This window comes from Haliotis asinina, chromosome 7 (genome assembly GCF_037392515.1).
Source record: "Haliotis asinina isolate JCU_RB_2024 chromosome 7, JCU_Hal_asi_v2, whole genome shotgun sequence".
Lineage (NCBI taxonomy): Eukaryota > Metazoa > Mollusca > Gastropoda > Lepetellida > Haliotidae > Haliotis > Haliotis asinina.
This window is the reverse complement of record NC_090286.1, coordinates 54,887,621-54,944,626: the sequence shown is the minus strand read 5'-3', so window position 1 is coordinate 54,944,626 and position 57,006 is coordinate 54,887,621. Positions and strand designations below refer to the sequence as shown.

General features: G+C 40.4%; 2 protein-coding genes across 2 annotated transcripts; both read left to right on the top strand.

Moving 5' to 3' along the window:
• Window positions 1-299: 299 nt before the first annotated feature.
• Window positions 300-1,565, top strand: LOC137290322 (synaptonemal complex central element protein 2-like). Its single transcript, XM_067821155.1, has 3 exons — window positions 300-319; window positions 882-1,080; window positions 1,383-1,565. Exons 1-3 carry the CDS (start codon window positions 300-302, stop codon window positions 1,563-1,565), a joined length of 402 nt encoding a protein of 133 aa, XP_067677256.1.
• A 5,756-nt stretch (window positions 1,566-7,321) lies between these two features.
• On the top strand, window positions 7,322-37,010 carry LOC137291889 (uncharacterized). The gene is made up of 30 exons (XM_067823437.1): window positions 7,322-7,534; window positions 8,625-8,645; window positions 10,532-10,677; window positions 10,850-10,989; window positions 11,352-11,514; window positions 12,226-12,408; window positions 12,876-13,021; window positions 13,533-13,728; window positions 14,074-14,258; window positions 14,682-14,847; window positions 15,242-15,511; window positions 16,189-16,380; window positions 16,888-17,105; window positions 18,642-18,739; window positions 19,229-19,353; window positions 19,888-20,043; window positions 20,891-21,008; window positions 22,063-22,318; window positions 22,891-23,053; window positions 24,146-24,253; window positions 24,642-25,238; window positions 25,741-27,858; window positions 28,056-28,247; window positions 29,266-29,418; window positions 30,651-30,804; window positions 31,205-31,365; window positions 32,029-32,168; window positions 32,778-32,880; window positions 34,633-34,816; window positions 35,481-37,010. Exons 1-30 carry the CDS (start codon window positions 7,492-7,494, stop codon window positions 35,759-35,761), a joined length of 7,176 nt encoding a protein of 2,391 aa, XP_067679538.1. The 5' UTR covers window positions 7,322-7,491; the 3' UTR covers window positions 35,762-37,010.
• The last annotated feature ends 19,996 nt before the right edge of the window (window positions 37,011-57,006 follow it).

The following is a 57,006-nucleotide window of genomic DNA, read 5'->3' as shown; positions in this document are numbered from 1 at the left end:
TCTAGCGGGACATTTTGAAAGGCTACCCTTGCCAAATCTACTCCTTAAAATTATGCATAAAAACAAAACAAAAATGTGCCTAAAAACAAAACAAAACAACAACAACAACAACAACAACAACAAAAAAAAACAAAAACAAAGAAATTCGTGACCCACGCGTGTTATTCCAGGACGTGAGTAGTGACGAATGGTATTAGATACAGACATCGTCGAGATGGAATGCTAAGGGGGAATAACTCTGATCGATAAATGTGAGCTCCTGGCATCGCTTACGACGGAAATTGGCCAGAACACGGAGTATGGAGGATCAGCAGACGAAGTGAGTGTTTGAAAATCCGTTTTACTTCTTTGCTCTTTTCACCAGGAATTTATCGATATGTTATGGTTGTCTATTGATTTTGTAAAATAGGGCTTGAACACTCAAGCGGCAGCTTTCTTATAAAGCTTCGGTCGAGAGATACAGTCGTAAAGCACTGCCAAAAACAATAAATCCAATGAAAACCAATAAAAGAATACGTGCAGGCGCCCCAATTTGCGAAGAAAAAGGAAATAAAGAAAAGAAAATCATGTAGATTTTATGTTGGTTTGATATGAAAGGATGTTTCGGATAACGACCAGCAGTAGATCTAGAGTTTCTATTTTATAGCATTTGAAAAAGTTAAAAAATGCTTACGCTGAAATATTTGTTGGTGCAGTTGGTTTTGGCTCTTCTAAAAACTGGAAACTATATTTTCAACAAATATTCTTACAGATGATGACATGTACTAGGAGATTTAGGTACTATGGCTGTAACTGCGTTCTGATGCTGTCAATAACAGCGAGCTTTATTCCATTTATGCTCCACTTGGATTCTTTTCCGAATAATATTTGTGTTTTATCAGTCTAGAACTGGACCCATCAGCCATGAGCTGTGTAAAGCCGGCACCACAGCAGTGTCTGACGACCAAGGTAGACGCCCTCAGTGACGTCACTCGTGAGTCACTCCATGCCAACGCTCAGCAAGTTGTAGATGATCTGAACTCCAAGAGAAAACAAGACACACAACTACTTTCCAACTTCAAGAAGGCTCTACATGAACAGGTGGATTAAAAAATGTTCAATCGTGGTTTATAATTTTCCCCATGCTGTCAGTGAGTAGGTTGTATGACTAAGATTCAATTATGCACAGAACCTGTTCATATTTGTGGAATGTTATGGGCGCCTGTGTTATATATAACCATGACCTGTATGTGATATTTTTGTTTAAATGAACATGACACATGTATGATGTTTGTGTTTAAACAAACATGACATATATATGATATTTTTGTTTACATGAACATGACATGCATATGATAAAACTTTGTTTAGATAAAGAAGGCATGTATATGCTATTTGTTCAGATGGAAAGTGCCTGTAATCGTCTGGAGCAACACATGTTCTTAGGATACGAGAAGAATGGAGGGCTCATTCAAGAGAAGTTACAGGAACTCTATCTGTGTCTTGACCGTATTGAGAAGATTGAATCTGAGCTACATGAATTCAAAGAAGCCCTGAAGATTCTGTATCAAGAAATGAATTCTTGAAAAAGAAAACATGCGTGCAAAGTGACTTGTGACATGTTATTTTCAAGTTAAAGCTATTGACGGCAAAGATGGAATCTGAGGAATGACGGAGTCTTAAGTAAAAAGCTTAATGTGAAACACACACATATATTTTGATGTTACAAATTTATCAAACCTATTGTTATTATTTAGTATACGTTTTGTAGATTTCTGGTGTCAAAATCTGAAGGTTGAAGAAATGTAAACCAGAAAGCTGACAGACCTTGAAGCTCTTATAGTTTCAAATGCATTCATCATTATCCTCACTCCTTGCTCCCAAACACCACCCTGGCCTTGACACTGGATAAAGTGAATCATTGAATTACATTTACCCATTGTTTAAATATCATCATATGGAAGAAATACGAATATATATAGTAATGGACATTTTTCATATGTTATCACTGATTACCCCAAGACCCCTTGATGATAAGGATTACTGTTCAGTGTACCATGAAGGTAAACAATGTCATTGTTCCTGTCCTTTCAGCCTTGTACAACAAGCGGCTAGTATTACTGTCAGTTACCATGGCGGTTTAGTAAACCGGCTATTATAAGCATTGATGTAGGAGAACAACTAAATTTCGGAATTCCTCATATAGCATACAGACATGGAATCCATTTAAATATATGTCCCAGGCTTCTATCTGAGTCTGGAAAGTAACAACTCCTCTTAGTGGCATTTAGAAGTTTGACAAAGACACAAACACAGAGAAGTACCTCAATGAGGTGGCCTGGCTTTGGTTGTTCCTGAACCATAGCCCCTGTTTTAATGTTATCATATGTCATATCCAGTTGCATCCTTAGTATTGGAAACAATTAGTTTTTAGACTTGAATTCTGTGGTATGATGCAATATGTCACTTCATGACAGATATTTATCATATATCCGAACTTTGTTCAGGCCACTGTATGGCTGAAATATTGCCGGTGTGACATTAAATTTTAACTCACTCACTCACAAACACAGACAGACATACAAAACAGAGGCAAACAGAATGACAGACCTTAACAGCTGAAGCCACAGAGGCACTGGTTATAGTTATATGGTTGCATATGATTGACAACGTCTTGGCAGATGCTAGTCTTACACTCTACTGCAGCCCTTCACAAACATTGACAGTTTTGAGAAATAATATTGATGGATATATTGACATCTTAACCGGTACATCAAAACAAAACAATACTTCTCTACAACTCTTCACTATACTGCAGCCCTTCACAAACATTGACAGTTTTGAGAAATAATATTGATGGATATATTGACATCTTAACCGGTACATCAAAACAAAACAATACTTCTCTACAACTCTTCACAAACATATTTGTATGAGCACACTTTTAGCATTGACGGTTTTTAGTAATGCTATCACTTGCTGTACTGACATATTAAGCGGCAGATCTAAACAAAATGGCTCTTGTCTGCATCCCTTCACAAACATATTTGTATGAGCACACCTTTAGCATTGACAGTTTTGAGAAATGATATTGCTTGATAAACTGACATCTTAACCGGTAGATCAAGTATAGTGCCAGCATTATTTCACATTGTACAGATCAGTAAAGTAACTGAACGTTTCACACTTTACTTAATACATGAGGTACCATCATTATACACAGAGCGACAAATGTTTATAAATATTCTAACAATTTCATTAAATTTAAGCCACAAATTATAAGTACTTCCGAGCCGTTTATGGCCTTTGAAGGTTTTACCTTCTCTTTCAATATGAAAAGACGTAAATATATTAAACATATTGTTCTAATGATCATTGTGTAACTAAGAATTCGAAGTGATTAATCGAGTCAGGCAAGTCATCACTTGCTTAATTAATTTGTTAGTATATACATTGTTTCATGGGATCGGGCCTCCGACCTTCAGCTCCCGGGGGAATGTTGTCAGGTCACATGTAACACTGCCCCGTGACCACGTTACATGAGTGATACGTGTGATGATTCTCGGTAGAAAAATTGGATCGGAGCAACACACTGGCGACTTATCAGATTCGGGTCGTCAGGTTCGACGATGAGGTTGATGTCATCAATGTATCTGAATTGCGTGGATCGATTCTTTTAACTCGGTCGTTTTATCGTGACTCTTTTGAATGGCATTAAAGAAACCAAATATATGCAGCATGACTGAGTGCATGCCATCTGTCATCGTGGTGCATATACATGTTATTTGGCGAATTTTATGTCGCTCTTATCAGTATTTCAGCAGCATTGCTTCCGCTGACACCAGGAATGGGTTTCACCCATTGTACCCATGTGGGGGATCGAACCCAGATGACAAGCGAACGCTTTAACGACTGACCTACCCGACCGTCAGTGGTGAGTCTTGATAGACACAAGTATGTACGCAACGTCGTGGTACTTCCGAGAAAACGCTAACAAGTAAGGCCTCAAACAGTCTCACTCACGCCATTACCATTTCTACTAACTCAGTCCGCGATGAAACTGAAATCGGACAAGATTGTAATAACATATATATGCCGTACATTATCGTTACTATTCTGCAGAAGAGAAATAGATTACTAGCTGAAACTGTTCACACAGTTTCTGCTTCTCGTGGGTGTCATCATCAGGTCAGAACCGTTTACAAAATGCAGACACATAGACTCACAACAAACGCCTGCTCTTAGTGTTTTTAGATTGGAATATGACCTCAGGATACAAGTGTGATTAATGAGATCACAAAATCTGGTTCGGTCACATAAGTCACTCAAGTACTTATAATGACAGTTAACAGTTAAAAGTATCCACGTGGGATAAGGTGAATAACTATGTATCCCCAGAAATATACTATAATGCACTCTGTTTGCCTGATATCAGTCAAAAGAAAGAAAACGCTTGAATCTTAGAATCCACCTTCTAAAACGAAATTATATGCTTTTGATAGCTGTTGAAAAAAGGAATCCGCTTTCCTATCCCTTTTAATAGATGTTCAACGCTACACTCGGCATTGTTCCAGTGAGGCTGCTTGACCGTCCATGTCAGAAGATCCAGTGAAGAAACGCCAAAAGGATGCGATGACTCTCCAGGAACACAGTGACTACTTATAAATATCTTCGTGTCAGCAGTATTACAGCTGTATGGTGTTGTTTGTAAACCATACAATCTCTGAGTATGTTTATGAACCACTATGAAATTATGATGATACTAGGTGTCTGTGAAAAGGTCAGCGTACCCTGATCCACCGGCGACACCAGCTACAGACATATATTGACATAAGTCTAGTCAAATGTTTTTCGTAAATAATTCTGTAGATATGGTAAGTCCAAACAGGAAATTACATCGGACGTCATTTTTGTCATTGATGCATCAGATTTCGAAATGTCTTCCACATGTCTACAAAAAAAAACCCCAAAAAAACCCCCAAAAAACCCAAAAAACTCTTGAAAGCTTTAGTGGGTCCTTGAATGTTGCATCCCTGATGAAACAAAACTTCTGAGCAAGAGTGATATGGCACTCGTTGAAATCCTAATAAAACAGTAGGCACGATTGTAGCTCAGATGTTGTGTAACACTAAATGCTTGGGTTGGAATATTTCCCGACGTAGGATGGAAGTATTGGAATTGGCAAGTTTCATTCATCCCTCTTGCCATACGGCCTTGTGGAAAGTATTCTGTCACTCGTAGTCACTATGCACAGATGTAAATATGAAACATTTGAGACAGTCTCTCTTGTCTCAATAATTTCAAGCTTTAATGGATAAATCAGTGGAAAAAAATGTTTATTTGATATTTATTTGTTATTTGTTATTTGATCACCGGAAGCTTAAGTTAAACTTCTTGGAAGACAAAATTACCTCGCTCTTATATATAAAGAAACACCAAAATTAACGCCTCGCTCCTTGCGGTTAAACTGATCCAACATCAGTTTGGTCATGCAAACTCACTATTTGGTGTCAATATTGAAATCTCACTATTAGGTCTTTCGAATCACAATCTCACTGTTATACCATATGACAAAGTATTGTGAATTCCTCGGATTCTCACGGAGAGCTGGGATAATCTGAAATACACATTTTCTTGAAAGAGACCATTAATTACGCAGTCAGGAGGGATGGCATTGTGTGCTGTCATATTGATTAAACAATGTGTTGACTCTCATCAAGTCAGAACCCCCTTTGGAATTCTGGGTTGCAACAGGTCTCCAGCAAACCCTTAATTGTGGTACAAGGGACTATAAACATCCGGTTGCCAGGCTACGTAAATACAGATGTTTGAACTGTGTCACATTACATTAACACGAACTAGACTCGGTTACAAGTATTGCAAAACTAACAAATAAATATATAAATATCACATAGAAACGACAAAATGTCTTGTTACTGGACCTTATGTATCTATAGTTGCCCCAGCCTGGTATCTACACCACACCGTAAAGGTCATCTGGATGTTAAACATGTGGACTGTATAGTTGACACGTGCGTCAATTGTAAGGTGACAATAATACATTGTAGAGCACTGGCATGTCGGTGGTGACGTGGGACGCTGCCATGTTTACGAAGCAAAGACAATGTTATAAGGTTAGCGTATGACAGAGGTTAACAGTTATCGGGGTAACAAGTATCCCACGTATTACACATGTAGTATATTCGCCGTTATGGGCAGTGAGTGAGTGAGTGAGTCAGAAAAATGATGGTAATCCCTAAAAAAATGGCCCCTAAACCTCAATGCATATTTTCAGGAGGAGAGCAGTTCTTCATTGTATTCAAGATATGTACATATACATGTGCTGAGCAATGAACATTTATAGGTCAGGACTGTTTTTGAACCTTTTCGTTGTTGTGAAGGTTGATCATCCTTTTCCATAAAAAATGTCCCCCCCCCAAATATGCAAGACCCTTATCTATATTAACCAGCATTGACTCCATAAAGTGATTACCAAATGCCGAATGAAGATAATTGACGAATACGTCTTCATAATGGTTAACTTTTTGTGCATTGTAAACCAGATTCTTTGTGTGTATTGGAAACCAGATAAGGGGACCAATGATAAATATGTCAACTTGATAGTTCTAACATTAAAATCGTTTGCCAAAATGAGGAATGTACAGGTGTCTGTTGAAAATTGGGACATACGAAATGTGAAAAAAGAAATTAATTCAATGACTTTACAAATTATTAGGACATATTTGCTATTTGCCCATTTCCCAGTTATGTAAATCACCTACATTCTTATGGATAGGTCGGACAAATAAATTCAGTGCATTGTTTTACTGATAACATATACAGTGCGACTTTGCTATTTAGGATGGTGTATTGTCTGCTGAGTGAGATAAAATATATACTTCCAAGGTTTCATGAGTAGTCCGTAGCTGTAATATCAAAATGGTGTATTCGACAAAGACTATTCTTGGAATACTCGTAAGAAACACATAGTAAAGTCTAAACATTCCTGTTCCTTTGATCCCATCTAGAAGGAAACTAAGACATTTATAGACATGTCGCTTTCTAGAAATGAGATGAGCTGAACCTCTCGTGAGTTTCGTGAAAACATCAATGTTGGGTTAAACATTTTTCAGTTAAAATTGAACACTTAAATCTTACAAATTTGACTTAAACATATTAACAAATTTAATTTCTACAAGAACGCACCCAGTCAAGTCATAGTAGTAAACCAGATAACCCATAACAGGTTGATAGTATGACGTGTAATGTCAGGTTTTAAAGTTTGACTGACAGATAGAGAGACGTAGGGAATGGGTCCCGACAATTGGGGACGTACACACGCACTTTGATTGCACGACTTGTAAACTACAAGTGCAAGTGGGGCATAGATTGCTGCACAGGCGCTTTTTGAGGGACGGTTGGGGGAAAATTCCGAAGTTCAAGGGAAAACGGAGGGTTTATAAAGCCGCGGTGTTGGTTCGATTGCGGAACCGGCAAGGGTGGATAACAGCGATGTTGTCTCTCTTGGTGTTCGCTCTCACTCTAGGGGTGGCAAGTGAGTACGTTTTAAGCTCCGTATAGAGAGTGTTCTAAGCATGTGCTTAACCATAATATTACGGGAAGGTTTGCATGATGCTATGTTTCAAATGTTTCAAAAGTTGTGTGAGGTATAAACAGTGTAAGCAGTAGTCTTCAACCACATAATACAATATATAATATCATTTCAGTGCATATCTGACGGGAAAGTTTAAATAATGGTTTTAAAGATGCCGTTTTGTTAAACGGCTTGGGGAGTACTTGCTTTAACCATTTATAACAGTAGAAATTCATTCGGGAATATATTATTCGGGATTTATAAAGTGTCGTTTCATATTTTTTTGTGATTCGTATAAAATCTTTAAATATTTTTACCGTTACCCAAAATTTGTCTGCAATGTCAGCTTGATGAATGTAAGTGGAAGGTTTAATTATTGTTATTTTTAACAGTAATTTCGTTGATAGTTGTATGATGCATTGAATTAACACTAAATACGCATCTGGGCATATACATTTGCGAACGTGTGTTGAATGGTGGAAAGACAATGTCGGCCAGCAGCTGTGTCAGTTGTTCTGAATGCACTGTCAGAAACTGAAATATTTGAAGTTCAAGGCAGTGATTGGATGGCGATATAAATGTACAGAAATGATATTTGAATAACATTCAGTGTGAATGTCTAAAGCAGCTGTAAACGGAAGTAGAACATTTGTGGTAATCTCGAATTTTGTAATTTATGTTTCATATGTACAAACACATTGCCATAATTTCGTAGGTACAAGCGAAAGCCTGTGTCACGTTAGGCGTTTCACACATCAGGAAAGATGTCCCAGATATAACAGCTGAAACGTCTGTGTAGTGTGTGTGTAGCATACAGTGTGCAAGTGTCCAGAGTTTGCTAGTCGGTTTGGCTAGTTATGTCTGAAAGTTACTAGCCAACAATATCATTCACCAGCTAGAAATATGAACTTAGAAACTAAGCCAAAGTTTACAAACATCGATGAGAACATTATCGTCGCCATGACACGGGTTTCATCAAGTAAATTCTCGTACTAAAAGTCAAACTCACTCTTGTTAATCAATATACAAATGATAATTTTTTTTGTTACAGCCCCGAGACTGGAGGAATCGCGTAAGTGTTGTTCTGTTACTTTTCTGTTGGAAGTGATGTTTTTAGTAATATTTTTTATTTCCACTTTTTGCTTACATTTCCATTAATTTTATAGCAATACATAATATACATAATAGATATGTGCATATAAATGTACAGAGGATTGTGTCTCGTTTAGATATACTGAAAAGGTATATACTAGGATATAATAAATGTACGAAAGATGTACGATTGATGTAAATATCATATATGCATTACACCAGGTTACTGAACAGCATATGTAGAGACCAAGATCATAGATGAACACAGGATTGGCATTCATGCCAAACACTTTACACAGGGTTACTACAAGCGTATGTGGAGAAAAACATATTATATAGAGACGACCAGGGACGTTTTGAGTTGTAACAATCAGTATTTGGAGCCCCACATATCAGTTTATATATAACGATTTCGTCAATTAGGCCCATACCAAAATAAATGTGTTCGACTGTCATGTGATTGTGTACTATGCCGAGTTTGAATAGGAAAATGAGTACCCTGCTCTTTTTCAATACTACAGATTTCTTGCAACTTCATGGAACCAGGATTCCGAGGTTTCGGTTTGATTCTACGGGTCTTTACTATCGGGAAATATTAACCAATTGGCACATATATTAAAGTATGTTTCGAAATTCAGTCCACATATATACAGTTGTAAGATGATGTATTTAGGTCACATATCCAACGTTTTAAATCTCTGTCGAACTCATTTTAAACAATCTGCAGAAATTACATAGTCAGCGACAGCAGTCCATATATACCACAGGAGCAAAATGGACATAATTCTAACATCTTAATATCCCTGCAACGGGGTAAGACAACAGTTTCTCAAGTGAATATATATATATTGCAGATTGCTGGTCGTTATTTACTGTTACACATTTATATGATCCACTTTCACATACGGTAGTTTCATTTTATGATTAATGTTTTAAACTGACTGTTTTAGACTGGACAAACTGTCGTATGTATCCTTTCTTTCAGTGATATTGAACACAGTAAACAAGGAGCCATGTGTGAGAAGATTCTGATATGTTTACACAGCGAATCTTTGCACTGAGTACCTTACCAAATGTGAAGAGAATTTTACATTTATTACACCCAGACCGAACCCATATAAATAACAAAAGGAGTTCACTAAATTGCTTGAGTCTGAACCATATACACTATTGAATGCCTTGAAAGGGATGCTGTGCTAGATGAAACAGAAGACGCTCGAACAGGCCTTGAAGCAAGCAATATTTAAATGCTTCATCATCCCAAAACAACCAGTTTTATCCCCCATCTTGTCTCGAGGTATCTACCTGCCAATGTTTGGACGTATTCTGCAGTGAAATCTAATGTCGAACTTCTATTGGGGACTTCGTCCGTGCCAACAATCGTACACAAGCCGAGGCCAGGCCCCGGTATCTTGAAAAAAGCTTAAGTTCTTACTCAGATTTCAAACTGAGTTTCCCAATTTGAAACAGCTGAATTTTTAACTCAACTGCAATTTTTGAAATATACCGCCCCCCCCCCCAAAAAAAAAAACAAAAAACAAAAACAAAACAAACAAACAAACAAAAAAACAACCCAAAACAAAACAAAAAACAAAACAAAACAAAAACACAAAAACTTAAGTAATCTATCCACGAAACTCAATTGTTTCCTATAGTTTGAGTTTGCCGATTTCAGTTCATTTTGTGAAAAGCGTTTTCTCAAATTTGAGAAAAAGTTCAGACTTAAGTCAGAACTCAGACTTAAGTTTGTTTGGAGGAACAAGTACTTTTAGGTGCTCCGAACCCATTCTACTGTTGTCACAGAAAGTGTAGATTGCTCAAAACAACAGTATTCCGAAGACTTTGTTATGTATGTCTCTGTTTCAGGCTACACGGGTAAGAGGGAATATGTTTACCGCTACATGGCACAGACAGTGACTGGCATTCCAGGAGCCAGCAAGGTATACTCAGGGGTCAAGGTCACCGCTAACATCAGGCTACAGTTCAGCACGGCGTCGGTTGTCATTGCACAGGTAGGCCTTACATTGCCAGACAAAAAGCTAGAACAAAGCGGATCTTTTTTTCTGAGAATCTGAGCCAGATTCGCCTTGAATTCGAGGCTTCCGAAAGACATGGTTTCAGTATTTTAAGATTTTCATATCTACTCTACAACATATGTACGCAAATGGTATTTGTTTATACTAGTTGGAAGACTTGGAGCTATTCACCATGAACGACGCCATCCGTGATGTGAACCCTACTCGAGAACAGGTTAACCCTGAGAAAATGAGCAGGTTCTTCTGCCCCGTGGTCTACAAGACCCTCATGGAGCCTTTCACATTCAGGTGAGTGAAACATGGAGATAAAGGGTGTTTAATAGAGTGTGCAGGCGAAACACACGAATATAGGGATATCATATGGCGTGTGGTATTTTACCTAACTTCGTATTCAGAGTTATTACATTTCAATGACGGCTAACTGTAAAAAATGGCTCCTGGACCAGTCAATCTGGTGGTCGATAGTGTGAGCGACGATCTACAGCAAAAAAAGTACGTAAACCAGACGGCCAGACACTAGGCTCATTTGTGTTACCTCATATGACCAATGCAGTTTGATGTGGATCCTTCTGAAAACGAATAGCCTGAAATGTTACCACACAAGCCCACTCCATTGTCTTAACATTATCTCCCTTTGCTTTGTCCTGCAGTTATATAATGGGTCATGTGACCGGTTTAAAGACGCCCGAGAGCGAGGCTTACTGGTCAGTGAACATCAAGAGAGGTATTCTCAGCCTTCTGGAGATCAACCTGGAAAAGAGATGGGCCCCCACCGTTGAGAGCTTGGCGGAACCTGTCTACTCTGCATACGAGGTGAAATGTCTCAGACAAATGTCGAAATAAATATGTTACATAGACAAGATCAGCACGTTTAAGATTACGTCTCCGCATACATGTAAGATCACAACTTTGAAATCGTGTCCCTTAATACAATGTACGAAAAGGCATTTAGTCTTGTCTTGAAAGTCATATTTTCAAATGGACACACGGAAACCGAAAACAACTTTGAGTATGTTCAGTAATGAAGGACAACAGTTATTGGACAACCCCATCCATTGCTTTCCTTAATTGTTCAGCGTGATCCCACTTAACACCTGGAACCTTCTGGAGATAGATACATTGTACACACATATTCGAGTATTTTTATGTCTGGTGGATTCCGATGTTTATGAATGACTTTGGTATCCTGGACCCTGAATTTCGAAGTTTTCTTAGAGCTAAGATAGTTGTAAGTTAATGTTAATGTATGGCACGTACGACTATCTTAGTGCTAAGAGAGCTTCGCAAATCTAGGCACAGTAGTTTAGTTCCATACATATGCCTGTCCGACCATCGCCTTGGTTTTAGTTGATCGAAACGCTGTGGCATATCATGTATCCGAAACATGAAACATCCGTATAACAGGTATCCTGCATGAATGAAGTGAAACTAATTGTCAGCGGCTTAAGAAATGTAGATCACCCTTGTCTGTCATGGCATGCCACAACTCTATAACTGAACCGCCTTGTCGTCACTGTCTGGCAGATGAGCGCATCAGGCGTGTGCCGCACCAAGTACACAGTAGAGGATCCAGAGTTCAACACCGAAGTGCCCGAGGGAACCATGATCGTCACCAAGACCAGGGACTTCGAGAACTGCACCATGAGACCTGCCTGGTACAAGAGCATGTTCTCCGTCCACAAGTGTGCGGAGTGTGAGGAAGAGACGGTGAGATGTTAAGAGGTTATTGGTCCATATGCGTCTCATTCATGGGGTCTGGGGCTGCCGGGTCAATATGCAATTCATTAAGGGGGTCGATGGTTGATGGGTTTATATGGGCCTGATTCGGGGGTTCGAGGGATGTTGGATCAATATGGCTCTGATAATGATAATGGCTGTTTGGTCCATATGCGTCTGATTTAGGGGGTCGATGGCTGCTGGGTCCATATGCGCCTGATTCGAAGGTTCGAGGGCTGCTGGATCAGCGTGTGAGGAAGTGCACTTGTTGAGTGCACTTGAGTGCACTTGTCTGATAGCGTTGGGCTGGTATGCACACTTACCTGGTTGAAGGAGTCGGATATGCACGTAGAAGAAAGATGTGTTTTCGTGTCTTAGGCTGAACAATAGCTACATACATTATGGCGTAATATGAACACGACACATATTTCATGACTGAATTTGACGCTCTCCCCTAGACTCTGGCCCTGACTGAGGGAGCGCAGGTCCGCTACACTCTCAAGGGCAACAGGAAGAGCTTCGTCATCCTGAGCGCCGTTGGAGAGAGCTACGTCAGCTTCTACCCGTACTCCGCCGAACGTGGTCATTTCTCAACCATCATCAAGTAGGTTGTAACATAGGTTACTTCTTATTGTTCGATATATAGAAGTTGGGAGATTGTATTTTGGCGAGTAAATAGTTTCAAACATCATTACGTTGGTTCGCAAAGGGGTATTATTATATTTCTAAGGTAGTGACAGTTGGAGTACTTGACATAGGTGAACCTCTGTCGGCAAGCACAAGGGAAGGGACACTAAAACCCCCTTTTCTCTATGACATCTGAAAGAGCCTACTCATTTTAATATCAAAGCACAGAACAGTAACTAATTCAGGACGTTATTATGACTAATTTACAGTTATGATGGCATATTTTTGTGACTTTCCTGATAACCTACCATCTCGTCATTTTTCTGACCTTTGTCAAACTAATGTTTTCAATGATGTTTCGGACGGGATGCACTCGCCTCACATGCATTCCTTGAGGTCTCACCCTATCTATAACACAGAACACGCAACGCGTACATTCTTAGTGGTTCCAGTTTAACTGAAAGTGATTTCTGAATTCTCGTTCCCAGTCAGACAATGTATATCACCGAGGCGACGGACCTGACCGACAGCACGGAAATAGCTCGTATCGCCGAAATGACCATGGTACCTCGATCTATCATCACGTTTGTGCCAGAACATTTCTTGGACAACCAGTACCCGTTTGCTGAGACTACACAAAAGATCCCTAACGCAGATGAGATGAGTTTTGCCATGAAGAAATACGTAAGTTGGTAGTACGTCGAGGTGGTGTTATTTTTTCCGTGCCCAGGCTAGACATGTATAGTAGACACCATAATTTCAATTTAATACGCTGGTACACTCAAACCTCGAATTGTCGTCAAACAGTTAACTTGAATGAGCAGAGAAAATCACCGATTTGGTGCCGTGAATTTCAAAACACCGTTTCTATATTGTACGCACGTATTCCTTTCGGTCAAGATAGCGATGGTGTGTTGTAACGTATACATGATTGCTTTTGATTTTCACAACCCGAGGAGGAGAACTGGTATTTGTGAGTGATCCATCAACCATATGTATAGTCCTTGACAACCATGCACTCCTTTGTAGATTGTCAACGCTCTGAAGACTGCCGCACAGGGCATAACGGGACCAACAGTTTTGGGCGAAGGGACTCTCTTCCCCGTCATCGCTGTGACCATGATGAGGCGAGCTAACGAGACGATACTCACTGAAATCTGGGAGACATACGCCATCCCCAAGTCTGCGGAAACGGATGACGAGAAGGCCATGAGGTGAGGCATCAGTTTAAGGGGTCAATAATCAACGTGTAACTGTGCTTATCCAAGCTCGAAACTATGCAGACACAAAATTACAATGTATAATCACCAACATCACTTGCTTGATGACGATCTAAGGACCTACACCCAAACTTAGCAGCAATAAAGAAGCTGTCTATTCACAAAAAGTTTATTCTTCATCACACTTGCTTCTATACGACACTTGAGCGGTGGAGTAGTCCAATGGTTAAGGCGGTCACGGTGAAGACCCGGGTTCGATTTCCAACATTCTTACATTGTGTGAAGCCCATTGCTGGTGTCCTCCGCTGTGATATTGCTGGTATATTGCATAAAACCATGCTCACTGACTAACTAATTTTCGCTTAAAGTAGTAACGTAACAACTTAAGTTTACCAATGCAATTGTACCATGTATCAGGAAAGTTGTGTGGACTTCCATGGCTGCTACTGGCAACTACCTGTCCGCCAAGCTGATCATAGACACATGCCTGGCCAGGAAGATCCCCGCCACTGACTGTGCCAGCCTCATCACTGTGGTCGCCATGGCAAACGAACCCAACAGCACCCTAATTGATAAGCTGGTGGTGAGCCATCTTCTATACTTCAATTCTCTGTATGTTGCGAAAAAAACACACGAATTTTTTTCAGGTACATGGACGTTAAATATATATAAATTGTGGCCCTTATAACTAGAAAATAGTGTAATGACTACTTCCATATTTATATTCCAATTGTCCCGATTTGTTAAACCCATATTTGATGTGTCCCTGTTTGATGTTGTGTGAACGTTTCTAAAGAAGGCGTAAAAGGCTATAAATGACCACAGAATCAAATAGTAGTCTTTGGTGTAGTGGATATATGACAAAAGCCCATTTTGTTTGTCTGACCGCTGTCATTAACATTGTTAAAAAGCCTAAAATAGTTACGTAAAATACCCCGTCTTTGTTTGTTAATGACGCTTTTGTTGTTATTTTTCAGACTGTTGCTACTAATTTGGGAGAAAGCGAGGAACCTCAGTTCGTACGTTCGGTGTGGCTTAGCATCGGTGTCATAGCTAACAAGCTGATAGCTACCGAGAGACATGAGCTCAGGCACCTCTCTGAAACCATTCCAGCGTTCACCGAAATACTGGTTCACGAGAAGGACTCCATTGCCAGGGAAGAACTGGCGGCATTGAAGGAACATTTACTCTCCAGACAGCAAGACGTGACGAAGCTCTACAGTGACACCCGATCTAGGATTGTTGGGGTAGGCCTCAGATCATTCTTCTGAAATGTACTGAATCCAAGACATTAATCTTCATGTAGTTCTCACAGTAACAAATTTCCGTTACATAAGCTGACATAAGCTATTACCTCGTCCTCTTTTGAATAACGCCATTACAACGTGAATTTTAAAATCCTATTAGTTATTATAGTTTTGGTAAAATCTTTACAATTAGCTCAACACCAATCCGGGGTTTCAGGCAAGTCTTTTTCAAGGTCAAAGCTGGGATGTTTGATACTCAGTGAGGATCAGGATACTCATCTCTGTATCAGTCAGGTGTATCTCTGTATCGTACTGCAAGCGTTCCTTAAAACGTCACTATCATGTCTGTTAGACTATCAGTCATTCATTTCGGTTTTATCCAATGTCCTGTCCACGGCATAGTTCGCTACCACTGTGTCATTTCCTCGTGTTGGGATTTCGTCATATCTATCCTGATTAAAAAGTGATGTTGTTCATGAGGATATGACAAGATTCACCCCCTTGAAAGGCAGACATGGCACAAACGTTACAGTGGGTTCGAATACCAGGTTCCGCATCCAGGTCAGCACCAGACCCGTCCCATCAGTTTTTTCCAGCGAAATTTGCCCCTCATATCTGATGTTCTCCGGGTTGTCTCCCACATTAGGTCATATAACTGAAACTGAAAATCTTTGCAGCTCATAAGAACCCAGCTGAGCAAAGCCGGAGTGGAACCGAAGATCATGGCACTGAAGACAGCAGGTAACGCCGGTCTACCTGAACTCATCCCCATCTGCACCACCGTCATCGCCGACGCCGACCTGCCAGAGATTGTCAGGTTCATGGCTGTGTTTGCCCTGCACAGGATGGCGGTGTTTGCTCCCCAGATGGTGAGTGGTTGCATCAGGACTGCATGGCATCTAGTGGATCCAGTATTCACAACCACCACAACCAGTGATACGGCTAGAATTAATAATGCACCCAATCAAATTCACCTTTGTTCTCGTAGTTTGGAATCGTAATAACCTTTTCCAGGTCTAAAACATCTGGAAGGCAATATAAGGCAAAGACGACCAAGCGTGGTCGTTTCATTGCTAAATTATGGTTTCTACCATGGTTTCCCACCCACTATTATCCTACCCGGATACCCGTTATAATAACTCCTGATAACAAATTTGTAAGAAATGGCAAATTATTCCTCAGTTAAGGTTAAAATTTCGAGTATTTCAACATCTTAACTATGTATTATATTCACAACAGGCGACTATACATTGTCTCTAAATCTTCAATTCACCCTTTCAAGGTCGGATATCGAGTGTAACTGATAAACACTGCGCACTCAGAGTGAATATCTGCACATTACCTTGTAAGTCAGTATGATAATGTCTGTCCAACAGGTCGTCGAACCCCTAATCCCTGTGTTCATGACGACAACAGACTCTGCGGCCATCAGGATCGCAATTTTCACTGTCATTATGAAAGCCCAACCAGCAAGACCCATCATCGAAATGTTTGCACGCCACATCGCACGTGAACCCGACCTCCAGGTGGCGTCCTACCTGTACACCTTCCTCGAGACTATGGCCAACACCACCCACCCCTGCTTCCAGACATTGTGAGTCACCTGTAGTCGCACTTCTAGCTTGATTGTTTATTCCATCGATATTGCTTCTATTTAACATTGGTCCGTAAATAATCGAGACTGAATCACAATCCAGGGATCAATTTTGTCAGCGAACGATGGGGTAGGCTAATAATACACATTCAACCAAATGACCAAACCTGGACTGCATCAACGTAGGAATTCAAGGTAAAGAGGGAGGCCATAACAACAAAAGGATCAGGGCCCTTATTCTCGAAACGTTCGTAGCCCTAAACTTTGATCTTAACTTTGATCGTAGCCATTGTGTTAAGAATGGGCTTAAGACGTTCGTAGGGCTACGAACGTTTCAAAAAGAAGGCCCCTGATCCTTTTGTTGTTATGGCCTCCCTCTTTACCTTGAATTCCTACGTTGGTGCAGTTCAGGGCATCTATCCTCAGACTGATACAAGTCAATGTGCACAAGTTAACAATGTATAGTAGTACACATGCTTGTCAAGGACGTGCCAAGCCATTTGTTTCGAGTAATTGAGCACGATAGGTTGCAAAGCCTTATATCTAGGTAGTTCTGAGGGCTTACCAAACATTCTAAGCAAAAATCAAGCAAGGACTTTTTCATAATGGTAGCTACACTCCTGATTATCTGTTGGATCATTGACTTGAGACGTGGAAGTTTAACCTTTTTGCCAAACACTCAGGAAGCAAGTATCTCAGCTGGAAGATTACCCCATCCTTATATGGACAGTATGTTCTTGCACATTGCAATAGATGCTATGGGTGAGCACTCACAAACACATGTATATAGACTGACAGAGAGACAGACAGATAATTTATTCAGTATAAGGACAAAATCCCCACGATACAAAATAAATTAGTTGAAATAAGTAAGTGACAGGATTTATGTTTCCAGAGTTGCAGCTCCAGTTTACAAACCATAACAAACAATGCAGACCGTATTTGCCTTATACTGCTCGTCAGTATTGTAACATAAATTTGTGCTGGAAAAGGCGCAACGTGAAACTAATGTACATAATATCACGACCATAGGCGCGTGGCTTGGAGAAGCCATTAAAACATTAAAACTTTACAAAATGCAGACAGGTGAAAGGATACAAGGAGTATTTAATTAAGACAGGCCAATTATAGATACAAAACCAGTTCACCTCCCACCTATGCTTATAGTGGTAAAGCAAAATATACGTTTTAGTTCAATGCACTCAACGTTTAACGGAAGAAGCACTGAGTCTTGATGCAGTTATCTTAAACACCCAGTGGTGTAGTGGATGGAAATTCCTCCGGACAGGTGAATGTTGATGGTTCGATCTTCAGACACCCCAGTACCGAAATGGTACGTATTGTTTCCCTGATTTGTGTTCAGCTTCTAGGGGATTAAATCCACACATGTGCATGTACGTCATTACACAAAGAAACTGATTGACGATAATCCCCATTTTACTTGTCGTCATCAATGACGCAGCCTCCTTTTCCTGCAACGATATAAAATGTGTATCAGTTCGGCAAAAGCAGCTTATGTGTATGCCATCTTTCCAGCGCCCTTGAGGCCGCCCGAGCACTTCGCATGGCGCCGAGGGTTGCGCCTGGTTTGCAGTACTCAGCCTACCGAACCCTGGAGATGTACAGTGCAAGTCGTAAGTTGTATGGAACCCCGATAAGTTACTACACTAGCCAGTTGTCTCCCCTGCGTTACTCAGTTCAAGTATCGGCTGCCATTCTGTTAAAAGAATACTGCTCACAGTGGCATTAAACCCGGACCATTAACTCAGGGCATACCTGAATCCTCTTGATTACTAGAATGGTTGCCTGTTTCATCGCATAAACTATCCAGCAAGGAGGAATTGGCTGGGGCCCGGTCGTAGTAAATAGTTTGGCAGAGTTGCATGCCTGATGTGTTTCAACACCTAAGGTCCTGTGATTGAATCCCAGGTTCGTCTGAATGTGTTTGTATTACCAGACACAGTGAGTATCTGCATATCATGCAATATTTCGTGTTTCCTTCGTTCTGCCAATCCGTGACATAACTGTGTTTAAATCGATCCTAACCCAGTTCACTCATATATTTACTAAAGCAAGTCGCCATTGTGAGCCCAACATCCAACCTACTTTACAATGTTGTCTAGCTGAGATGCGTGTCGGCGTGGGCGCCCACTTGGGGATCATCGGCTCCAACAGCAGCATCCTCCCCAAGGCCGTCAGCACCGTGCTCAACACCCACATCTTCGGCATGTCCGCCAGCATCCTCGAGGTTACAATTCTTTCTTGCATCCTAGAATACTGACCTTCAGTAACCCATGCTTGTCCCATGAGGCGACTAAAGGGTCCGGTTGTAAGGCTCACTGACTTGGTTGACATACGTCATCGATTTCCAATCGTGCAGATCGATGCTATTGCTGTTGATGATTTGATTGTCTGGTCCAGATTCGATTAAGAACAGACACCATATAGCTGGAATATTGCTGAGTGCGGCATAAAACTAAACTCACTCACGCCCTATTTATTTTCAGTATTTTGTCTCAGAAGAACGCTCCAAATTAACTGACAAGAGATACTATCACTTTCAGTGGGGCGTAGAACTGAACTCACTAACTCTAACATCCTAATATCAGGGTATCATCTCATAAAACAAAGCGCTGTAATGAAAAAAACCCCCATCAAAGTCATTTGAAATATAAACGTAGTAAAGGTACTTGGATCGGTATTATTCTATAAAAGGATACTGAACTGTTGATTAATCATGAGACTTCACACTGTCTGACTTTACGTTTCTGATTGTGCTCAGGTTGGTGTATATACAGAAGGATTTGAAACCGCCCTTGAGAAACTGTTCGGGCCTGAGGGCGTGCTGACAAACAGGAAGTCACTATTTGACATCTTTGCGCCTAGAGTCAGAAGAACTCCCGAAGTTGCTGCGAACGTGGAGGAACTCGCAGAAAGGGCAAGTACTACCTGACACATTTGAAAGGAACACATTCGTTTTGACAGACAACTGTATTATGTAATAGACGGGATGTGTTGGTGTAGATGCTAACGCCGTTATCAAACAAGTAATGTTATCAAGTACGTAACATTATGCACGAGAAAACTCTTCACATGAAAGATATCAGACTTCATACAATTGAAGTGGTTGATGCACATTTTCATGACAATAGTTATATTGGCTACAAAAGCCAGACTGACAAAGGTAGATACCTTATAGGAGGTCGCGTCAGGTAACCTTTTAGATTGACCAACCGGGACACAGCTTACCAAATCGCGAAAGTGCACATTCGCACATACCGTTGGAACTTTTATCTCGAAAAGGTTCGCACCCCAACGATTCCGAATGCTATTTAGCGTACGCGCGCTTCAGTGTGATGCATACGGCGTACGTACAACCATGACAAGGGTGAGTTAACAGTCGCTGAAAATAGTGTTTTTGGCAATATTCAAGGATGTCACCTTGCGGAAATATTAGGTAATGTTAACCATGTCAACGGAAACTCCAAAGCGTATATACTGCAGGTCAAATAACTGAGTTATATTTCTGTTTGTGGATACATCTGTTTCAGTGACGTGAATATTTTGAAAGTCCCTCCGATCCCTAAATAGTAGGGACCTCATACTAGGTTTTGTTAGACTCAGTGGTGGAGTTTAACGAAATACACTGAGACTAAGTTTACTTAGACTGGGTACTTATGAAACGGTAATAGTTATCTTTCCTACTTCCCTTCCAATGGTGACTTGTTCTAAATATTCCACAATGTAAGCCATTTGCCTAACAGTAACGTTTAATCTCATTTCAGCTGAAGGTGACACCACGACACCTACCTACTCCAACCGGCTCCCTCTACGTCAAGATGTTCGGGCACGAACTCCGATACTTCTCTTTGGACGAAACTCTGCAGAAACTGGCTACTGCAGGTACATATTTCCTACCTGTTCTGTTTCGACTTGTATATGTCTTTCCAAATACTTGAGTTACCCCAAACCCTACCAACTGTACTTGACAAGGAAAGTGATGTTCTTGAGCGGGTGATCCGTGAAGCTTCAAATTAGAATTGGTCCTCAGCAAACCAGGTTTATCGCAAGAGACTAACGGACCGGGTGGTCGTTCACTTGGTTGCCACATATCACCGTACCCAGATGCGTAGATCGATGCTCATTCTGTTGATCAATGGATTGTTTGATCCAGATTATTTACAGACCGCAGCAACATAACTAGAATATTGCAGTGTGCGGCAGAAAAAAAAAACAGCCAAAGCCGGTTTGTGAGTGACTTAATCACAATGTTTCACGCCTTTTAAAAAAATAATCTAGTAATGGCAGAACGGTGATTAAAGTAAATTGGCAGCAATGTCAGTTCGTAGGTGTTCGAAACCAGAAAGCTTGTAGATAGTAGCATGAGAACCTATCCACGTTATCGATGCCTTTCAAGAGACGCCGAGTGTCTTCTTTGGTTTTGCATAAGGCATTAGGAAGGTGTTGTACCGTAATGCCTTTGGGAAGATAGTACTTGTGCTTTTTCAGCCTTGAATCCCCACTGCCGGGTATGTACACAAGACTTCTTCTGTTTGTGTAACCGTCTAAGTCAGTTTATCAGTAGGGACAGTGTAATGAGTGCAACAAATAAACACGACAAACTTGATATGGAAGAGATGGTTTCTTTCCCTATGAACGACCCAAAATTGTGAGTCACCGAAACGTGGTGACCAACATGTCATTACGCACTAAATAAAATGGCGTCCACTAAAAGATTCTGTTCATAAACGTTTCGACACTGACAATAAATTTCTAGCACTTTACTTATGTATCTCGAGACAAGGATACTGCAGCTTGCTGTGCAGAGTCGTTCTGATTGTCCACACACCTGTGATTTTGGATCCTAATTTTGGTTCTTCCTGTATCATTGATCCTTCCCTGATATCTTGTGACATAACGATCAAGGCAGCGTGAAATAGAGCTACTCATTCCACAGGCAAGTTGACCCTGAGGTACAAGGAGACAGGGGCGGGCATCGAGGTTCCAATTGATGTCATCGATTCCATGTTTCTCGGGGATGCCGACATTCTTCTCCCCACGGAGGCGGGTATGCCTGTGTCTGCGAGAGTTGCCGCCACTGCTGCCATCAAGGTGAAGGGCAATGCAATTGCCAAGGTCACCCCTGCACTGTTCGAAAGCAGACGGCAATCCGCACCGGTTGAAGTCAAAGCCATTTTCAAAGTTAATCCAAGGTAAAATATTTTGCCTTACTAAAACTTCACTAAACATCAATGTGCTCCAGTTGAATGACTGCCTTTAACACAAAAGGCACACTAATCGATCATAAATATTAGTCTCATCTAAATCTGTATTTATTGTGATCATTATCAACGTAGGTAGTAAAATAAAGCTTTATGTAACAATATATGATAATTTCTACAATCACTAAGCTATATATGTGCCCAATCCAGTTTCTATTCAACGTGTATCTATTACTTACGTTGTTATGCAGACATTTATATTAACTTCAAAAGTCATTGATACAGCACAAATACACCTTCCCCTTTGGGAAACAGTACACTTGACAAAGGTGATCATTATCAATAGACACCGTTCATGATCGAGACTATCGCTCGAATCAAAATTTACTCTTAAACGTACACAAGAAGATTTGAAGTAAAACGGTTTTCAAATATTTTACAGGAAAACAAAGCGTCTAAACAAGGTAAACCAGTACCAAATATATCACCATAGCAACCAAGCATGGATGCACACTTTCGTTTGTCGGGAAATATATTGCATGTGATGTTATTCTTTGTGACAGTGCGGTCATGGAGATAAATGGATACCTGGCCGTGCATGCCTTCCACACGGGAGTCGGGGCTGGTCTGCGCATCAAGACCAAAGTTAATGCACCTCTAGATGGCGAAGTGACTGCACATCTGGCCAGCAGGAAGATTATTGCAGCCATTGTTCCCCCGATCCAGGTAAGTGATACTGGATCCACGACATGTTGATATTAAACGTGAAGGTTCGCGAACAATCATGATAATGGTTTAAACACGTAGTAGTTGCACTTGAACATCTCATTTCACAAAAGCTTTTCGTGCTGCTAAACGTATCTGTACTATTGCCATTCCGTACTCCCAGTGTAATCATCACAGAACTGTGTAATGTCACATTCTGAATAAATCATGTAATTACTTTATCAACCTTTGTATTGATTTGTAAATTTATTTTTATGGTCCCATTGCTAATTGTGTGAAAATTTGTTGTTTATTGATTTCACAGTGAACTTTTTGCATACAAACTTATGCATTTTCAGCTGTGTAAACTTTGTCATCCGCGATAACATACCGAAACATGAGTCTCATTAACGGATTTCTGCGGATCAGAATTTTCTCGTGTGAAAGAGAAAATAGACATTACAAACAATTTAAGTTTCACTGAATCCCTATTTCTTGTTTCGTAAAAAATAGTATTTACAATTAAAGTTTAATTTTGAAGTTTAATAACATCGTATTTCTGTATTTTATGGAGAGGTGTAGGCACCATCACCTTATCTTAAACGGCGCAGGCTGTCCCTGTTTGATAGGGTCGTAAAATGATTCACAATGCAGTTAGCTCACCGGTTACACCTGTGCAGTTTTGAAACGCATAATGAGATTAATATACTATCAATTCCGTACCAGACAGTCAAACATTTCTACCTCCAGAGCCTCGTTTTGAAATTTCCACTATGTCCAGGTTTCCGTTGTCAGCGCTCGCTGTACGACACAACACGTTGTGCCGTGTGTTTGCAAGAATTAGACGGGGCGTAGTTTTGCAATTTACAAACGCTTATATGTATCAGATTATACAGATGTATATTCATGTTTAGAGTTATATGAAGTAATCTTAAAAGTCTGGACTGGTTATTACACCAAGTTGCGTATCGGGACGGAACCCAGTCAACAGGAAACGAGACCGTTGTGTAATCAATGTTTGACTTGTTACTTAGAAGGATTTGGTAATACGTATTTAAACGGAATATTCTTGTGGTAAATGTTTTTAAGGTGGTTGCGGTATTTTATTCACAGAAGGAGCCTTTAGTAGAGGTGGATTGCTTCCCCTTGACCTTCCAGACCATCACCCCTGTAAACCAAGAGAAGATAATCGAGATTGCAGAGGGCGCCAGAATTGTTGAGGTTGGAGATATATTGGATATATGCAATTCATGGCAACTATATAGCATGCAATATATCTAGTAATTAAACGAAAAGGCGACAATTACATTTTTCCAACATCTTTCATTTACAGGGAGGAGTAATATAGATCATACTCAATAGCTAAAATCAGAACTAGCAAACATGTTATCAGCAATCCGAATATTCGGGAATAATCATTATAATAGTGCAAGTGTACATGATACTGACATTCTGTCGCATGGAAACAGACAAGTCTAGCATTTATGAATTTAGAGGTCTACGTATTATAAAGTACATCTCATAGAGTAACAATAACTACACTAAACTATCTGTTCCCTGCGTTGTATCAGCATCAATAACCAATTACCTATCCATTCATCTGTCTCAGGATCTTCTCGAGTGTGGCAACAATACCATGGGCCTGAACATGATTGCACGTGTGTCACGTGCATCACCGTATGGCAGTAACATCGCCCCGTCCTTACTTATGGCTGGACGTGCTACAGTACAGGTGTTTGTGAAACCTGGTCCCAGTCCGCCAGAGGCCGTGGTTTTCCAGGCTCAGGTGGCAGCTGGCACACCTATCAAGCAATCAGGAGGTTCGGAAAATGTTGCCGTCTCTAGCTGTGACTGCGCTATTGGTCGTCTCACCCTTTGTTATGTGTCATGCGCAGAGGAGGATGTCACTGATCCCAGGGTCATCGAAGGAGCAGCCTCTTTGGAAGACTTCCCCGACCTCAGTGCTAAGGACATCAGCATCTCCGAACTCAAGGCCAAACTCCAGGCTAAGCTTGGCGACAGTCTCAGGCTTAGCCCTGTTGGACATAAGTGGGGAATTATTGCCACTATTGATGCCAGTTCACAAGCCATTCCGAGAAAGCTTCAGTTTGAAACCCTGTGGCAGTCAGTTAACAGGGGACATATGAATCAACTGGTCTTTAGGGTTGCTAGAACGGCCCTGCCAGCATACCCTATGCCATGGGAGGTGGGTCTGAAGTTACAGTGCAGTTTGTAAATTAATATTTAACCTAACCAAGTTACCATCAATGCTCATTAATGGCAATATCCATTATAAAGCAATGTTTTTACGTGCAACTACCCTTTTGGTTCGACACTTTGGTCTGAAATCCGAAATAGTTCGAGATATAGATCTTTTACATTATGACAACACAGAAGGATTACGTCGGGACCGTAAGTTCAGCCCAGTATATACAGCAATCCGAGAAAGACACATTCCGAGTTGGACAGAGTGCACTGTATTGCATTAGTGAAAGGTAATGCAAAACATTACGAAAAGGAGTAAACAGTGAGAAAAAAACAACAACATTAGTTAATTACTTTTCGGTACTATATACAAAACGACGGTCACTCTGTTGAAGACAACTTTGTCTTATTTAAAACGTCTTGAACAAGTAACTTGAACCAGATCTTTCTTCGTCATCCCACATCATATTATGACAGTGCATCGTCCGTTCAATATGTTTCAGATGATCACACAGGTAATGCTCCAGTACCCAAATCGCTTCATTGAGCCGAAGATGCTTCTAGACCCAAGCTACCAAACCCAGATACACCAAGACCTCCAGTTCATGACTCGTTTTATGAGCCACCGTCCCGTATTAGCCCAGGTCAACCAGACTGTAGTGTCCCTGCTCAAAAGGAGAATCCAGCATCTCACTGGAAACCCCAAACCAGAGGCGCTCTTAAAGAAGCTAGCCTTCCAGCTATTTGCAAGGTCAAACAGTACTGAAGTCCGCGCCCTGCTCCCAGAATGGAGAAAAATTATTGTACTTTCGGAATGGGCAAACATTGTGTGGCAGAGGGCTGTTGATCCCATCTTTGTCCTTAAGCATGTTGATGCCATTGTTGCAAAGCTGGCAGAAATAGAAAAGATCCAGCTGACAGTTATCCAGAAGATTCAAGAATACGCACAGGATCCCCCCACGTCATCTCTCGTCATCCCAGTGTTAGAGTATTGCATTTGTGAACATTATACGATCCTTGAAACAGTCACGGGAGCTTGCTTAAGAGCTTCAGCGGTGGGCATCATGCCAGAAGCTGATACATTATACTCAAAGGGCAAGCAGCTGATCTCAAACCTCGATGAACAAATAATCCAGCATGCAGACATGCTGTCAAAGATTCCTCCCCCACCAGAAACTATGGAGGTAACACTGACAAAGCTGTGGCCAAAGTTCGTAAGAATTAGTGAGAATCAATTTAGTGTTCTGAAGACAATCAAAGCAACTGGAAAAGTCTCAACGTATCCATCATTGCAGCCTGTCATTGATGTTGTTGGTATGGCAAAGGAAACCATTCCAGTACTTGCCACTGCCTTGAAAACAGCTGACACTATTGATCTCAATATTGTTCCAGTTCTTACCAAACTGTCGGTTCAGCATACAATGGTGTACTATTCTCTGAACACTCTTGTTGACAAAAATAATGTGATACCATCTCCAACAAATGAAAGCCAATTCAGCCATGTCATGCGTGCCCTGAAAGCCCAAATATCAGAGCTGACAATCGCATCTGCTGTTCTAGTGAAGCTAAGGTATGAGCTGTTAGCGCTAACTCCAATACTCATGGAGAGTGACTTGGCAACTGTGAAGATACTCCAGAAGCTACAGATGGATGTTGGTTTTGAGATGAACAAAGTTAGCAGCTTGAGCATGTACACACCTTTCTCCAATTCTCTGGAAGTTCCGGAACAAATTTTCTCGATAGCTGACAGTGTGGTTGAATTCGCTGAGGAAATCGCCACCAAAATAGAAATAATTGCAGAAAAATTGATTTCGTCGAATGTTGAGCCAACCGTAACCATCTTTGAGAAGACATTACTTGTTATTTACCAGCTGCGTGATGTCGTAACGGAACTGAAGGTGTACGTTAAGAGCAACGTTTTCTACAGCTCGGAAATCGCAAGGAGCATTGATATCATAAGGAAATGTGACATCACCCTACTCACCGTTGAATCACTCGAAATTAAAACAACGGCTGCTTTTGAAAAGATCTGGAGTACAGCCTCGCAACCTGAAGTCACAGCTTCAGTGCCGATGTCCGAAAGTATGGTAGAGATGGCGATTAGCGTAACCACCCAAAAGCAAATAGAACTTAGAACGGAAATAGAAAACTTGGCTGCAGCTACCAAACGAGCAGCTCTGCTGAGCATTCAACCGAAGCTGATGACCATACTCAATACGTGCAGAGGTATTCAGAGCAAGATTGACTGGATCCAACTGTGGGGTCTACCCCTCGGGCGCCTCAGTCCTATGTTTGCTCATGTTATAACTGTTCAACAAGAAGTCCTGAAAAAGTTGAAAGAGTTGGTGACATCTGCACAGACGGAACTGGACAACCCCGTGGCCATCAACTTTGACCTGGAGGATCTTCAGGGAGAACTGGCAAGAGTTGTCATGATAGGTAGCGTTGAGATGAGTGACGTGAAGCCAATGCCACCCCTGAAGACCGGCAATGGCGTTCCACTTATTCCAATCAATCCCATCACCAAAATGGAATCGAATTACCTTCCTCTTGCCATCACTGGATACTTCAACATCACGTTTGGCAACATTGGTACGACACCAAAGACGATCATAATGAAGGTAATTAAACGGTTTTGTTGATATAATCCTATCTTCCACTGCATTTTGAAAGGTCGACAAATATCATATTCACTTGTACTTAAGGGTAAACCATAGCTCCTTACACTAATCTTTAGTGATGATTGCACATAAAAAATAGTTTCTAAATCAGTTTTAAGCAACACAACTATGCTCCAACAATCAATGACATCTTTCAGGTGCATGCAAGCAAGAGCATAGAACAGCTGATGTGGGAGAGCCAACAAGTATGCCCGATGTCAAGGGACGAAGGAATAGAACTGGCCATTGCACGTGAAGAAGCGGAAGTGATTCAGGACATTCCAGAACATCCCATCTACCACCTTCTGAACTCTCTCCACCATAGACATCTCATTGCCGAGTATGACCCAGTACGTGCTTATATACCGTTTTTGTTTTCTTATCTTAGATAAACAAATTCTTCGATATCAGCGCTAAGGTGAACGTACCGTCTATGCCTTAATAATTGCTCAAGCCAGTCTTGCCGTTAAGGTGAATATAACTTCCATATGTTAGTAATTGCTCAAGACAGTCTTACCGTTAAGGTGAACATAAGTTCCATATTTTAGTAATTGCTCAAGACAGTCGTAGCGTTAAGGTGAATATAACTTCCATATTTTAGTAATTGCTCAAGCCAGTCTTAGTGTTAAGGTGAATATAACTTCCATATTTTAGTAATTGCTCAAGCCAGTCTTAGCGTTAAGGTGAATATAGCTTCCATCTTTTAATAATGACTTATGCCAGTCTTAGCGTTAAGGTAAACATTATAACTCCCATACTGTAACATGTGCTTATCGCAATCTTATAGCTGTGGATTTCTCTGTGCAATGGCACCGTGAATATATATTTCAAACCTTCGTAGTGTGACAATGTTCATTTCGTTAGTGCAGCTATTTGACTGAAATCGTTTAAATATATTCTTATATGAAAGCTCAGACTTTCATTAAATTTGTAAGGGTGCCATTTTACAGGATCAGTACAGTCGTGGACAAATCTATGCCTTATGTTGGGAGTACAGATTCAGACAAGGAGGAAATATGAGATATATGTATTGAACAAAGCAATAATCAATGCTAAACAATATCACCGTGTTCCTTTTGATATGTAGAACCATCTGTAACCAGGGAGATTACAGAACACCCGGTGTTCATTTAGCTAATACCGTAAGCCGGACCCGCGAAGGCTCGGGGTAGAATAGGCCTTCAGCAAGCTACGTTTGTCATTATAGGCGACCATGCTCGTCATAAGAGGCAGAAATTCGAGACTGACTTTACTCTGGCATTATATATTTTCAGAGTTCACATAACTGTGTCATGAGTATATATCACCTAAACTGATATCGTAGATGCGACGTAAGACAATGACTGACTCCCAAACTCTTGTTTCAAGGTTGATATCTCGGAATATGCGTACCTGACTCTCCACCGAATGACTCACTTCTTTACCGCGTGGCACTACTGGAATTCTGCTACTCAACCCCCAGTCCAGAGGAAACCAGGCGTGGTCCATATCATGAACGAAGCAAGAATTGACAATCCCGCAGTGAGTGACTGTATATCGTTATATATTACCCACGTGGTACTTCGTAAAGGTGTTTCATAACAAAGTGTTATGACACATATGTGTCATAACACCGTCGAGTGATTTGATTGGCTAATGCGTGAACTTTGACCTTAAGGTACTACTTTCATCACTCATTTAATTCCATGATTTTCATTCAAGTTTTCACACATGAGAGCATGTAAAACGAAAACACTTCTATGGAATTAGATAAAAATGATTTCATTAGTGTGGTTACTAGCATTATTTTCAATTCTATGATAACTCAAGTTTCTGTAATAAAAACGGAAATAAAACAATCTATAAAAATAAGTAAATATCGTAATTCCGTCGTTCCTTCACTTTGTTACTATGAATATGTTATAAGAGTGTAACATTGATGTGTTGCTATTACCAGAGCTGAAAATCCTACTCCTAGTGTTTCAGTGTTTCATTCATTTCGTAATAGTTCTACCCACAGAAGCAAATAACGAAGCAGGCTCAATCATGGGGTTCAATCTTTTATTCTATTATTCTGGTGATCCAGCATGAACTGATAGTTTTCCATGCCCCGGAACATTTAGGAAATTATGGCATTTCAACACATCACATTTTAGTTCAGGACCAACTTAGAACAATCGTTACATCATATTTAGGTTACAATGGATTTAATTTCATTTCCTTGTCCTTGATGTATCAAGGGTCCAAACCCAGATGTTTCATCACTGCTACAATTCTACCACTATAATAATTAGTATTCCCTTTTAATGGATGTGTGTTTACTTTAGACTGAAAATGACAAAATATCCTTCACATCCGAATGTAATGTCTGCCAAAAGCAATGCCGATTGTACAATTCAGACAATACCATGAGTATGGGTCAGATGTTAGAGATATGTTTTTTTCTACAACAAACTGACAATCCGCTCATTAGCTGCCTTTTAGGTTCATTTGGCGAAACCTGGGCATCCGGGTTAGTATTGTTCCTTTAGAAAACCCGTGCTTGGTGTAACAGGCGACGAAACGGGATCTGCTGATCAGTAGATGGTAATTGTAACATATATTGCGTTGGCCGATACTCGTGATATAGATCACGGGATTATGTGGTCCAGACTCGATTATTTACAGACTACCGCCACAAAGGTAAAATATTGCTGGATCCAGCGATCGACAACAATGAAACAAATCTTATCTCGATTATAACATTATTTCCTACTCCATATATTTCGTTGTAGAGTGACTGGTTCATCATGACACCCAACGATACAACGTGTCTGTACGGAATCCAGACTCCGTTGACTGATGTCCTCACGGTGCCCGTCGCCATGACTAGACCGGCGGCGCAGACACGACTGACGCTGGCTCCATATCTCGGACCCTACCTTCCAAGTAGGCTGTGTGAACTCAACAACATACAGGCTACATGACGTACATTTAGCAACATATCAGCTACATGATGTACCTCCAATGACATACCAGCTACGTGGCGTACATTCAACAACATACCAGCTACATGGCGTACATCCAACAACATACCAGTTAAATGACGTAATTCAACAATTCAACAACAGACCAGCTACATAACGTTCATTCAACAACATAACACCTACATGGCATACACTCAGCAACATACCAGCTACATGGCGTACATCCAACAACTTAAAGCTACATGACGTACATTCATGAACATACCAGCTACACGACATACATACATATACAGTAGCTGTATGACGCTCAACACCATTGAAATAATGCTTATAACTCCGTTTAACCAGCGTGTCTTTTTCAGTCACCTGCAAGACTTACTTCAAGACTGTTCGCACTTTTGATGGTGTTGAGTACACACTTCCGGATATAGGCACCTGCCCCGTTGTTCTGGCCATGGACTGTTCTCCAACGAAAACATTTGCTATCACTATGAGCACCGCCACGGACGATTTCAGCCAAAAGGTAGACCAGGAGGATTCTTGAATCTGTACTTTTTGACCTCCCAATCATCATCGATTCAATAGTAAAATCACGTTCCTGTAAGCCTTTCTGTAGTGGAGGTTTTTGCGATTTATGTTTCCCGTTTTTTGTGGTCTATGATTAAATGTAAATGTGAGGACGTGAGCGTGAATATAAAATTGTCCGTATTATGGTTCATCTTCAAAAGCTTCTCGTTTACGACCTTCGGTTTCTGTCCTTCCATAGGAAAGTAAAACGCTGCAATGGCTCTGTGCTACTATTGCAACCTTATGTCCAGTTGTGTTTTTGTTATAACTCACGTTATAATGTCATTGTCCACGAACACCCTTCATCGTTCATCTGCAAGTGGAATGCAACGGTTCATGTGTTGACGTTTTTCTCTAAATCCTTGACGGAGTATAACCTTTTCTCAACCTACAACCTCGTTTATTTGTCAGTTTTCTGACAAATATGTCACAGAGCTCACGTTTGTTTGATATATTTGACGTTTCAGCGTTTGACGTTAAAACGTTTCGCCAGTTGTTCACACCAGCGATGTCCACGCTGAACACGGTACATTAAAGGCAAGCCTGGGCCTCGCAACTTTTGCATTGGCTGTAGACCTGTAATCTGCCTTTAATATTGGTATAAACCCTCTCTATACAGGTCCTGGAGATAATTGCCGAGGGCAAGAAAATCCGATTGACCGCCGCTACAGCCGGCGCTACTCTCACTGTTGACGGAGACCCCGTTACTGTGACCCGTACCAAGCCCTTCGTCCTGGAGAAGACCGTCAGCTACGGAGAGTAAGTGCAAAGGAGATGTCACATTGCTCAACAGATTTCCACGTCTCGTGTGAGAGATGACGGGTCATAGGACCCCTGGAAGGTCTGACGTTATAGCCATGAACAGTTCTATGTGGGTGTCAGCTTTTAGTATAAGCGGGTGCCAGGTCTAGTGTTGACGGGTAGCATGTGTATTATCTCTGGGCGTAGCGGTTTTTCTGGGTGTCAGGTACTTGGGTTTCAGTTGCAGTGTATTGGTATTATGTGTGGTACCTGTGTCATCTGCTGTATTTACGGGTGTCAAGTGTAGTGCGACGTAGATACCAGGTAGTGTTTTTACGGGTGGCGACAGTGGTATATCTGTCATGTGCATATGACAAGTGTAATATTACCGGGTGTAAGGGTTTTCTCTTTTGGGGTCGGCCCTTCTATCTCATGCGTAATGTGTCGCCAGTGAACACCACGCGGTGGCTTGTGCGCTTTATCTAGGGGTCATCGGTTCCACGTCCGCGTGTCAGGAGTAGTATTTAAGTGAGGTGCAGTGTTTATGGACATCCTGTAGCTCGGACACCAGGCGTCAGGTACGAGAATGTATGAGACAATGACTCCATCTAAATCCATTGTTTTCAGGGCCGCTGTAGCTGTGAAGATTGCTCTGGAAGAGCTCTACAACATCGAGCTGCCACTTCTTGGAATCTACATCAGAACCGACGGCAACTTAGTCTCGATGACGGTGTGTATACACTTGTGAGTGAGTGAGTGAGTGAGTGAGTGAGTGATTATACGCCGCTTTTGTAGCAATATCACGTCGGGAGACACACATTGAACTCATGATGGGAATAGAACCCGGGTCTTCGGCGTCACAAGAGAACGCCTAACAACTAGGCTGCCCCATCGTCCCAGTAGACAATTGTTATGTATGCAGACAATGTTAAGGTAAATAAATCGCATGAAGCATATTCATCGTTAGATGCTCACGTATATTTGTTAAGGACATCTTGAACACATGACCTTTTGGTAACAGTTAGTAGTATAATTAAATAATTGCAGAATATTAAAATCGTACAGTCCATATAAGCTTATGTTCAAAGTGGCTTTTTTGCCACCTGACCAGGAAAGCATATATCACGTGTGGAATCAAATAATGACGGATGTAACCTCAGGAATACATTCCCCACCCAACCAGACCCTGTCCCAACGACATATCTGTCATACACTCCGAAACATGGTGTTATTAACAATTAAATTTAGCTTCTTTTACATCTGTGCCATTATTGGTGATTCCAGTACTGAGACGCCACAAACATGTTTGTTGAAAGTAACTGAATGGTAAAACCACTTAGAAGACACAGAAGGTCAGTGGATAATTAGGAAATGATATAATTAAAACTCAGTATAGGTCGACTGACGCTTCTGGTTTGCGTTAATGTGTTATCGAGTTTCGCAAGAACTGATAGAAACGTATAGAACAGTTTAAACGCAACGATACACATATAGTTCACAGGGGCGATTCCCAACAGATAAACAAGACTGTTTCTAACAATAATCAGTAAATGATACCATTATGTCTCATGTTTTATGAAAATTGTCCATTAAAACACATCTCATGTTTTTGATTAGGCAAACAAATTCTGAACTGTCCAATTTGTGCTTCATGAGATGCAGACAAATCTATATACACAGAATCCGGTATAAATGACTTAAGAAATGAAAAATGGGGCTATTTTCTCATCAGGAATATACAGTCAAATATTGCATGACAGCTGTCAATCATTCTGAATTAATATCAGCGAGCGGACAGAACAGTGAAGGAGGTTGAATTATCTGCTGAATGTGTGTTGATGAATGTGTATTGACTGCATTAAATATTCAATTCCACTTCTCATGCAACAGTGGAATACACCCGAATACGTTAATGTTCTGTAATGGGCGAGAACTGAGAAAACAGTAGCCCTCGGTGATAGTGTGTAAGACAGGTTTCTGTGATCTGTGCCCGACCCGAAGTGCGATAGGATCGAAATATTTTATCGACCTCCAGTAAAACCTGGAAATTGAACATGGGCTTATTTGTCCTCATGGATTTAAGAAATGATGACCCGTATGAAATATTTCCTTATGATTATGGGTTAGTGTTTATGTTTATGTCCGTAATGTTGGCACTCGGATGTGCGAAACATGTATTTATCATTTGGTCCATAATGGGGATGAAATCGCGGCTGTTTGCTTCATGGACATGTGAAACAGGGGTTTCTCCTTCTGTCCATAATGATTAGGGAATCGGAACTGGCTGACACATGGACCTTTGAAATCTGTTTTTATTGTTTTGTCCATATACTCATGAAGTATGCAATGTTAGACATATTTGGAGCGAAAGGTAAAAGAACTAAGGGTAACATTATGAATATAAACCTGCTTGTAAAGTAGAGCTTTTGAAACCGCTCCTTTAACAAAATCTGAGTTCTTTTCTCATTTGTATCACTTACAGGCTTCCCCGTTGTTCAAACTGAAGACCTGCGGTTTGTGCAGCAACATGGACGGTCAACAACGTTACGAGTTCGAGGCCCCTGACGGAAGCTTCTTTAACACACCCGAGCCCTTCGTTGCGAGCTACATCATCAAGGGAGCTAACTGTCCTCGTCCTACCTTGCCTCACATAATTACTCGGATGGGTAAGATGAATGCTGTGTATAGATTGCCAGATAAAAGAAAGTATTCACCCATGCTATATTGAGGTTAAAACAGAATTGTAATAACACGTAGACGGGGGTGTAACATTATGGTGAAATGGGTATCAGTCGTGGTTCGACGTTACGTTTGCAGTATGTAGGGAATGTTTTCGGCCTTCGAAAGTTTTGATACCGTTTGTAATTATTGGGAGAGATCCTGATCAAACGCACACTTTCTTTTGTCCGGCACGGTACTATTATATTAGAGTGTTCGGCCTTCTCTCTCAGAGGTAAATATACTAAATATCAAACTTTGAATTTACAGTTTTGCTTTTAAGGTTATTTCATACGTTAATTATTATGTTTCGTGTTTTAATGTCATGTAGGTTTTATACAACCATACAGTCTTTCTATCAATTGAACATGAACTAATAAAGTATGTTGTTTATATGTTGCCAAGTTATGAACGTTGTTTAAGTGAAAACTTTCATGTTAAGTATTGATAGATAGTGGTGCTGCTGTCGACACCATCCAGATACCATAGGGTCATTATATACCGAGAGCGCGGATCGTTCCTCATAACATGTGAGCTCCGATTCAGCTCCTCCTGTTGTCGGAATATTGCCAAACAAACAAGGCTCTAATCATCATATGCATTTCCTTACAGACAGAAGCTGTGCACCTGTCGAGGCCCCGATCGTGAAGTACCGTAAGACAAAAGGTATCACCTGTTACTCCATCATCCCTGTGAAACGTTGCCCCAAGACGTGTCGAGTGGAACAACGCAGTCCCGCCGATGTCCCCTTCCACTGTGTCACCAGAGGAAGTCGCGAGGCCAGAGTCATTCGCAAACTCATCAACAGCCGCGAATACGCTAAGATCGCCGAACTACCGGTCACTGCCCGATACCAAGTCATCCAGCAACTCACCTGTGTCAGCAGGAATTAACTGAAACCCAAATCCGACCTTGAACATCAATATGAAGGTCATTTGTGTTTGAGCTGCATGCAGGCAATAAATGGGTACAGTGCATTTGATGAGCTTATACACGGAATGTGTTTTAGATATTTTGTAAAACAATCTAAACAAATGAACATAAATTCCCCAAGCTAAGGAACTCCCAGATTCGAAAACGCGCTGAAATAAATTCCATTCGGTATTAAAGTAACAGAAAAGTCCATGAAAGTATAACTGAAAGCACGATCCTTGAATCGGTGGTGGTGCCTGCCAACTGTCAACTGACGTTAGTTGTTCACTTTTACAAAATATATATTCCTCCTTGGGTACAATCACCAGCAATTGTGGTGTCGTAACAAGTTCCATACAATGCACTGTTCCCTATCGAAACATTGTCGTCTATTGCTCAAGAGGTGACCTGATACCTTAGCCATTATCTGTCTCTCAGTGTGTGTCCGTTGTCTTCCCACGTCGCCGTGTGTATGTCAACATTGTTGTTGTATGTGTTGTGTTGTGTTGTGTCAACTGTGATTGTCTCGTTCAATAAATGTGCCTTGCAAGCAAAGTGATACAGTGTGTTTGTGACTTGTTACTGTGTTTGGTTAGCTAGTGTTAAAAAATGTTCAGAACTTGGTGCCAAAGAGTCTCCAGTAGCACATGTTTATCCTCAGAGGGTTCCCTCAAAGATGTCATATCGTAATGATTTAACTTTGTTTCTTTATTGTACCGCGGTGGGCGAGCTGGTTAAGGCGCCAGACTAGTGATACAAGATTGAGGTGACGGGATCGAGCCCACCTGTGACCGGGTGTAAAAACCTTGGAGTCAACATTATGTGCGGTCACAACCCCTAGTGTACAGTACACAACCCTGTGCACTTAAAAGAACCTACAAATCCATTGGTATGTGACCATATAGTGGCTACACGAATACATGCATTCACCTACTTGCGGGTACAACAACGTGCAGTAAACTTGGACAAAGTACTGTGACTACGTGTACCGGTCCACCCAGCAGTGAATTGGGTACCTCGTTCGGATGAGAGTGCCACAACAAAACTCGGTGCGCCTAGTTGCAGCAAGAGTTGTATATTCCCAGGGAGTAGAGATTGATAATACGACGTGACGTTGAGACTGACATCCAAGGATGGAAGGACCCATATACAAGCGCCTTGGGTAAGCACTAGATGCATGGATATGTGCGCTATATAAATATTCTGTAATAAATTAACTCCCAAGTGTCAGACGCTTGTGTTAGATCCTTATATACGACACTGGGTCAGATACGTTTATATACATACATTTACAACATGGAGTTCAGCTGATGAACCCACATGACCACCTTGACTTTGTAAATACCTGCCTCATCAACTATATACCCAACATTGCTGAAGTAAAGATATCTTTTAAAAACACCACCACCAACAACAACAGTAAGAGCAACAACACTAACAACAACAAGAACAACAACAACAGCAGTAACAAGAACAACAACAACAGCAGCAGTAACAACAAAAACAAAAACAACAACAACTATTATCCATTCGACGCAGTGTTCAGGTCCCTGAACAATAGAAATACAATGACTCTGGATGGGTTAACCCCAATCTAAGTAAACTTATCCTCAGTACTTTTCGTTACACTCCACTACTGAGTCTAACAAAACCTTATGGGAGGTCGCGTCAGGTAACCTTTGGGATTGGCCAATCAGAACACAGCTTACCAATTCGCGAAAGGGACATTCACACGTATCTCTGGAGATACGTACCCGAACGATTCCGAATGCTATTTAGCGTACGATCGCTTCCGGGTGATGCACACAGCGCACGTTACAACCATGACAACGGTGAGTAAACAGTCGTTGAAAATAGTGTTTTGAGCAACATTCAAGGATGTCATCTTGCGGAAATATTAGCTAATGGTAACCATGTCAACAGAAACCCCAAGGTGTTATATGCGGATTTTTGTTTGTGGAGATGTCGGTGTCACTGACCTGAATATTTTGTAACTCCCTCCGATCCCTAAGTAGTAGCCGTTGTCTGATTGGTTAAATATATTTAACCGTCTCGCTATTGATTGGACGGTCATAGGTTGCTCAAAGGTTACCTGAAGCCACCTTCTACTAGCGTTTGTTAGACTCAGTGGTGGAATGTAACGAATAACACTGAGACTAAGTTTACTTAGAGTGGGGTTAACCCGATCTGAATACAATCTTCCTCAGCATCTCCGCCTGTGTACTGATTTCTCCTTGTTCAGGAGCCATCTAAAGGCATACCTCTACAAATTAGCTTTTCATCAGTGACCCCCCAATAATCTCTTTTTTTCACATGTATATAGTGACTCCGGAACTTTTCATTGTGTGCGCTTTGAGCATCTCACGGACATGGATATATGCGCTACATATATAGCCTATCATTATTGCTGTTGATACAAATACATGTACCTCTTTTGGGGTGAAGTAGCAGCAAGGAAACTATAGGTTCCTGTTGCATCGACACTTGCTGTCCATAAACTACGACGTACTCGTCAGCATCGGGAACATAAGAACATGCAAATTTGAACAATATAAATAGACACTACCCAATGTAGTGAAATATAAATCACAAACCCCTGAAGAATCGTCAGAAACTTGAGAGTCCCCGTTGAACGATGTCGACCATATCTAGACTACATGTCGATGAGGGATCATTAAGCATTGATGCCACCAGAGGTGTGACAGTACGGTGAGGATGCGACACCCTAAAATCACTTTTTGCATCACCTTGCAGTAACTTATATGTAAAATGTTCATATTATCTCCTTTAGAAAAAACACAACCATGAATCATTTGATTCTTTTTTAACCAGTAAATAGTAGTTTATCTACATAAAGTGGTTCATTTGTTTCATGTGCTCATTTGAACAAGCAAGAAAAGGATGGTACAATTTGATATACATGGAAGACTGTAAACTGTCCTTCATCTGTGTACCTGCACTCATATGAATGCCTTGCTTCAAAATACCCCGAACACAATCAATCTTCATTGGCATAACCCAGGCCTTGATTAGGCAATAAATATAGATAGACTACTTCAAAATGCATTGTTAATCAAATTATGAAAAAGGCTGATCAACAATAAAAAGTTATTAAAGCTACTTTGAATGAAATCATTAAGGCAAAAGTAGAAGATAAGTACACTGATTAACTAGCAATCATTTTATGCTTTAAGATGTTTTCACCGTTGTTAAGTGGTGTGAAAAGTACAACGAAGCAAATACATCATGGACAAAACAGATACAAGATACTGATGAGACTTTGCACCGGGTCTAAAATGAGGCAACTGAGCTGTCAAGGCGATAACACTTTACTGGCAAGAATCGACAGGTTATTAAAGAAGAACAAACTAATTATGGTCACCAGTTAGTAACCTTCTTGAAAAGTACATACAATCTGAACGTGTTCGAAGTAACAAATCGGCGCGTTGAATGTTTTTAAACTGGAAATAATGAAACAATTCATAAATATGGTTTAGATATACAATGGATGCTTTTTAATACAGTTAGTGTAATATCTGGGGTTTTAAAGCGATTTTTCTGTTCTTAAAAAGAACAGTCCGGGCCGGTACAGGAGTAGCGTTTCTTTACACGAAAATAATTAGTTATTTCACAGAATGTCACTTGTACAAACTGTTTTACAAATATGCGAGCAGAAAAAATAAGTAAACAAGCCGGTGTACATATTCGATACTTATATCTATATTCACACTCATATATACTTCTGTATCATAAGAATCGTGGAAGGTTCTTGATTTCGTTTACAATTCTGGTTCTGAACAATTTTGATATTCTGGAACTGTGCATTTTTATCTGAATGGACACGAAAGAGTTTAAATATGTGAATAAGCATACTCCTCACACGGGCACAGCACTGGATGCATCTTGTGAACGTTTGTCTTGCTAACTTCATAGTGTGATATTTCTGCAACAGCTATTAGCCTTAATATCATATACTGCTCCTTCCAGACTTCATGGAAATTTGTGAAATTGTATTGTGGGTAGATATTATTAGACAGTTGCAAGTAAATTAGAATTCTTTGAATGTTCATTAAATTTTGTTTTCTTGTTTTGCTTGTATCTTTCGCTATGAAAATGACCCTTTCGATCGCTTTCTGATGCACAACTTATACACAAACTGTTTCGTGTGTGCTTTAACTTGTAAATGCCGATTATGTGCTGCTAACTGGCATCATTGAACATGATTTCACCTTTGGGGAATAACATTTAGTAAGCAGACAATATTGTGATCATACAGATGGTAGTGACAGTATGTCCTGCATGTGCAGGACAGCCTTAGCTTCCTTGGTGAGAACTACATTGGCACTAATTGAAATCTTATCAAGTCAAAGTGATTAGGAACATTGTGTTTGTTGGACAATACGTGATGAGGCGTGTCGTTCCTGACAGCCAGCGTGGAGACTATGATGGACAACGTGTATCGTGCAGATTTAAAGTCCGGATAAAACATCTTTGTTTTGGAGGATGATAGTATCTTGTCTGAATCAGCGTAACTGAGGGAAGATTTCATTGGTGAAATGAACACACTGAAAAAGTAAAAACAATTTGAATAATCCATTCAGCCCAAGATGTCATACAAATCAAAGCAGATATGAAAGGAAGAAAAAGGGACTCATCTCAGGTGACATATGAAACAATTCAAGGCCTGGTGGACTTGTTGCAACCTCGGGAAAGAAACCCAAACATTGTCCAAGATTTGGGGTTTGTACGCCACCACCCAACAAACCAACTTCAAGGATATTTTTTCCGTTCGGCATTTGGAACTAACCATTGTGACCATTGATGGATCTGCAAAGGTTCAGGGCCCCGTTTCACAAAACTCTCGTAAGCCTAAGATCTCGTAAGTTTTGTCGTAGCCATTGTGCCTCCTATACTGAAACATAGGAGCTACGGATGCTACGAGAAAAGTTACGAGATCTTAGGCTTACGAGAGTTTTGTGAAACGCGGCCCTGGTCAATTTATGGCAAACATAAGGAAATGTCAGATAAAAAAAAAACATTGATAAAACATTTTGATCTTCAACGATTGAGTATGAACCAGGGAAGAAGTCTCTCTGTGATGATCTGCACAACTGGAACATGATCTGCACAGTGGTGTATAAACCAGTAGTGTAGATCCTTTTATTGATGATCTGCACAGTTGGAGTATGATCACGTAGAGTAGCCTCTTTCATTGGTGATCTGCACAACGGAAGGGTAGCTTTTTTCTCTGATGATCTGCACAGTCGGTGTGTGAACAAATAGTGCAGCCACTTTTATTGATTATCTATATAGTGGAGTATGACCTAGTAGAATAGTCCCCTATATGTTGATCTGCACATTTGGAATATGACCTAGTAGAGTAGCCCCTAATATTGGTGATCTGCACAGTTGGAGTATGAACTAGTAGAGTAACCCCTTATATGTTGATCAGCACAGAAGGAGTATGAACTAGTAGAGCAACCCCTTATATTGTTGATCTGCAAAGTTGGTGTATGAACCGTGGGCGTAGCGTCTTTTATTGATTATCTGCACAGTTGGAGCATGAACAGGTAGGGTAGCTTCTTTTATTGATATCTGCACATTTGGGGTATGAATCAGGGGCGTAGCCCCCTTTTATTGATGATCTGCACAGATGGAATATGAACCATTCGGGCAACCGCTTCACTGGGGGAAAGAATTAGTAACGAAACAGTAGCGTCTTCCACGGACGGTCTGCAAGAATTAGGTATGACCCAGTAGAGTAGCCTCTTTCATTTGATGATCTGCACAGCTGGAACATGAAGCAGCAGAGTAGTCCCTTTTATTGATGATCTACCCAGTTTGAGTATGAATGAAACTGATGATCTACAAGGATTCGCTGTGAACCAGTAGCGTAGCCTCTTCTATGGGTGGTCTGCACAGCTTCAGTATGAACCAATAGTGTTGATGATCATTGATGTTTTCACGATAAACTAATAGGATATTCCTTTATCAGCAGAATCATCTAGTGTCAAGATTCTGATTAGTGCAATTATATCTACATTCAACATGTGCATATATATAGCTTTACACTGAGAATAAGTCATTAGCTACAATTTCATCGAACCAAAAGGTCATTTTTTGGCCTATTTGTGTAGGTGTATCAGTGGTCGGCGAAATAGTACTTCAAACGGGCAATCATTCAGGAGTGAACAAATAACTGGAAAATAATCTATACCATGTAATTTATCTCACTTGTCATCCCATTCAAATCAACTGACATGTTTCTGATTAGAGCTTAAATATTTAATCGACGGCACAGGGGACATAGAGTCTAGAGTCTACGCTGAAGTGGAGTCCAGCTTCCATTAAACTGAAAAGAAGATTATGGCCAGAAAGGATAAGTCGCATGCTTTTTTCTCAACCGCCTTCAATTGTTATGTGCTGCCTGAGATTGGGGAACATCCGCTCTTTCAGAAGTCATGTAAGCCAGAGGAGAGGCAGAATTGTTGTTCTGCCGACTTGATAACTGAATACACCAAATGCACACGAAACTGTAAAAAATGTCCAAATTCGACCCATAAAGACCAACTAGCCTGAGAAAACAGGGGCCCGGAGCCGAATGCGTATGAAACATTGCGTTGTGATAATGATACATTATATACTACCGACAAGAAATAAGGGAACTAATGAAATAATAGCGAATTTGAAACCGCTTTAAATGTCCACTAAATCAATTTTAGGCGTCAAGTTCGATATCTGCTGTGTCCACCATGTTGGGCAACACATTCACGGCACCTTGATGGCATGCTGTTAATCAATTTCCGGATGGTTGCCCGTGGTATTGCCCGCCATTCCTCTTGGAGAGCTGCACCAAGCTGGGCCAGGTTGGCGGGTCCTGGGTCCCTGGCGTACACCCTTCGACCAAGAACGTAACAGAGATGTTCAATTGGGGACAGGTCTGGGGACTTAGAGGGCCAGTCCAATGTCTGGATGCCTTCTTGTCGGAGATAAGCAGAGACAATTCGGGCCCGATGTGGTCTGGCATTATCATCTTGGAATACAAAATTTCGGCCGATAACTCTAGCCAATGGAGCCACAACAGGACGCAATATTTGGTCAACGTATCGCTGACCAGTCATGGCTCCATTAATGATGACCAAATCTGATCGTCTGTCATGTGTAATCCCACCCCAAACCATGACACTACCCTCTCCATATCGATCATGGTCAAGAATTGCTGCTCTGGCATATCGCTCCCCTCTTCGACGCCAACAACGTTTTCTGCCGTCTGTGAATCGTTAACAAAAGCTTGACTCATCAGAGAACATGGTGTAATGCCAGTGGCGCATAGCTCGTCCCTGATGCTGCCTAGCCCATGCCAATCTTTGGCGCTTATGGTGAGCTGAAAGGGTGACACCCTTAAAAGGCCGTCTTGCTTTCAGACAAGCTTGATAGAGTCGGTTTTTAACGGTTGAGGTTGAAATGCGTCTTCCAGTGAGTGTGCGGAATTCTCTATTGATGGCAGGGGCCGATTCAAACCTATCGCGTAGAACAATTAACGTAATGAGACGATCCTGTCGTGGTGTCGTTGATTTTGGTCTACCACGCCCAGGTCTCGTTGCAACCTCACCCGTTTGACGGTACTTATCCCACAGGCGTGAAATTACACTTTTTGATTTACCCATCTGCCGGGCAACTTCACATAAGGATGTCCCCCCCTCTATCATCCCCACAATTCTCCATTTTGTTGCTTCACCGAGATACTGCCTCTGAGGCATTTCTGTCAGTAAGTGTCAATCTCTATTGCATTAGTGATTGCGACTTCTCCAGTACATTTACAGGAGTTAACTTTTGTATGCACGTGTAGCACGTGCTGGGCATGCATTATGCGAAATTCCATTGTCATTGGATGTTGCGTTTGGGAGATACGCCACGATAACGGACCCTGTCACAGTCAAAGTCATCTACATTCAATTTGTTCGTTCCCTTATTTTCTGTCGGTAGTATATATTACACACAAGAAACGTCATTTCATATTTCTCTAGGTAATCATGACATGACATGGCAATTTCAAGACGCCACACCCAATTGCCCGATTACAAATTCAATACATGTATGTGTTGAAAGAAATATTTGGATACAAACATACAGACATATGCATACAATTCCGTGATCAACTATGTCATACGTTAATGAATCATATGGCATGGAAAGCACTGTTATCCCTCTCCTCCGACAGTCGGTACAATGGAGTAGCGTTTGTTCTTACTGCATTGATGTACATAAATAATAGGAAAGTAAATGTTACGGTTAGCCCTAAGAAGTGACAGACACTAAAGTCACTTCATATGCCATCAGAAAAGCTTCTAAAAGTGAAATAATAACACTGAAAAGAACCCTTCTTTTGAACAAACACCCATCGTGGCACCCATTTTAGAACTCATATAACATCAGCAGTTTCTGTCGATACATGTGACCATTTAGTGAAATAACACCGATCAAGAGCAGCAGCTGTGTATGGTCAAGACAAAGAGCATTTGACAAGAGAAGTATCCTTTCTTCTTTCTTTTATTCAGGAGTATGCAGACCATCGGCCCAAAATACATAGCATTGTATAAGTTATTTTGCAGCCAACAAACGGCTTTTACCCCTGACAAAAACTGAAATTAATGTCACAAATTTATGTCACACACTTTTCATAAATATCTCTTGGATAAAGGAAAACCAAGTTCTATGGATAGTCAGCTTCTTTATTGTAATGGTTTCGATATATGTACTAATACCGTTATCAAGCCAGACTTTAGTGTTACATAGAGTTGTAACATCGAGAATATATACTGCTGCAAGTGTGTATATACAACTGACAAGGGTGATATACATTGGGTTGCTGATTACTGATTTGAGCACAGTATCCCTTAGATGTACATGAAGACTTGGATTCATGAAAACTTTGTAGCATTTGAGAATACTTTTCACTCATCTGTCATAGTCTGCATCATGACAAAAGCCCAAAACAACGACACCAGGGTTATTGCAAGCAATCACAAACAGCAAATATCAATATACAACGACCATTATCTCAAAATGTTGTCCTAGCAAATCTTTCAGACTTGGAAAGACGTTTGCTGGGGTTACAGCGGACAACATCACTACTGTTTGAAAGGATTGCAAGAGATACTGTTTGCACAAGAAACTCGACCTCACTGAGAGGTCTGCTAGTGAAACACACGATGGATTTGCTTTGTGCGAAAAGTTATGCATTATTCGCAACTATACCAACCAGCTGGAAAGCAGATAATCTATGCAAGCTGTCAGCTGAATTCCCACGTTCCATGTTCAACACATTTTGCACGATCCCACAAATAACACGGTTTCCCCATGGTAATTTACTTTTTCATGGAACTTCTTTGGGTAGCAGGTACCCGAGGAAGATTGCTTTGATGGTTGTTGCTTAACGCCGCACCCAGTAGTATTCCAGCTATGAGACCGCAGTAATGTCATGGGAATTAAGCATCTAAGAGGATTTAGAACATGGGTATCGACAATAACTTGCCTTTATTGATTTTGGGGCAGGTGAACAGGAAAAGGATGAAAGGGTTGGTGTTTGTTTCCTTGTATATACGGGTTGTGAATAGTGTAATGTAAGTTACGCCTTGGTATTTCAACTCTGATACAATATTCATGTCAGCAAACAATCGATTCCTTAACTACTGATTCAGCGGTGTGACCGCGGTGACTGATACTTGATCGTTAACACATAATTCAGATGTCGTCAGATGTGTCTATTGCATTTTACAACATGCAGTTAGTAGTGCACTTAAACGCAAGTATTAGATGTGTTTGGCATCTTCTGAAAAAACTTGTACTCCCTTAGAAAACGTGTTAGAGTACACATTTGATTTATCTAGAATATATTTCACCAAACGCGAACAGTACTCCATTGGTATATTTTTTTGTTATCGTCATTGTCAATGTCAAGTGAACCGTTTGGCTTTTTTACGTGGGTTTCGTAATTGATTTGTGAATACGTTTTGTTATTTATCTAACTTTTTGATGTTTGTATGTCACAGTAACTTTTGCCTTTGAATACAGATGCAGTGGCTTTGTGCCTATGTAACATCTTTCCTACTGGAGTGTTACGAGCATGTATTTTCTGTAAATTGTATTATTGATTAAGTAATAATTATTATTGGGTCACAATGTTTAGTGTTTTGAGTGATAGTTATTATTGTTCACATTTCGTATCATAAATGTTAAGTGTTTTTCGCAATTTGGCAGCAGCTTTAAGGTAGCGCTTTAGAGTTATCTCCTTTTGAGTATGTATTTTGATTAGTTCTGCGTACTTCCGGGAGACTACGAGAAACTTCTACGTTGATGGCGATAGTCATATCGTGCTCGAATGTTCAGGAATCAGTGTCTTTGTTACATTCAGAATAACCGTTTCGCACTCTCAAACCAAGACGTTGGTGAGCTGATATTATATTTGTGACCCAATCCTCTACAGTTGACTCAGTTGCATTGTACATGACCGCTGTTGTGAGTCTTTGTATCCTGACTTTGTTTTTGCTCAATACAAAATACTGAAAAATGTAGACTTCTGGTTCTGAGGGGATTTCTTATGCCTTTTGTCGCGGCAAATTATTCCAGGTAGCAAGAGTAATCCAATCAGGCACGAAGCCTTGAAGGAGTAAGTTAAATATATGTCGAGGGACAGGTCTTGCCAATCAAAATGAGTTCACCTGCCGCAAAGGCTGAACCAATATTATATGAAACGAGTGAATGTTGTTATAAAACTGACTCTATTCTAATACTAAGAATCGACAAATCATAGACAGAATCGGTAAGCCAAGTAGGTTTGCTAGTGTGACAATTTGCATTGATCTCACACAGGTCAGCACAGATGCGTGACAGAACCAGTATCTTCTTGACGTATACGTGTGTCCTTGAACATGTTTACGTCCATCTATGTGCATGAATGGTCATACATCTTCACATTTTGAACGCAGTTTCCACAAGATATGCTTGGGTAGTTTTCAGACGTACTCATTTGATAAGGTTACGTGCTTCAGAACCTATAACTTGTGGAAGTAAAACTACAATATGACACAAAACTAATGCCTGTTGTGCTCATTAATGTTTGTCTGCGTATTTCACCACCTCTCCTTCCTATGGGGACCTTTACAATAAGCCTTGTCCCGCATCTAGGAATAGCCTTCTGTATGTGGTGCAAACGTCAACCTTAAAACTACAATCCCAACCCAGCAGTTGGTAAAACCAGAGATAAACCTAACATTAACGCAAATACAGAAATCAGGAACCAGTCAATTTCTGTAACCAATTACGAATCAATCACATATAACTCTTACAAATCCTTATTTACGGAAGGACCCCGAGAATGTGCCACATTGTGAGATAATCTGTTGATGAGACAATCTGTTTGGTACCCAACCATGTTTGCATTGCTGGAAACTTGTTGATACTGCTCTTAAAGGACTCGACAGATATGTGACACTAATTCCTATCAATACAGTGATTATAAGCCAGTAATTAGATGTTACATCTGTCATCTAAACTCTAAAGACGTACGCCACTCATGTAGATGGCAATGTTGCTTGAAATCAAACAAACTATCACGACTTGTTACACCTAACTACCAGATTTGAAGAGGTTACTGGGGACGATGCGGTTTCGGTCATTGCAGTTACACTCATGAATATTTACTTCCTACTTTACCGCAATGACTTTTTCATCACAAGGGTGAGACTTACAGAAAAACTCAATATCGCTCGATATCGTCATAGACAAATCCACTGAACAAATTACTATAATGTTGGTGATATAGATGCTTTAGAAGTAAAATGATTCCGGTTCAGTGGAACACATTGTCCACTTTTGGATGTCCTTAGAAGACCGGTTTAAAAAATACAACTTGTCAAGTATCAATCCAGTCACGTATAAACACTACCAGCACTCCAGACATTGGCCTTTCTTGTTATTCTTCAGTGTTTTCTTCTTCATGCATACGGTGTGGCTTTACAAATATACTAAAGAAACGTATTAACACGTGATTGAGGGCAACACCAACTGAAACAATCTGACGTATTTCCCTTTAACCATCGGTAAACATACACAACTTTCAAAGGTTATTGCGACTGACGTGATGTTAGATATGGGAATAATAATTATGATGAAAAAAATATTCCACAATAGGAGTGGAAATAGCACATTTTAAGCGTTTCTGGTTGGCACAGCGTCAGCGTTTGCTGATGGGGTCACAGTGAGAGAACGGTCAACATGAAATTCACGTAGTCAGTAACGTGTGTGTCCACTATGAGCGTTGATTTGTCCTTGACACATACGCCTCATAACGCCAATCAGACATTGCAAGGAGTTTGTGGAATGGAATTCCATTTCTCTGGAAACATCTGGCAGAGCTGCTGAAGCGTGACTGTGGGATTTGACCAAGGTGTCAATCTATTCTCCATTTCGTCCCAGAAGTGTTTGTTGAGGGTTGCTGATCTCGGGATTGAGCGATCCAGGGAACAGCGTTCGCAATGTGTTACTAGAAGTACTGCTGAACCACCTTGGCGACACGAGGTCTGTTGGTGTCCTGCTGAAACATCGTTCCTGGACATTCTACTAGAGAAACGTTAGGGCGACTGGGTGAGCGATTTCGCCTCTGTACCTTAGACCAGTTAAATTCGACTTCAACGACGGCGTTTTCTTAATAACGTCTCCAGAAGGTCCCTCCATATGGTGTTCCTGTGCACGTAAAACTGCTGTGCAAAGTTGCGCTGGCTCAAGTTCAATGGCTCTCCGACTTTTATTTACAGTCAGCCGTAGCAAGCAGAATCTTCCAAATCTGTGTTTTTCTGACGTCTAAACAATTCGGGTGACAATGATTCGAAATTTAGAGCCTAACTGTCTGAAGAGCGCGTCATATGCCTTTTTCCAAGGACTTCTTGAAACCATGAAAAATGCACGCAGAATCAAAACTAGCAACAGTGCTCTGTTTGGGTTACGGATGAGTGAGTGAGTGAATGAGTGAGTTAATATTTAACGTCACATCGGCAATATTTCAGCCATATCGTGACGAGAACATTTTGATTTTGGAATGAAATATGTATACATTATAATCACTTGTCGTCAAAGGACAGTAAAACAACTAGAATATCACAGTTACAATTAAAACTAGTGTGGAGAGTTAAAACAAATACCACTATTTGGACAGTACAATATAAAATACGGGCTGTAGATCGCCAACAACTGAAGGTAGATCACCATACAAGGGACCATGGGGACCTACATTACTTTTGCTACCTGCATGGACCCTAGCTGGATTTACACCATCCCCTCAGCCGTTGGTGATTGTAGGAAAATGTAGCCGAAATGTAAAATGACAAAAATACTACGTTTAAGAAATTGGTCAGTTTAGATTTCACTTTGAAAGTTTGGGGACTTACGTATCCTCTCAGGGGGACAATAATTTTACGCTACTTTAACCCCCTTTGAGGGTACAGGAACTAACGATCGCAGTTGACAATTCTTACCACTATGGTTAAAATATCAGCTTTCTATTTACAAAACATATTATTCAAAATTTATCTAATAATTCTATTTCCTTTAAAAATTCAATGATTAAATGATAATTAACATTAAAAAGATCCTTCATAGTTTTGACATTAAAATATTTATCCCTTGTGATGGCAAAATCAGTAGAGTCAAGCAAGATATGCTTGACCGTGATTCCCTCATCACAAGGGATACAAAACGGAGGATCCTCACCTTTAAGTATATATTCGTGAGTGTATCTAGTATGACCAATGCGACATCGTCGCATAACAACCTCCTCAAATCTGGACTGACAACCCAAGTAGGTGTAACCAATATAGGGTTTTATTTCATGTAATTTATTAATACCCACTTGGGTGTCCCACTGCTTCTGCATTAGATCACGGATATAAGATCTAATTGTAGCTTTATAGTCTGAGTATGGAATCAGAAGTGGTGTCACAGATTTGTTGAGTGCTGCCTTAGCAGCAAGATCGGCCATTGTGTTGCCAGAAATGCCAACGTGGCTGGGAAACCAACAAAAGACGATGTCGCATTGGCCAGCAGCAAGAACATTATATAACTCAATAATTTCTGTTAAAAGTGGATGGTTACAAGATATGTTTTTAATAGCCTGAAGACAAGAAAAAGAGTCTGAAAAGATTATATACTGTTTATATTTAGGATGTCTTTGAATATATTTAAGAGCTGTTAGTATTGCGTTTGCTTCTGCTGTGAAAATAGAGCTATCATTAGGTATTCTAGAAGAGATTGTTCTGGATCCAACGACAGTGGCACAAGCCACAGCGCCACCGTCCTTGGACCCATCTGTAAATAAGGATTTATAATTGCTGTATTTATGTTTCAGTTGATTATATTCTTGTTTATATTGCAATTCATTCGTTTCTGATTTTTTAAATGTAGTTAATGTTAGGTCAACCTGTGGCATAACCAACTGCCAAGGAGGAGAAGAAAGAAGACTCGAAGGAGCTATGTTTTCCAGCTCAATGCTTGCAGCAGAAATAAGTGGTTTTATTCTTAAACCGAGAGGCGGAACAAGAGAAGATTTCGTATTGTATAAATCCTCATACAGAGGATTGAAAACACAGTTATATGCAGGGTTTGACACATTTGAATATAGTTTTGTTACGTACTGTAAAGCTAATTTTATACGTCGCTGCTCAAGAGATGGTTCATCAGCCTCGACATACAGGCTGTCAACAGGTGAAGTTCTAAAGGAACCAAGACAAAGTCTTAGACCTTGATGATGGACTGAATCTAATAGTTTTAAGTTGCTTTTGCAGGCTCCACCATAGACGATGGAGCCATAATCAAGTTTAGAACGAACGAGAGATCGATATAGGTGGAGAAGGGTATCTTTATCCCCTCCCCATTTAGAATTTGAAACCACTTTCAACAAGTCAAGTGCTTTCAGGCATTTAGTTTTAAGTGATTTAATATGTGGTAAAAATGTTAAATGTGAATCAAAGATTAGACCCAAGAACTTGGCTGCCTTTACAACTTTAATGGGCGTCCCATCTAGAGACAGTTCAGGGTCTTTATGTGGTTTGTATTTACGACAAAAATGTATGCAGTTAGTTTTCGATTTAGAAAATTTAAAGCCATTTTCAAAACAACATTTATTAATCTTGTTTAGAACGAACGAGAGATCGATATAGGTGGAGAAGGGTAGCTTTATCCCCTCCCCATTTAGAATTTGAAACCACTTTCAACAAGTCAAGTGCTTTCAGGCATTTAGTTTTAAGTGATTTAATATGTGGTAAAAATGTTAAATGTGAATCAAAGATTAGACCCAAGAACTTGGCTGCCTTTACAACTTTAATGGGCGTCCCATCTAGAGACAGTTCAGGGTCTTTATGTGGTTTGTATTTACGACAAAAATGTATGCAGTTAGTTTTCGATTTAGAAAATTTAAAGCCATTTTCAAAACAACATTTATTAATCTTGTTTAGAACGAACGAGAGATCGATATAGGTGGAGAAGGGTAGCTTTATCCCCTCCCCATATAGAATTTGAAATCACTTTCAACAAGTCAAGTGCTTTCAGGCATTTAGTTTTAAGTGATTTAATATGTGGTAAAAATGTTAAATGTGAATCAAAGATTAGACCCAAGAACTTGGCTTCCTTTACAAAATTTTAATGGGCGTCCCATCTAGAGACAGTTCAGGGTCTTTATGTGGTTTGTATTTACGACAAACATGTATGCAGTTAGTTTTCGACTTAGAAAATTTAAAGCCATTTTCAAAACACCATTTATTAATCTTGTTTAAACACAACTGCAATTGCCGTTCAATGGTATGCATATTTTTACCACGACAAGAAATATTAAAATCATCCACAAATAACGAACCATCAATTGAATCGTTTAAAACTTTTGATAAACTGTTGATCTTGAAGCTAAAAAGAGTGACAGATAAAATACTGCCTTGTGGAACACCCTGATCCTGATTGTTATGATCAGACAGGGTAGACCCCACACGGACCTGGAATTGTCTGTCATTTAAAAAGTTGGCAATAAATTCAGGCAAACGACCTCGCAAGCCGAAGTCATGTAAATCTGTCAGAATGCCATACTTCCAGGTTGTGTCATATGCTTTTTCAAGATAAAAAAAGATAGACACAGCATGTTGTTTATTAATTAGTGCATTTTTCACAAATGATTCTAAACGCACTAAGTGATCGACAGTACTTCTGTTTTTACGGAAACCACATTGTATATCTGTTATAAGGTTATTTGTTTCCAAGTACCAAACTAGTCGATTATTTATCATGCGTTCCATGGTCTTGCAAACACAGCTAGTTAATGAAATCGGACGATAATTGGATGGATCCGTATGATCACGTCCAGGTTTAGGTATGGGTACTACTATGGCATCACGCCATGAAGAAGGAAATTTCCCGGAAGTCCAAACATCATCAAATATTGATAAGAGCGTCTCTAAACAGGATTCTGGTAAGTGCTTCAGGAGTTGTTAATGTATGTTATCAGCTCCTGTAGCAGTGTCATGAGCTTGATCAAGAGCAGTATGGAGTTCATGAATAGAAAACGTTTCATTATAATCTTCCCCGTTATCAGAATTGAAATTAATAGTTTTCTTTTCTTGTTGTTTTTGATACTGCTGGAATTTAGGTAAATAATTAGAGGAGGAAGAGTGTTTAGCGAGGGTTTCGCCCAGTTTATTTGCAATATCTGATTTATCAGTAAGTAACTGATCTCCATGTTTAAGATGATGGATAGTAGATTTTGTACCTTTACCTTTAATTTTTTGGACCATGTTCCATACCTTGGAAATGGGTGTCCGAGAATTTATTTTAGATACATAATTTTGCCAAGATTGGCGTTTGTTCTGTTTAAAAGTACGCCGTGCTTTAGCATTTAAAATTTTAAATTTGTTTAAATTATGCACCATGGGATGGCGACGGAAAAAATGTTCTGCTTTTTTCCTTGCCTTCCTAGCTTGTCTGCAGTCATCGTTGAACCATGGTTTTCGAATATGGGGAACTGCAGAGGACTTTGGTATACACTCATCAGCTATGGAGTTCAATTCATCAGAAAAGCATTTAATAGCATCGGGAACGTCAATAAAACGTTCGGGTTTAAGTTTTTCAGCACACAGTGTTTCATATAAAGCCCAATTAGCCTTTTTAAAATTCCGCCTTGATGATGGAGGAACATTAGATGGAGTTACAGCTTTTAATATGGTAGAAAATGATCACTTCCACAGAGGTCATCGTGGACTGACCATTCGAAGTCATTAAGTAGTTCTGAATTTGTGAGTGACAAGTCGAGAGCAGAATAAGTTAGTATTAAGTGAAACAGGGCTTTGAATAACGTTTTGTCTGACTACAATGGATGATCCGCCAGCGGCCCTATCACCCGGAGGTGAAAAAGAATGATATGCATTATAATGACGAAGGTCAAATGTATCTGTTTGTTTTAAATATGTCTCCTGGAGACATATCGCTGAAGGTGTAAAATCTTGGACTAATAGCTGTAATTCATGTAAGTTAGTCCTCAATCCTATGCAGTTCCACTGTACAATATTATTGGAATAATCTATCTTTTTGGGGGATTTATTGGGGATCTACCCCGCACTCTTTTGGAGGGCGACAAGCTATGTGCCCTTGTTTGGATGTTTTCGGAAACATCCATATCTTCTAAGGATCCGAACTTATTAAAAAGTTGGATTTTGTTACTAGACCCCTTTGAGGCTCTTGCACTTTTACCCTTTTGTGAAGATTCACATCTAGATTTAAGCTTGTTTTTCTCAGTTTCTTTCACATTGGATTGAGACGTCCGTTTTGCATTTGTCTGAGAAAATTTCTCCTGTGTACAAGGTACATCCTGAACACCCATGGGCTCCGGAAGTACGTCAGCAGTTTGAGTGGATGATTCTGGTAGCAAAGTCTGAGGAGTGTCAGTATTAATCCATGTTAAGTTGGTTTGACAGCAAACAGAAGACTTGATTACATTCGCGGTTGGCGAAGGCGATGTTCTGTTAACAGAAGCATAAGTTTCTGTTAAGTCTGATCTTTGGACAAGTTTTTTTTTGCATCTGCAAAGCTAATGTTTTGAGTATATTTGATTTTGTTGATTTCCATGTTCCGTTTCCAAACTGGACAGTCTTTTGAGAAAGACGAGTGACTTCCGGCGCAGTTAACGCATTTCTTAAAGTTGTTGGTACAATCTTCTGTTGTATGTGTCTGCTCACCACAGTGAGCACACGTGACAGACAATGTACAACTATTCACTCCATGTCCAAATATTTGGCACTTAAAACACCTTAATGGGTTAGGAACATAGGTATCAACAGCGATGTTACAGTATCCAGCTTTCACAGATTTTGGAGCAGTTGGCGAGGAAAAAGAAAACAAATGTGTGTTTGTTGGAACAGTTTCTTTATTTTTCCGGGTTGTAAACATTTTGACATGCATGACACCTTGATCTTTCATCTCTGTCCCAATATCTAATTCCGTCATGTCCGCAAACAACTGATCACGATCTCGAATTATGCCTTTGCTAGTGTTGAGCGTCCTGTGAGCTGAGACTGATACGGGAATTCCTACCAACATTTCAGTTGTCATCAGGTTTGTAGCTTGCTGTCGTTTACTACATTCAATGAGAAGAGCTCCTGAACGCAAGCGTCTAACATTTTTGACATCACCCGCAATGCCTTGAATAGCCTTCAATACTGCAAACGGGTTCAACTTTAGTGGTGTCTTATCATGAGTCTCGATCACTATAAAGCGTGGCCAGTAGTCAGTTGATTGGGTCGGTCCGTGTTCATTATCATCTTCATCAGGGTCCAGTGGACGTTTTGCTTTTTTAATGGGGGTTTCGTAAGCCATAGTTGGTTTTAAATGGTTCATCATCCGAGCTCCCCACCCACCACGGAGTATCACAAGGACAATGCTAAAGCAAGCGGGCCTCCAGCTTGCAGCACCAAGGATACCCGGATGATATACTCCAGTAGAAAAATCAAAAGATTAATATTTCCACCAGATTGGCCAATGAGCCACCGCCTTCTGGGCATACGACTCTAGGCAAAAACATATATAAAATGATGAATTTCAAATTACAATCTCCAAAGAGCCAAGCATGAAAAATCAAATTACCAGTTTCATACATTTTGAGCATGAAATAGTTGTAGCTCAGGGCTTGGCGTGACCAGCCGATTGATAGGAGTGGGCCAGTTCTACCACCCGTCTAGGTGAAGTAAGGGCCAAAGTGGTGTGTTGAGCAATAGGAACACTGGTCCTGCTCCCATTGCCCTCAACCACCAGGATCCCCTCCTCCACCGACACAGGGCTGCAACCCACGGCAAACGGGTTGGTGGACCAAATATCCCCCCGGGTCCACTACGGGGATGTCGGCGAGCTCTTAGCGTTACCCAGCACCCACCACGAGGAGGTGGCTCGCCACGGGTGCCAGGGTTACGGATGAAGTGCATTGTAAAGAATATAAAGATTCGTAATAAACCGTTTCTCATATAGACGGAAGCGTATTAGGGCCACGGTGAAATATGTTTTTGGTGTGACTATCTCTTACGTAGGACATAATAAGTCCTAAGTAGGTTATAATATCTCCTACTTAGAACTTAGTATCTCTTACGTAGGACATACTATCTACCACGTTGTAGTTAGTATATCCTTTTAAAGGTTCGGATAATGAAGTGTGGTTGTTAAATTGTGAAATTTTTGGTTAGGCTGTTTCCTTGACTCGGGTGGAAAAGTGTTGAGTGCGGCGTAAACAAATACGTTATTAAAAAAGGAAAAAGCTTGTCATTATACTTGTTTGTATACGTATAATGATATAAGTACGCATAGATTGCCACAGATAGACACGTCTGTGCACGCAGTGTAAGACCAATGTGCAACGACCTCTGAAATATCCAGCACATAATAGAAAGATGTAACGAAGTGCAATTGTATTACATGTAACAGTTAACTAACTGCAACGCGTAACAGTAGGGCAAACTGAACGCGAGGAAGTAAAGTACAACAGTCGGTGAAACACATGAAAGTAATATGCAACAAGCATACCAAATATAACTGCAAACTTTATGTAGATTAATTGCAGGAGGATGTTTCATCAAATTGCTGAGTTTAATCATTTGTTGAACGCATGACAATAAACTTGTCAACGACACGAATTTGTTTTATTATACTTCAGTTCCTGTGTAAACAGTACCTTTAAACAGTATGGAATATTTTGCAAAATCTAGTTTAGAACAGTTGACTGAAGTATGCGGCTACACTTACACTAGTGAACCGAAACTTTTGATGGGTAGTTTAGTTGAACACAACAGTCTAACCGTAGACTCTTAGAGTAAATGAAACACATGATAGTAGACTCTTAGAGTAAATGAAACACATGATAGTAGACTCCAATGGCAAATATAACACATAACTGTAGACTCTAAACGTAAATGAAACACATGGCTGTAAACTCTAACAGTGACTGAAACAGTCAAAAGGAAATGGTTTCCGTTTCTGGGTGAACCAAGTTGACCATTTCGGATTAATGTATATTAACATATATCGAGCATCTCCAACAGGAGATAGTATCGCATACGCAGGAGATAATGAGACTAAAAAAAATTCACCGTGGCCCTAATACATATACATAAACAAATATCGTGATCACACTAACTTTGAAAAATCCACATATTGCTGGATTGTTTCAGATCTATCAAAACAGAAATGCATGAAATAGGTGTCTGGTCAGACATGACGAAAACGTCTTCCAGTTGTTAAGGCTACACTGCAGGTCAATACCGCGAGCGTCCCTACCATTGGTGTGTACATTGTTATCGTGATTTATTTCAATTGTCTTTGGAGGAATAACAAAATATGACTGGGAGTCATGTAGGATTAGGTTCGGTGTAGGCTCCGACGTTGTTCTACCAGATATTAATATCCTTTATCCACACAGTCTGTAGTGGTAACCAGCAGTGGGAGTCAGAAATACATTGAGAATACTAAACGATGTCCTGTGCAATACTACGTTTATGAAACGAATGAATGGTTTGTGTTTAATGACCGACAGCGAGGTAGATACAAACGCCAGGCCCGACTAAAAAAATTCTCCCAGACATCACGATGGAACTGAGATGCCAGATCTGTGCCACGTAGGAGGATGTTCGTATGTCGAATTTGAATTCCCTTGATG

Excerpts from the sequence above, each read along its gene's own strand:
- LOC137290322 (XM_067821155.1), top strand. The coding sequence starts at position 300 with ATGGAGGATCAGCAGACGAA. Across the intron at positions 320-881 it reads ATGGAGGATCAGCAGACGAA|TCTAGAACTGGACCCATCAG; the intron begins GTGAGTGTTTGA and ends GTGTTTTATCAG. Across the intron at positions 1,081-1,382 it reads AGAAGGCTCTACATGAACAG|ATGGAAAGTGCCTGTAATCG; the intron begins GTGGATTAAAAA and ends CTATTTGTTCAG.
- LOC137291889 (XM_067823437.1), top strand. The coding sequence starts at position 7,492 with ATGTTGTCTCTCTTGGTGTTCGCTCTCACTCTAGGGGTGGCAA. Across the intron at positions 10,990-11,351 it reads ATGGAGCCTTTCACATTCAG|TTATATAATGGGTCATGTGA; the intron begins GTGAGTGAAACA and ends TTTGTCCTGCAG. Across the intron at positions 17,106-18,641 it reads CACCCCTGCTTCCAGACATT|CGCCCTTGAGGCCGCCCGAG; the intron begins GTGAGTCACCTG and ends CCATCTTTCCAG.